The 51,230-nt window shown below is 44.1% G+C and overlaps 1 protein-coding gene across 1 annotated transcript; it reads left to right on the top strand.

Annotated features, from left to right (window-relative positions):
• Positions 1-1,412: 1,412 nt before the first annotated feature.
• Positions 1,413-13,597, top strand: LOC311123725 (N-acetylaspartate synthetase-like; the record flags this gene model as incomplete). The annotated part of the gene is made up of 3 exons (XM_084197961.1): positions 1,413-1,728; positions 3,283-3,447; positions 13,230-13,597. The coding sequence occupies 3 exons, from the start codon at positions 1,413-1,415 to the stop codon at positions 13,595-13,597; spliced, it is 849 nt and encodes a 282-aa protein (XP_084054087.1).
• Between the last annotated feature and the right edge of the window lie 37,633 nt (positions 13,598-51,230).

Consider the following 51,230-nt stretch of genomic DNA (forward strand, 5'->3'; position numbering starts at 1 on the left):
AGTTGATGCTGGTGTCAGATCAATCCGCACATGCTCAGAACACCTTTCGTTCCATCTGCCCGTGGAGCTTCAGAGTTGGTGGAAAAGGGACGTCCCAACTCTGACGTCACCCCATTGAAGTTGACATATAGAACGGTTAAGGTTAGGTAAGGGTTATGATAATATGATAAGGTTAGGGTAAGGTATTGGTTAAGGCTTGCGGGGAGGAGGAGGAGGTGTCGTCTGTGATTCTAGTCTAAACTAGCCTAGCTCAGTTCAATGCGATAGTAACTTGCCTATACCTCGACAGTAACGTGCCTATACCTACTCATCTTATAAAAATGCATTTTCTTCAGCGTTAGGTTAAGTGAAACTTTATCCGTTGTGATAAGCCTATATTGTTAACGAGCGCAACATCACATTATATGCATTCTGATTGATACATCCAGTGAGGCATAGGCCTATGGCCAGAATTAAATAGAACACTGAATGAATGTTAATAGTGAATTAGGCTATAGCCTATGTGAATTAATTACATTTTATTAACAGTGAACGTAGCCTATATTATAATATAGCCTAGGCTGTGCCTGTGACATAGCCTACAGTCAGTGAATTACGTGAATTAATGAACGATGATACACCAAAACGCTGTCATAAGGAAACTGTCTGGAGAAAGGACGGGTGAGGCGAGAGTATAAAGCCGGGGAGGAATCACTGCAGTGCAGCAGAACTGTCAGTCAAGATACCGGGGATCGAAAGAGGCACACAGCCGGGAGGAGCGTAGCGCCGCGCCACAACCAGACCTTAACATAGGACACAGTCAGTTCCCTAACCATTCTCCGTACAAAGTCCAACCATCACCAAGTGCCCTTATATATTTTGATGCATCAAAGCTCATGTGTCCTCATATGAACGTGTCTTATCCATTCTGTAAAGACGTCCCATTTCAGTCATCCAAGAAGAGGGTCTGGCGCAGCTCCCGCTGCAGGTGCACTGGTGCATGCCGGGTTGTTTCGGGTGAGCTTCAAAGGGCCCCATTAGCCTACCTGTTCAGAAATACCCTTACGCAAGCCCACCCTCCCTGTCCCCCTCATACACACGTGTGGAATTTCGCCGGAACAATGAGAGGAATGTTGAGGTTTTTAAAATAATTTGAAGGGGTGCCTCTCTTGTCTCTATCCGCCTATCACAATCGAATGGCGTAGCGCCTCAGCCAATGTGTACGATGTGTGGACCACCCTGGCCCCTGAATCTGAATGCATCCACTACAGGCCATTATAAATAGGCTAAATGTTTGCCTGCAACCCTTGGTCATGCAGAAACGCTCAGGGTTGCAGCAGAAACACTCCCCGTCTTTTTTCTTTCCACATTTATAAACGCATCATATCCCATTTATATTATTTCCGAGGTTAAAGTTATTTGAGGCCAGTTGCATGCATTGTTCGTCTCCAAAAATGGTTTGCGAGACTAAAATTGTTGCGGATGAACACGATGCCATACAAGGGACCAAAAAAGAATCTATTATCGTTTCCTCCTCACAAATGTGGACTTCTTCCACACCGGCACCGAATCCTATCGAGGAAAATTATGTGAGGAAAGATACGGTTTTTATCCGTGAGTTTGAGCGCACTGACCATGTGGAAGTGCGCCGCATCTTTTATGAGGGGATCATGGAGAGAATACCCAACACCGCATTCAGAGGCATATTACAGCAAAGTCAAACCCAATTCTTATATGTTCTTCTGACACGTAAGTGACAAGATTTCCCATATACTTAATGATTTACTGGCCTGAAATTCGTTAAAAGTTGCCATTACTCATTGAAAAACTATTTTCATTTTACCCATGTATTTGCAAATTATTAATTAAGACATTATTGATGAATAGCCCATCCATACTAACACATGAAAACCAATTATTGTAAAATATATATAGATTTGTAAAAAGTTAGAAGTGAGTTGAAATGCAGTTGAAGGAAAGCCATAATCTGTTGGAGCATCGATGTGTCAATTTATAATTCGTTTTCTTTCTTTTTTTAAATGCTTTATTCATTTAATGGCACAAATACATGCTATGTGAAACTTTCATCAAGAGGAAAAGGATTTCATATTATACAAATTCAATAACAACATAAAATACATTTAATAATTGTCAATTTCTTCTCGAGTTCATGTGTGGATGTGTGCTGGATCCTCTATACCGGCATGTAGTGTAGCTCATGTGCAGCACCGCATCAAACCGCAACACAAAGGCATGGCTAAAACGCATGGTGCATGTAGCCGGTGGGCATGTTGGGTGGGCATGTAGGGGGCAATGATGCCAGTTGCCGGTTGGGTTGGATGCATGAATTAATGAATAGAATGGCAATGCGTTTATGCACCACCACCACTAGCCATGTGTGCATGTTGGCATTGTTTATAATTAATTACTGGAGATGTTAATTTCTTAATTTTCCTCATGTATGAAATGCATGGGTGTTCTTATGGCACACTTGATCCATATGGTCAGACGCATTACAAATAGCCTGGTCTATGATGTGAATGAATGGCATTACGCACCAAATTACGAATAACAATTCAATTAGGCTGTATATATATTCCATGATCATTATTGTCATTTAAATGTACACCATCTAAAACAAGACTTTTGTACACCTCATGCCTTTGTCTGTGCCGTGGTAAGTGACCATAATTACCAACAAAACATCACACATAGGCCTAGCCTTTTTCACTGTTGACATTTAGTCTGAAAATGTGTGTATAATATGGATATGACTCTATAATTTAGAACCACGTCGCTACAATGTAGCCTAATGTCAATGTTGACAGTAAACACGCCATGTCGTGGTGCAATGGAGTAAAAGATGATTGCATGTCAGACCAGACGACAACATAATAACATGCAATGCCGCTGCACAACCTGTCTGTGTGGTGGGTTCCACTCTGGCGCAACCGTGCGGCCAAATCAGAGAAATAGGCTACTCCAAAAATCACTGACTGTAAATGGACCAGAGATGATATTGATAGGCTGTGTAGGATATCTGTTTGCATCCAGTCAAATAAATACATAGACTCAACATAGGATGTCATGTGATGTTTTGCTCGTCGGGTGTCAATCGCTTTCTCTACAGTAAACTAAATGTGTGAAAGTAGGGACTGATCTTATTTATTTTTAAGTAACTTATTTTTGGAATGTCACTGTTTGGTTATATAATATATATTATGTGTGTGACTTCCGCCAAAATCCAACATTTGATTCTCTTTTCTGACAGGTATCGTTTATTTTTCTTCCTTATCTCCATAGTAATGTGCTTTGCTGTGAGCAAATCCCTCGCGCTGACCTGCTGTGCGCCGTTCGTTCTAATGGGCGCGCGCTACTTCTACAGCAGCAAAGTTATCCACAACTATCTGGCCTGCGCGCTCCAAACTGACATGGCGGACATCGAGGAGTATTACATGAAACCCACAGGTAAGAGGGGTAGTGGTAGATTGGACACAAAACAGAAACTATATACATTCTGTGGAAATATATGATCTGTTGTCTTTGTCAGCATATAATGTTCATCCACAGACATTATGCTTTTAGTGAATTATGGGATTGAAAAAAATTATGGGATACAAAACATAGCCCTATGAAAATATGGAATCACATACCCCTTTGAAAGCATTTAAATGACCCCCCCCCCAGCCCACACACACACACACACCCGCCCATCCCCTCCCACACACACAAAGTATAGAGTCTCTCTCAGTGTCATAGCTGGTCAAAACTAGTGCACTATGTAGGGAATAGTGTGCCATTTGGGATGCAGCCTGTGTGTTCAGAGGCAGTCTGCCTGCCTATTAAGTATGCGGGGCGACTCGCTCCGCTTCGCTCTACTTAGTTACAGAGGGAGCCAGGGCACACCATGTTACTGAGCCTATTGATTCTGAGATGGAAACTGCTGATACACTTTCTGCAGCAGTCCGTCCACTCAATGTCGGCCAAGCCTCATTGGAGTCATTTCCTCAACTACAGTCCCTAACTAGGAAAATCAATTACTCTCTTATGATCCGAAACACTTCCTTCCATTCTGATAAGAGGAAGTGAGCTGTGACCACACTTCCTCCTTGTTCCATTCCAAAACATTGGGCTATAATCAAATCAAACCTCTCTTTTTCTCTCTCTAACACACTCACACACACCCCCACATCCCACACATACACTTCCATCCACCCTACATTTTGGGGTCAGTCGGACCCTATTTGGAAGTTACTTAAGGGCAGGTGTTCGTTAAGCCCATCATTGATTTTTCTATTTGTCTTTCACTTTGTGTCCGCTAGCCACAGTTATCCAGTGTGTGTGTGTGTGTGTGTGTGTGTGTGTAGGAGTCACACAGGATATTAATGGGATTAACCCATGCAGGTCTTTTGTGTGTGTTTGTATGTGTGAGCGTATGGGTCTTTCAGAGAGAGACTGTGTGTGTGTGTATGGGTCTGTCAGAGAGAGACTGTGTGTGTGTGTATGGGTCTGTCAGATAGAAACTGTGTGTGTGTGTGTATGTGTGTGTGTGTGTATCGGTCTGTCAGATAGAGACTGTGTGTGTGTGTGTGTGTGTGTATGGGTCTGTCAGATAGAGACTGTGTGTGTGTGTGTGTGTGTATCGGTCTGTCAGATAGAGACTGTGTGTGTGTGTGTGTGTGTATGGGTCTGTCAGATAGAGACTGTGTGTGTGTGTGTGTGTGTGTGTGTGTGTGTATCGGTCTGTCAGATAGAGACTGTGTGTGTGTGTGTGTGTGTGTGTATGGGTCTGTCAGATAGAGACTGTGTGTGTGTGTGTGTGTGTGTGTGTGTGTGTGTGTATGGGTCTGTCAGATAGAGACTGTGTGTGTGTGTGTGTGTGTGTGTGTGTGTATGGGTCTGTCAGATAGAGACTGTGTGTGTGTGTGTGTGTGTGTGTGTGTGTGTGTATGGGTCTGTCAGATAGAGACTGTGTGTGTGTGTAAGAGAGAGAGAGAGAGAGAGAGAGAGAGAGAGGGAAAGAGCAAACGTCTACATGATGTTAGTGAGAGAGTGATGATTTACAGTGACCTCCAGCCCTCATGTTCCTGCCATGGGCAGTGTATGTGTATGTGTCAGTAGTCAGTGAGTCATACAGTGCAGGGTGGGAGGGCCAGTCACTGGGGTTTAACACAATTAACAGACGATGAGCAGCAACATGGTTATGTCTACCAGCCTCAACTAGCCAGGAAAATATAAATACCGTTATCTCTTCTTCAGTGTGTGTGTGTGTGCGTTTATCGTCACTAAAGGCCAGCTGTTACCTCAGTCCTCTGCCCAGCTCATAGGTGTGTGTGTGTGTGTGTCTGTGTGTGTGTGTGTGCATAGGACATACCAGGAACAATAGGGACATTGGGGGGGGGTTTAACTAGGGATTCTTAACAACAAAAGAACCAGGACATTCATTCTACCAGCATGAGTTCTCCCTGAAATCCCTTTGGTACTATCAACCAATCAATAAAATATGTTTCATTAACCAACCAATCAATCCACTTTACTGAATCATCTGGCCTGTACATTTACACCACTGTGTTGTAGTCTATACCAAGCATACACAATACACAGCAACAAGGCCTTATAGGCTGTTATACAAGACATAGCGAGGGGTGTGAATCCAGGGGCCAGGGTTCCGGTCTGGAAGCACGGTTTCTACCTCTGCGCATGTGAAGTTGGGCCGTGTAAACAGGCTGCAACCCAGATATAGACGGTCCATGAATCGGCGTATGCGAACTTGAGTACATTATGCTTAAAACAACGGTTGGACATCTTGGATGCAGTCTCCAGTTCTTTTATACCTCAATGGCGTGAATAGGCACAAGGCAAAACCAAGCTCCTTTACCTACTGTACAACTTCAACATGACAGTATAAAGCTTGGGCCCAATCCCAAATGTCACCCTATTCCCATTGGGCTCTGGTCAAAAGTAGTGCACTATGTAGGGGATAGGGTGCCATTTGGGACTCAACCTAGTAGATAAGTAGGTGGGCCAAGGTGACTCCACACTACAGTCACCTGGTTCCATCCTGAGCCCCAGGGCAGTGATAACACTGGCCAGATAGGTCGTTATCCTCATATCTGGGTCTGGCCACATCCTGTCCCATGCAGGGTCCTGTCTAGACAGAACAATCTACGGCTGAATCCCAAATGACATTTGGGACGCAGATAGCCAACAGTCTGCACCTATTCACTTCCCTGCTAATGACGGTGATCTCACTCTGTTCTGGGGAGTTGGTGAGTGCAGGTACACCACTACTGTCACTCCCTGGTACCTACTGCTGATCTTAGCTCTGCTGAAAGAGAAAGAGAGAGAGAGAGGGTGAGAGAGAGAGGGTGAAGGCGAGGTAGAAAATGGGAGCATTGGATAGGGATATGGGGGAGGGTTTGCTTCACGGCTAGGCTATATTTGAGTGTGTGCACGTGCACGTGTGTGTGGTGATAGGGTTTGCTGGGTAGAGAACAGACAAAAGGGTCTCCCTCATCAGCTGAGGTAGTTACACACAGTAGATAAATGTGGCTCCCATCTTTCCTCCTTCCGCTCCCTTTCTTCCTGTCTCCCCTGTTGAAGATGTAACAGTAGCTGTGGAGAACTGGGTTAGACGTCACACGGAGAGAGAGAGAGTAAGAGAGAGAGAGGAGATTATAGGATCTTTCATCCCAGCTCCAGTATATTCTATATTCTCCATCCAAGAGGACTATCTATCTACTAGATGTCACTGAGTTTATGTTCTATAAACGTCATAGCAAATTTCAGTAAGCGTCTTAGTCATTCATAATACAATGATGCAACCAAAAACACGTCAATAGCACAGAACCGCTCCTCAAAAACCATAATTTGAATCAAAACTAGTAAAGAAAAATGGACCTGATGACTCACACTCTATTCTTCCGCTGCTCTGTTGTTCGCTACCTACTTCAGTCTGAGACTGCCATCATTGAAGTCGTTTGTGGTGACGAGGGGCACGAGGGGCGTTGTACAAAACAAATTCATCAGCGATTGGATCGTCTCTAACCAATCAGAGTATCAAAGCCAATGACGAAACCGCTGCTTTACCCACGTGTGTTCTGGCTCTGGCCCAACCCATCGGTTTATGGTCCAATCAGACGGCCCTGAATGTGTTCGCATTCGGTGAAGAGTCGGGGAGGTACTCAGATCCAGACTCATTGCGGAGAGGAAACTAATGTCCGTGGGCGTGGCGTAGCATTTGGCCAGAGCAAGGAGTCTGGGTAGCCAGGTAACAATGGACCCACACCAGAGGAAAAATGAGATGTTAACAACATTATTGTTTCTGAACACTATAGTTAGTCACTCCCAGGTGACCAATCCGATCTTTAATGGATGTTCAATAATGTGGTCCGATCTTTAATGGATGACCAATAATGTGGTCCGATCTTTATGAGTATGTGGGTGAGACACAGATAATAGCGCTTCTTCCTCTGCCTTATGCCACATCATCTTAGTGGTTCCTAAAAATGGTTTTGGGTAGTGCTTTAAAGGAAGAGGAGGGGGAAAGGGACTTTTTATGATCGCTCCTAGCCTCTGACCCTAGGACTGAGAGGACCTAAGTTGGACGAGTGGACGCATGCACACACACAGAGTGATTAGCCGGGCAGGGTAGTAAAATTAATGGGAAAAGGCCAGTGCTGCAGCCCCTTTAGTGATTAATGCACCTACACTGTCTCAGAGCTAATGGAGCTCTGACGAAGACAGAGGGCAGGGTGTGTGTTTGTGTGGGGTTGTAAACATACAAGGGGCTGGAAGTATGATGTATGACTGGACACAGGTTGATATGCTGGAGCTTGTAGGTCTTGAGATCTGTGTGTGTGCGCGTGTGCCGTGTGTTTCCATACACCTTAATGTGTGTGTTTGGGTGTACGCCCCTGGTCTCCTTGTCCTAGTCTCATCTGTCAGGGTGTGGTGTAGGTGTCAGGCAGATCCATACTCCCAGCATGCACTCTGTTCCCAGGGGAGGGAGAATGCCAGGTGGGGGGAGGGGTCTGTGACTGGGGGGGTGAGGAGGCCTCACACTGCAGATATCACGCACACACACACACACACACACGCACACGCACACGCTTAACCCTAAGATAGGGGTGATCTGTAACGAGTATGTACACACACACACTTTAAGCACACACACGCTGTTAATTAGCTTTTGTTTAATCTTAGACACACACACAGTCAGGGTGTACGCTGTCTAGACTCAACGCTTATCAACTGAATTACCCTCATATGTTTCAACTGAAAGGATAGACGCTAATCTTGTTAAGCACAATAAAAAGGGAGGGGGGGTAAGGGGGTTCATAGTCATATCATAACATCACGCCATATTTAACTGTCTCCAACCCACGCACATGCATTACAGGCAGGCAGCATATTATTTTCCTATACCAGTTAGAAGAGTAAGTCGCTCTGGATAAGAGCGTCTGCTAAATGACGTAAATGGAAATGTTAAATGGAAGAGAAAATGCAGTCACAATAAATCCTGAGTCAAAACTCCAAAACTACGTTTAGAGCACTTGGAAGCTCTCTCTCTCCTTCCATTCCCCTTGGAAGCTCTCTCTCTCCTTCCATTCCCCTTGGAAGCTCTCTCTCTCCTTCCATTCCCCTTGGAAGCTCCCTCTCTCCTTCCATTCCCCTTGGAAGTTCTCTCTCTCCTTCCATTCCCCTTGGAAGCTCTCTCTCTCCTTCCATTCCCCTTTGCTGCCCTGAGATTTTGTCTGCATCTTTCCAGTCGACCCATCCCTCCCCCTTTTGGTCGGTGGTAGAGTCCTCTCAGCCTGGTTTAACCCAAGCCCCCCCCCCCTGCTCATCTTGGTCTGCCCCGGGGCTATGATAGATCAGCTCCCTTGTCTACCCCCCAACCCCTCCCTATTGCCCCCTCCCCATATACCAATACAGGAGGACTGAAGACAAATGAATGATCTCCTCTCCTCTCGTTCTCCATATCTGACTCGTAACCAGCAGATCCCTTCTTCTCATAGCCCCTGCTTCCCAAAGGAGGAAGAGAGGGAGAAGTAGGAAGAGAAAGCTTGCTTCAGTGTTTCTCCGACCTCCCTTTCTTTCGTCATGGCGGCAGACACAGGACATGAGCCCCCTCCACATACACACACATTCCCAGCCCAGGCCTGAAGAGGAGTTAGCGACCTCCGCTATATAGATAATGACAACTTAGTAGAATTGAGCTTCTCTAAATCAGTTTACTTGAATCTAAATAACGTCAAATACAGCAGCTAGATAGAGCTCCTTGAACCATGCAACCAGCAGCCTAGGGGTTAATACTGTGGGATGCCTCTGAGCTTTTACCAGAGACCATGTCTGTGTCCCAAATGGCACCCTATGGTCTCTCATCACTATAGGGAATAGGGTGCCATTTGGGACGCATAACATTAATCGCTAGTATATACAAGGCACAGCTTAAGAGAATCATCTTTAATAAGTATAATCTATTAATATCTAATATCCAATTTATATCTAAACTATTATTAATCTATTAACACAAAATGTGTTCCATAACATGGTTGTGCCGTTAATCTGTAGTTACAGCAACACTAAAGTGGTGTGTATCTTACACGCACACACACACACACACACACACACACACACACACACACACACACACACACACACACACACACACACACACACACACACACACACACACACACACACACACACACACACACACACACACACACACACACACACACACACACACACACACACACACACACACACACACACACACACTAACACACACACACACACACCACACTCGCAAAGCTAGGCCTGGGCTGGTGTGCCTGGTTGTCCAGTCCCGTCCTGACTGTTGGCACAGGCCCTGCTCAGACAGATGGTGGGGAGGGCTTCAGCTTCAGAGGCGTGGCTGCCCCCTCCCCTACTTTCGCCCCTTCCCCCCACCTTCTGGGGGGGCCGCTGGGTAACTAACTGCACACCTCACATCATGCTCTCTACTGAGATAAAGCCCTGGAAACTAAAGTCTGATTTTGAATTCGTAATCAAATCGTGAGGATAAGACTGTAAGGTGAAATACCACGACACTGTGTTAGATTTGTGAGAGAAAAAATTAACGAAAATTAAAGACACTGACACAGTACACTGTAACTTGAGTGAATCTGCTCCTTCCAAAGTGGAGCTATTCCAAAGCCACCTCATACATTCTCCTGCATTGTGACTACAGAAGTCATTGTCTGACCCACTCTAAACTCTGCACACAATATGAACAAGGTCAAATGGGGAAAATGGCTGGGCCCACCATTCACTTGCAGATCTAGCTGCCTGCTACTGCCTCCCCAGCTGGGATGCCCACATGTCATGAAGTGTGTGTCTGGATCAGCAGGCTTGTTACCACGGCGACCCTGCCGCAGTACAGCTGACAGTTGTTTTATTCAATCAAGCATTAATCCAATGAATCCCAGAGGGCCCTTAAATCCCTCATAACATTGGCCTCCAGCACATTAGCATCATTTCACCACTCGCTCCATGACGTGATGTGTTCGAGAGAGAGTGCATGTGCGTCTGGTATGTGTGTGACTGTGTGTGTGTGTGCGCGAGACAGTCAGTGTGTGAGTGTGCGTGAGTATCAGATTGTGTGTGTGCGTCGGGGACCGTTGGCAGAAGGACACACAGGTTTTATATTCACCAGTCAGTCAGTCACAGAAAAGGAAGAATATTCTCTGTGCTGTACTGGACCACAAGGACATGTCACCAATACCGCTGACATTGACAAAATGCTATTTTCAGCACTGTTTACTGTTGCATCCATATCACACATTTTGCCTGCTGAAGGAAATAACATTGTGTCTTTTTTTCACCGTGTAGTTCTTGGAGGGGTTTGCAAATCAAATAAACTTAAACGGTTTATCAGAATGAGGATATAGCGAGCCGGTCTTCTTTACAACGACTTGTCCAGCATTCTCCCAACATGGTACTGTAGCTATAACACTGACAGACAGCAGACAGAGGACGGTACTGTACTCTCACATTACAACAGAGACTGACAGGGCATCTTTGTACTCACGTTGATACAACTCATATCTGACATGCTTACAAACATAATTCTCTGCACAGGTAAAAACATGGCAGGCATGGACTTGCTTAACAATACGTTACGAAGTTGAGCATAAAACTTTTCAATACTGTATAAAACTGCTTTTACTATGACTAAGACCAGGAGATTTTTCCTGATCAGGTAACATGGTGGATGAACATTTCACTGTTGACGTGTGTGTGTCTGTGTCAGTGTGTGTCTGTGTCAGTGTGTGTCTGTCCTTCTCTCTGTGTGTGTCTGTGTCAGTGTGTGTCTGTCCTTCTCTCTGTGTGAGACTGTGTCAGTGTGTGTCTGTCCTTCTCTCTGTGTGAGACTGTGTCAGTGTGTGTCTGTCCTTCTCTCTGTGTGTGTCTGTGTCAGTGTGTGTCTGTCCTTCTCTCTGTGTGTGTCTGTGTCAGTGTGTGTCTGTCCTTCTCTCTGTGTGAGTCTGTGTCAGTGTGTGTCTGTCCTTCTCTCTGTGTGTGTCTGTGTCAGTGTGTGTCTGTCCTTCTCTCTGTGTGTGTCTGTGTCAGTGTGTGTCTGTCCTTCTCTCTGTGTGAGTCTGTGTTTGTCTGTGCATGTTCGTCTGTCTGTCTCTCCCTGAGTTTGTCTAATCGCCCTAACACTGAGCGACAGCTCAGAGCGAATAATGTTATTAAGCAGTTAGCACCAGCCTCTATCTGCTTTTAATTTCACACTCTCTACCTACCTCTTTCTCCCTCTCTCCTTCTTATTCTCTCTCTCACTCTCTCCATCTCTCTGATACACTTCACTTCATTCAGTCCATTTAAAGCCATTATGACATCACTAATGGAAACACCAGCCGCCACTATGTGACCGGAGGGTTTTGTGTGTAGCATCCCTCCTTCCTTACTTCCTTTTAGTAGATCTATCCAGTTAGTGGATTTTGAGAAGGCTATAATTGGCATATCTTACAAACAGGACAGACACTCTCATATAGTTTTATAATGTGTGTGCCAGGGCCACAGTCCATTCCACCTCACTTTCTTGCACCCACATCCGCACTTTTCTTCCTTGCACTGATTCTGCTGATAGACCTTTTTTTTTTTTAGAAGGGTCTTGCAATGACTGTGATATGTGGTCGTTTTTTCCTCCTGAACTTAGTTGAATGCACTGTCTGTAAGTAGCTCTGGATAAGAGCTATGCTGAATGACTAAAATGTAAATGATACAGTGCTGTAATATTCTCAAAGCAGCTAACCTATCCTTACCACAGGTTTTACACAGGTCTTCCCAACACTTAGAAAAAAGGTGCCATCTAGAACCTAAACGGGTTATTTGGCTGTCCCCATAGGATAACCCTTTTGGGTTCCATGCAGAACCATTTCCACAGAGGGTTCTACATGGAACCAAAAAAGGGTTCTTCAAAGGGTTCTTCTATGGGGACAGCCAAGAGTGAACCATCCTCATGTTTGCCATCTTAACAGAATCACATGGTCGTGTTAATTGACAGAAGCCATTGTAAAGCAACCTCTAATTGCTCTGTAATCTGAACTCATTAACACCAGTCCGTAATTAATGTGATATCCCGATACACATGAGCAGTGCTGCCGGGTTAAAGCCACAATCTGCCATTTCAACAGCCCTGGCTGCCACCTTGTAGCCATAATTCATTAAAATGGCCTTTAATTGAACAGCAGGAAATATTGCAGATTGTGGCTTTAATGATTGTTGTACTGGCCATAGTTGGGGGATGGGAGTCCACTCTACATTTGATCCACTCAGCCAGAGGCTCTGAGGTCTGTGATGTATAATGAATGATATGTTGGTGTTAGCTGGCCTGCAATGAGGTCCCAGGGTTATGGCAAATAGTGTAGCGGGTTTTGGGGCAAATAGTGTAGGGGGTTTTGGGGCAAATAGTGTAGGGGGCTATTGGGGTAGCCCTGTTGTAGACTCTCTCTTCTTATTGCTTCAGTCCTTCACTGAGTCAACCAGTGGTCCAATAAAGACAGTCTGTGGGCAGTCATAGGTCCTGCTACCACTCCTTTTTTGCTTTAGCCTCTTCACATCCGGTCGTTTGGGGGTTAAATGTAAAGTATATGCTGTCAGATTTGTGTTGGTGCTGTTGGGTGTGGTATGTGATATGTGAGTTGTGTAGGTATATTGTGTGTGTGTGAGTCTAACTAGGCTCTCTGGTCCTCCAGGCTCGTGTTTCTGGGTGGCAGTGCTGGAGGGTCAGGTGGTCGGCATCGTGGCAGCGCAGGGCCGGGAGGACGATAACACGGTGGAGCTGCGCCGCATGTCGGTGGACTCGCGCTTCCGCGGCAAGGGCATCGCCAAGGTGCTGGGGCGCCGCGTGCTGGAGTTCGCCATGCACAACAACTACGCCGCTGTTGTCCTGGGAACCACCGCCGTCAAAATGGCCGCCCACAAGCTGTACGAGTCGCTGGGCTTCCGGCGGACGGGTGGGAGCGAGGACTACATGCTGCCTGGCATGAGCCGTTCGCCGCTAGAGAGGCTCTTCTTCCAGATCCGTTACCAGCGCTACCGCCTGCAGCTCCGCGAGGAGTGAGGGATGAGAGAGGGAGAGAGGGATGGAGCGAGAGAGAGAGAGAGAGAGCAATGACACCTCCTCCTCGAAGCAGAGCCCCTTGCCCAACGATCCCAGACCAAGTCCCCGATCGATCTTATACTCCTCTGGCAACTTTATTTTGTATCAATAGTTACTTCTTCTTACCACTTACCACTACTATTTCTATTCATTATTCCTAAGTCACTAACTTATGGGTTTTTGTTTTACATTTTAGATTTAGTGTTTTACTCCCCCACCCTTTGAGTAAATGATTTTGTTTAGCCTATTTCCCCTTCCCCTCCTGTTGTAAGAAAAAAGAATCTCTAACATATATCACCGTCCCATGCCTATTCAAATGACATCATCAACTGAGTATTCCCGTTGCTTTTGATAGAAATGTCATTGTAATAAATGTTTAGTTCATCACGACCCAACCCCCCCCCCCCCCCACCTCCACCCTCACTGTATTCAGTAACACTAGAAGCCCCTCCCTCCTCTACTCCCCCTTCAGAACACCAATCAGAGGCTTAATCAGGAGGGTGGCGTGTTGCGTAACATTCAGATAGAAATATATAATGTAGAACAGACATCGTCCTTTGCCATGGAAAACAGGCATTCGTGTCCGCTCTATACATGGCATTTCTATCTGAATAGAAACGCACCCTGTCTCTTGTTAGCCCGCCTAAGCCCTCTCCATTGTCACAACAACGTTTGTGCCCAAAAAGACCTGGACAAAAAGACGAAGTAGGTTGGCATTTCTCCAGCACAGCCCATATTGAAGCACAGCAAGGGTCATCAAGTGAACTGTACCAGCCCCGTGGAGAGACAGGGGGAACAGGCAGGATGTGTACTGTGGAATCCACACTGTGGATCCTGTATAGGCAGGAAAACAAACACACACAGGCTTACGTCCCAAATGGCACCCTATTCCCTATGTGTTGCACTACTTTTAACGTAGGCCCATAGGGCTCTGGTCAAAAGTAGTACACTGTGTAGGAAATAGGGTGTAATTTTAGATGCAGACACAGTGCATTTTCTGTTTCCGAAACCCTCCTGCTTTCTGATATCCTCCTCCTTCCACTATCTCCTCCTCCATCTTTGGTCACGTTCTCTTCCCCTCATTCAACACAGTGTCAGAATGGATTCTATAGAATGACAATGGATTCTAATTCTATGATTCCATTCCACCTGCATGGGAACTATGAAGAGGGTCTCTGATTGGTTGGGAAGACGAGAGAGTAGTTCAGGCCAGGGGTACGTACCCATGCAGGGTGAATACTGTGTCAATATTAAACATATTACTAATTTAATCATGGGTTTTTCTCATGAGTAAATTATTTAATCTAATTAAACTTCGAGCGTTATTGAGTTATATGTGTACTTAGCAATTGTTTACTAATTGAATCAAGATACATTCGAACATTTTCAATATGTTTGGTATTTGATTGAGAAGAAATTAGAGATTTGTAAAAATAATTACAACATTTGATGGAAGCATTGCTACTTGTTAGTATGCACATTTTATGGATACTGCTACATGTACATAGTAACCGCAATCTAGTATATATTTAATCCAGGTTATTGGGGGAAACTACTTTGGTAGGCCTAATACATTATTTGAAATATTTGCGGACTTACAGTACGTAGCTGACTTAACAAAATGTAGCTGAGCACACATTTTTCCATTTGAATTTAGACACAATACTATATCCAATTTACAGGTATATTTATAGCATTCTGTGTATGTGTTAATGTGTATACAGTTGGAATACTCTATACACTATGTAGCTGACAAACCCAAAAGACGTCCCCCTCCCTCCCCGTCATTAAGATAACCACTCTCTCCATTTCCAACCTCCTATCACAGACAGAACCAGCAGAGGGAGAGATACAACCTCTATGAGCCCAAGAATTTGTGGCATACTTGTACAAAGATTAAGAAATTAAATGTAAAAAAAAAAAATATATATAAAAAACATATAGATAAAAAAAAAAGTAGACAAAAAGATGTCATGAATTGTGCTGATCCTCCTTGCCTTGACTTCTACTCCCCCTTCCCACCCCTGACCCCCCATTCATAAATCTGACTGCAACCCTGGGCCAGACTCACCTCCCATCCGCCACCCTCTTCTACCCACTCCCCACCCCATCTCTGCATGTGCCACAGGCTTGCTGCGCCCCCCCCCCCCCCCCCCCCCCCCCCCCCCCAAAACGCCCCTATTGTGATGTCATCAAAGCGGTGTGTGCGTGTGTTGAGTGTCTGGTTGTGTGTGTTGAGTGTCTGGTTGTGTGTGTGTGTTGAGTGCGTATGTGTTTGTTGAGTGTGTAGTTGTGTGTGTGTGTGTTGAGTTTGTATGTGTTTGTTGAGTGTGTATATGTGTGTGTGTGGTTGTGTATGTGTGTGTGTGGAGGTTGGGTGGATGAAGAGGTGTATTAAACCCACTCACTGCAGCGCAGCACTGCCTTGATGACATCAAGCCTGCCAACCGTAAAATGCAAAAGCAATGCAAGTGTGGCATGCCTCTGTTCCTGGTGTGTGCGTATATACGTACGGTGCCTGCCCTGGAAAAATGATCGGAAAACGACATTAAAAAAAAAGATAGAAAATAAGCTTCTCTTTTTTAGCTGAACATATAAACAAAATGTGTGTTTCTTTGTCAGATAAAAAAAAATAACATTTTATTTTGCATGAGATGTGTCTTTGAATGCAAATGACTTAGAGGATACATTGTACCACATGGCAAGCAGTGGAAAAAAAGCGTTTTCATTTTTGTATTAAGTTGATATTATCAATTGACTCTTTTTATCAAGGGAGTGGGGTCATCATGCACAGTGAGAAGAATCCTATGGAGACGTGACAATGTCATAGTTTGTTCTTGTGTCTTTTTGACAAACGCCAAATAAAGCAGTGAGATCATGTTGATGTATCAGATGTTGGGTCATTCAACTAAATGTCAGCTGTATTATCAGAGGACTTCTCACTGTTCTGAGACCCCCTCTCCCTTGTTCAACCATGTGAATTGAGATGTGGAGGGCACAAAAAATGAACCAGTTAGTCCAGATTTTTTCTCCTTCTCCAAATTGACAAAATGTGTGTGCGTCACAAATGGCACCCTATTCCCTATATAGTGCACAACTTTTGACCAGGGCCTATAGGGCTATATAGGGAAGACGGTTCCATTCGGAATAGGGTACCATTTGGGACGCACATTATGATCTAAATTATGATCGATCCACCCCATCTGAAAAATTCAGAACAGACCTGGGAATAGAAGTTTGACCTTGATCCACTAGAATGTAGGAGCCAGAGGTTAAATGGTGAGGCTATAAGAGTGTACTTACTAAGAATGTACACCAGAGGCTGGTGGGAGGAGCTATAGGAGGACGGGCTCATTGTAATGGCTGGAATGGAATTTATGGAATGGAGTCAAACATGTGGTTTCCATGTTTGATACCGTTCCAATAATTCCATTCCAGCCATTACAAGAGCTCTTCCTCCTTAGCTCCTCGCACCAGCCTTCTCTGGGGTTCACTACAAGTGTACACTACGTAGTAGTGTAGTAAGTGGACTCAAGTCTGTTAAAAGATTAATGTGAAGTCTTATCAAACTGAGCCATGATTTCCGCTGTCGCCATTTCAATAATAATATACCCTCTCGCTAAGCATTGTGGGAGATGCATAACCTAGGCCACTATTTGTGTTCTGGATAAATTACGTAATATTATACCAAGCCTCCGCAAAGGTTTTATATACTGTAATAATTACATGCTGACATTCAAATACCCCAACAACAATCTATATGGCTTAAGGTAGCAAATGATTAATTTCCTGTTTTAAGTTGTTAGAGAGGAACAGACAAACTGCACTGATATGTCACTAGCCTATAATGCATTTTACTGTATTCCGTTTTTTTAAAGGGTCAAGCCTGTGTTTATATGGTGAATGCTATGCTATGCCTTGTTTGGTCTGGTCTTAGTACTTCTTGATACTGGTAAAGCATACGCAGTATTAGAATGTAGAAGAAAAACTGTATGCAACCACCACCACTAGTGTGATTCTGTAACTCAATAATAATATTCCATACCATTCCACTGAAGCTCTGCTGATGTACAATCCAAAAGAAATCATGTTTTTTTTTTTTTTTCTTTTGGTTCTGAGAAAATAAGGAAATGTTTTTACAGTGTTGACTTGAGACAATAGGAGAATGTTAATGTATTGTTATCTGCAGAGGGTTTAAGACGTATGCTGCATCAGAACTAAAAGCCTCATTGGAGCGCTCCTTTATCGAGTGCTTTCCAATCCAAAAGCGATCATCCGATCACCTCACTGAACGTAGACGTCAAGATATCTACAGAAGGTAGTCGGTAAATTGCGGTGATGAAACCATGCAGGCTCACACAATACTAAATTAATACTTAATCTCTCACCTCTCACCTGGAAAAAACAGTATGAAACAAAAATCCCTCAATATCTGTCATCCAGATATCAAGTTGAACACGCACACTATTGCAGAAGTATAGATATAAAAACCGCACAAATTGTATTCCTGTGAGTATAGGTGTCTCTTCCTGGGTGAGTGCAGATTTCAAAGGCCTTGGAGTTAATAGCAGACATGAATGTATATGGGTACCGTTACTAAGGGTCTTTGGTGGGAGAAATAGATGACTTTTTTGTTTTCTTTTAATAGAGAATGAAGACAGAAAGGACAAATAGCAGCTAATGGTTCTCCTATCGCTGAGAAAACCACTACATTTGACATTTAAGAGTGACTGTGTACATAGCAAATCTATTACTGTTGTTTTTATTTACAGTTTATATATATAATTTCTGTTGCTAAAATAATGGACTTTGGAACTGTCTGTCTGAGAAGATGGCTGTCTTTGGAATGTTCTACCAAATGAGGAGGGGGAGGGGGGAGGGAGGAACATGCCACTGTGGCAGGTTACCCGGGAGGGACAAAATGGACTCTCCCTCTCGCTCTACTCCTCTGGTGAACGTATCACTCTGCTGTGGCTAACAGGACGACTAACTCTCCACTGTGGCCACAGGTGCCAAGAACGCAGAAGCACTTGTAGCACAATTGTGTCTTTTTTCTGTCATTATGGATTTTTTCTCCTCCTAGCCAATATCTACCGCTTTTGCTCATATACCGTATATATCATAAGCATATATACAAGACAACGTCATATAAAGAAATGCATTACTATGACCCGTGGCAAATTTTTTAAGGTTGAAATTTGCCAAAGGTGAAAGTTTTGCTGAATTTTTTCTTCAAACTGCTATGTTGTGTTCAAGAAGTGTCAACAAAATCCCGTATTTATCGGTATCATTTTGGAAACCCTGCCCACGTGCCATCTAATCAAGCAATAAAAACAAACAAACAATGAGATAACGAGATTCAAATCGTATAAATTATTTTATTAGCGCGAAATGCTGCATTGATGTTATATCCCATATACTGGTGACGGACGGTCGGTCGCCGTGACGTTATCACTGTTGGCATGGCAACATCAGCACTGATGATATGTAGAGGCCTGAATAAGAGGTATCATTATTATTTTTGTATTTTTCTTTATAAGAGGTTTCAAATGTTTTTTTGTTGTTGGTGTGTTTAATTTTTTTTAAAATATGAATTCTACTGGTGTACCACTTGCATAGTTTGTACAGATGTTATTGGGAGTATTGGGGGGAGAAAAGTCCCTCCCAGCAGAGAGGTGAAAGATGGCAGGGTTTCTGAAAGTGGTCTCTGTTTTCTATCAGTCATATGAGCTTTGATTTATCAGTCTAAATCTCGTTTCTGATTCTCTAGTAGTCAGGAGGACTACAGCCAGGGGTTCGTCACTGCTACTGAAAATAAAAATCAACTAGCCCATATCACGGTTTAAAACGCAAGCTGTAAAAAACCTCAAAGAAAATCTTGTGTGATTTCTATGAAAGAGATTCAATTTTATTTTATTTTATACTATCAACAATTTAATAAAGTTGTAAAGTGTATTTTACTGTAAATAGCCTCCGCTGGGTATTTTTATGATAATTTTGTAACAGAAATACCTTAATATAACATACTTTACAAAATCACACACACTTAAAAAATCTATCCAAGATTCAATTGTAATGATCTCTTCAACTCTCTCACTAAACTCACAAACCCAGAGACCGTTGGTTCATTTTCAACTGCTTTCAGAGACCACTGCCATCTTTCCCAGGACCAAGGTGCTCTGTGGTTTCAACTCAGTAGTCACAGAGAGAAAAGCCTACTGTTGTCCTGTTCTGATGGAGAGGGAGTGGCCTGTCAGTGGCTGGAGAGCACCCAACACCGTAGCACAGCACTTAGTGGATGTGTCCAAAATGGCACTTTATTCCCTATGTAGCTAGTGCACTACGTTTGACCATGGCTCATAGGGCTATGGTCAAAAGTAGTGCACTGAATAGGGAATAGGGTGCCATTTCAAACCCAGCTAGTGTATTAGCTAGCCCTAGGAGTGTGCAGCAGCAACGTATTCTTTCCGCTTTCAGATCCCTAGCTGTCATGGCCGTCTGTTGCTAGGAAACCAACCCACACAAAGCGCAGCAGGGGAATGATATGCAGCCACACTGAGGGAGTGAGGAGGCAGGCAGGTCAACCGGCCTAGCCGCCCCAGAGGGAGAGGGGGAGGAGTGTGGGAGTGAGTGAGTGTATGGCAAGGCTAAGGCTATGGTTAAGAGGGGACCTTATATAAGGATGCCTTGGGTGCTTAAAGTAGGCCACTGGGGAAGAAGGGGTCTTAGGCAAATGACGTAAAGAGTGACAGGGAAAAGACAGAGGGTTGTTACAGAGAAGATGGGTCAGGGTGCGATTGCAGACAGTTGAGGGTCTGACTGAAGAGCAAATGAGAAGAGGACTAGGGAAACCCAGGGGAAACGGGTTTAATGGGCTCAAGGCCTTAGCAAGAGGTCAGCCAAGCAGAAAACAAGTCAAAGGGGGTCACACGGCAGAGGGATTTGACCGTGATTAAAACGCGGTTAAGGCATGGCCGGCTAGACCAGACCGTGCCTGACCTTACCTGAATAGTGTGGCTGCAGTGACGACCTGGTGTACCTTTCTGGGCCCGTATTCACAAAGCGTCTCAGAGTAGGAATACTGATCTAGGATCAGTTTTACATTTTAGATCATAATGAATAAGATGATATGGACTGGGGGAGACCTGATCCTAGATCAGCACTCCTACTCTGAGACGCTTTATGAATAGGGACTATCCTTTCTGTTCCTCCTTCTGACATTCCTTTCTTTTGACTGCTGTATTATTACTACTGATTTACCATTTCTTTGTTTTTGCCGATCAATGGGAACACTGTAAAGATAAAGATTTCCTGCATTGTGAAAGAAAAATGGATGTACATATTGTATCAATTAAAATGACAATGCATAAAGCTTTTATATGTTCCTCCGGTCAATTGATTTGAACATTGATTTAAATGATCATGTAATATCTTATCATTTGTCATATCAAGGAAAATGGACACTATTAGATTCAGCTTAATCTGTTTAACCCAGAACTAAAGTATTGCGTAATTGGTCAGATGCTCGATTAAGTGTTAAGAGAAGAGCTAGAACGAGGATCGGAACCTGAACGAAGAGCGCCACCCTCTCTCTTTGCAAATTACAGGGGCCAACTGTGCCCTCCCCTACCGAAATTCAAAAGATGCTAACACCTCCGAAATCGGGATTTGTCCAAAGCACCGGAACTAATGCTGCTCGTTATCTCACACATCCCGTTGTATCATGACAGACCTACAGTACCATTTATGTTTATGTAGTCTGTCCATGAGAGATTCAGCTAGAACTATACGCTATATAGCCTGAAATCCAGACCTGTTTTGTGCTTACTCCTGTTTGGCATATGACATGGAGTACAAGGAGAGGAATGCTAGCAGGCTAGAGGCAATAGAGAAAACGCTATTATATTAGATTCACCTTGATATAGAGGCTTTAAAAAACAAACAACTATATTATTCACCTTAAATTGCCATCAGCATGGTTCCAGCCTTAGGTCTCTCTCTCACTCAACACCCATCTACCCTGTCGCCATGGGGATGCTGGTGGGCTATCTGGAGATAAGTCTGTTGCCCTTGACAACTGCAGGCTTTTAAGGGACCCTTTGGCCTTGGTTTCCTGTTAACATACTATTCTGTTCATTAGTTATTATAATGAACGCTATGGACACAAATAGCCGTCAGTCACACATCATACTCATTCACATAAGTCATTATATGACACATATAGAACCGTCTGTTTCCATACAAACAAAGCATTGGGTTACCAAAGGAAGCAGGCATTATCAACTTGTGTAGTAGTAGGTTGAGTCACTCACACACTGAGGCTCTCCTCCACTTCCCTCCATCCTCCCCCACACCCCTACCCCTGAAGTGAATAGTTATAAGTGCTCTCCAAAAATTGCACACATACTTTCACATCCGTCCCCCCCTCCCTTGAGCTGTGGAACAATGAAAGGGAAAGGGAGGACGGGAGGACAGGAGAGAACTTGCCTGCTATTGTAGTGACCAGACCATTGGTCAGGGTAAAAAAATCCCTGTAAGCTCACTGATACTGTCCAAGACCATTGCCATAAAGACACAGTACCTACCATAGGTATCCTCTGGACATGTATGCTTATTCTATTTATATGGCAACTGCACTTAAAAGTACAGACATACTGTATATTCTGAATGTCTGAAGACATTGCAGGACAGTGGAGAACATGTTTGTTCTAAACAGCAACTAAAAACGTGCTCCATATTAGCACCCAGTGATATTGTGACATTTATCAAATAGGTAATGGGTTTCAGGTATTATCATCTGAATTTCACTGGCTCCACACTCCTTCTTCCAGACCTATTTTATGGGGGATCTTAGAGGACAGTGTGTGTGGATGTGGTAGGAGGGTGAAAGATCTCACCATCTCTGCCAGCGACCAGGAACTGGGTCAATGGGCCTTGCACTGTGTGTGTGACAGAGAGACAAAAGAGCAAGGCTCTCCAGCAGCCAAATAAAATGATAAAAGACTAGTTCAGAATGAACAGGGAATGGCTGACTGCGCTCAGGGCGAGTGGAATTAGACCATCTGTTTGAAATCAGTGAATCACTCCAATGGGAGAAGAGCGAGAGGTTTAATAAAGAAAATATACGTTTATTAAAGAAATGCAAAGCTTCACTTTATTGTAGAAATACATTGACTAGTCCAGCTTTACTTTACAATTAATACAATAATAGGAAATTCAGACAGGATATCAGTTAATAAATACAAATAAATACAATCAAACATAGTATAGAATCTTAAAAATTCCCTGACTGTTACCTAGCTAATGAGGTACATTTACTCTAGGTGAAAAAATACTTTTAAAAAGGCAACAATGCCAAACAAATTTCTCAAAGTGTGGTTTTGCCTTGGCAACGGAACACAGAAACCAAAAGTCTAAACAAGAGGGGTGAGAAAAGAAAAATGTGAAGACATGAGGACTACAATTCCACAAAATGGAGGGAGGGTGGAAAAAAGAGAAACTGATTTGTTCCAGTGGGAGGCTCCTGCCGTTGCCCCCTGATACGGACAGAGAGAGGGGGGGTGTGAGGGAGAGAACTGGAGAGAGAGAGAGAGAGGAGAATTGGGAGCTTGGAGGAGCTGCAGCTGCCTGGTTTCCATAGCGATGGGGATGCAGCACAATGAGGGAGAGAAGAGGGAGAGAGAGTAAGAGATGGAGAGAGGGACTCAGGAAGAGGGGGGGAGAGATGTTTGGGGGAGGTGTAGTTCAGACATGGAGCCCCAGGACTTGCCACTTGAGACCGCCACCTTCAGGGGGACCTGGGTAAAACACACAGGGTGGGGGAGGGGGACATCAAACGGAGGTGTATTTGTGTGTACAGTGGGGAAAAAAAGTATTTAGTCAGCCACCAATTGTGCAAGTTCTCCCACTTAAAAAGATGAGAGGCCTGTAATCTTCATCATAGGTACACGTCAACTATGACAGACAAATTAAGATTTTTTTCCCCAGAAAATCACATTGTAGGATTTTTAATGAATTTATTTGCAAGTTATGGTGGAAAATAAGTATTTGGTCACCTACAAACAAGGAAGATTTCTGGCTCTCACAGACCTGTAACTTCTTCTTTAAGAGGCTCCTCTGTCCTCCACTCGTTACCTGTATTAATGGCACCTGTTTGAACTTGTTATCAGTATAAAAGACACCTGTCCACAACCTCAAACAGTCACACTCCAAACTCCACTATGGCCAAGACCAAAGAGCTGTCAAAGGACACCAGAAACAAAATTGTAGACCTGCACCAGGCTGGGAAGACTGAATCTGCAATAGGTAAGCAGCTTGGTTTGAAGAAATCAACTGTGGGAGCAATTATTAGGAAATGGAAGACATACAAGACCACTGATAATCTCCCTCGATCTGGGGCTCCACGCAAGATCTCACCCCATGGGGTCAAAATGATCACAAGAACGGTGAGCAAAAATCCCAGAACCACACGGGGGGACCTAGTGAATGACCTGCAGAGAGCTGGGACCAAAGTAACAAAGCCTACCATCAGTAACACACTACGCCGCCAGGGACTCAAATCCTGCAGTACGAGACGTGTCCCCCTGCTTAAGCCAGTACATGTCCAGGCCCGTCTGAAGTTTGCTAGAGTGCATTTGGATGATCCAGAAGAGGATTGGGAGAATGTCATATGGTCAGATGAAACCAAAATATAACTTTTTGGTAAAAACTCAACTCGTCGTGTTTGGAGGACAAAGAATGCTGAGTTGCATCCAAAGAACACCATACCTACTGTGAAGCATGGGGGTGGAAACATCATGCTTTGGCGCTGTTTTTCTGCAAAGGGACCAGGACGACTGATCCGTGTAAAGGAAAGAATGAATGGGGCCATGTATCGTGAGATTTTGAGTGAAAACCTCCTTCCATCAGCAAGGGCATTGAAGATGAAACGTGGCTGGGTCTTTCAGCATGACAATGATCCCAAACACACCGCCCGGGCAACGAAGGAGTGGCTTCGTAAGAAGCATTTCAAGGTCCTGGCGTGGCCTAGCCAGTCTCCAGATCTCAACCCCATAGAAAATCTTTGGAGGGAGTTGAAAGTCCGTGTTGCCCAGCGACAGCCCCAAAACATCACTGCTCTAGAGGAGATCTGCATGGAGGAATGGGCCAAAATACCAGCAACAGTGTGTGAAAACCTTGTGAAGACTTACAGAAAACGTTTGACCTGTGTCATTGCCAACAAAGGGTGTATAACAAAGTATTGAGAAACTTTTGTTATTGACCAAATACTTATTTTCCACCATAATTTGCAAATAAATTCATAAAAAATCCTATTGTTGATTTCTTCAAACCAAGCTGCTTACCTATTGCAGATTCAGTCTTCCCAGCCTGGTGCAGGTCTAGAATTTTGTTTCTGGTGTCCTTTGACAGCTCTTTGGTCTTGGCCATAGTGGAGTTTGGAGTGTGACTGTTTGAGGTTGTGGACTGGTGTCTTTTATACTGATAACAAGTTCAAACAGGTGCCATTAATACAGGTAACGAGTGGAGGACAGAGGAGCCTCTTAAAGAAGAAGTTACAGGTCTGTGAGAGCCAGAAATCTTGCTTGTTTGTAGGTGACCAAATACTTATTTTCCACCATAATTTGCAAATAAATTCATTAAAAATCCTACAATGTGATTTTCTGGATTTTTTTTTCTCATTTTGTCTGTCATAGTTGACGTGTACCTATGATGAAAATTACAGGCCTCTCTCATCTTTTTAAGTGGGAGAACTTGCACAATTGGTGGCTGACTAAATACTTTTTTCCCCCACTGTATGTAAGCGTGTGTAAGACATCAGCATTGGCAGGAGTGTGGAGAAGAAGTGTGTGTGACATCAGCGTGTGCGTAGTACCACTCTGACCTACATTCTCTCAGGGTCTCATCATCACTCACCTGGCCTCCTGCTGTCACACAGCAAGACAGGAAGCAGCTAGCTACTGGAGCTACTACCGTACCAATAAAACACATAGTAGGCCTATGCTAAGCTAACTTAGCCAGTTTCCTTGCTAGCTACTACCTTACCAATAAAACACATAGTAGGCCTACGCTAAGCTAAGTTAGCCAGTTTCCTTGCTAGCTACTACCTTACCAATAAAACACATAGTAGGCTTACGCTAAGCTAACTTAGCCAGTTTCCTTGCTAGCTACTACAGCTACTACCTTATCAATAAAACACATACTAGCCCTACGTTAGTCTCTCTGCTAACTACTGAAGATAATAAAGCACATACAAGGCTAAGCTAGCCAGTATCCCAGCTAGCGACCGGAGCTATTTCCTTTAGAATAGAAAATAGCATATGCTAAGGTACAGGTAGGCTAAGTTAACCAGTCTTCCTGGTTTACTATCAGCTAGTTAAATTCACACAACAGCTACAGTACAAATACAAATGAGGCACACAAAAATACAAATTAAAAAGCTACTTTTTCTTACTTTGAGTTCTTTAGTCCTATTCACTTACTTTGAGATTAACTCCCAGACAATCGATCTGTTGCAGGGACTCCATATTGTTCTTGACCAACACTGTGTCACAAAGGGACAGACAGAAACACATCATAACATATACTCATAAATAATATAATATAAGCCATTTAGCAGACGCTTTTATCCAAAGCGACTTACAGTCATGTGTGTATACATTTGTACGGGTGGATCCAGCGGGAATCGTACCCACGACCCTTGGTGTTGCAAGAGCCATGCTCTACCGACTGAGCCACACAGGACCACAATGAGCCACAAAGGACCACATATTACTGAAGTAGGATGAAGCTTGAAGATTCTAAATCTCATGTGTATGACCTGGAGAGAAGAGGGGGATTGTGTGATGTCTCACCTGCGAACTCCTCCACCTGAGAGTCCTCCACCTCGTAGAGCAGCTCGTCATGGAGCTGAGCTATCAGCCTGGACAGGACATAATACATAAAGAGATAGTGAGAGAAAAAAGAAAGAAAGAAAGAAAAGGGGACAAGAGGTGAGAGAAAGAGAGAGACAAAGGAATAGAGAAGAAGACTAGCGATTGCGGAAATCTAAGAAAGAGAGAGATGAGAAGTGGGGAGAGAGTGAGAGAGAAAGAGACAGAGAGAGAGAGAGAGAGAGAGGGAGGGAGTAGGGACGACAGAGAGAAGACAACGTGAGTCAGAGAGAGCACTCAGGGTAAAGAGAGAGAGAGAGATGAGTGGTTGTAACCGACGACTACAGAGGTAAGTGAATGATGTGGATGATGCAGGAGTGGCTGGATGACCCTGAGCTACGATTTGGAGGGATGGATGGAGGGATGGGAGTGAGAGAGGGAAGGGGATAGTAAGAAGTAAGAAGAGAGAGGGATAGAAAGGGAGGGCATGGAGGGAGATAGAGAGGGAGAAAGGGAGGGATAGAGAGAGAGGGCAAGGAGAGAGAGAGGGAGGGAAAGAAGGAAGGAGGAAGGGATGAAACGAGGGAGGGAAAGATAATCTTGGCAGCAGGGTTGGTAGATTCAATTTGAACTCAGAAGATAAATTGAAAGTCAATTCCCGAACTGAAAATTGCCCATTATTGTATGGAGAATAGGAGGAGGAAGAGAAGGGTGAGGAAGAGGAAGAGGAGAGGTGAAGTTGGGTTGCATCCCAAGCATCCCAAATGGCACCCTATTCTGTAGATGACGAGAACCCTATGGGCTCTGGTCAAAAGTAGTGCACTATGTAGGGAATAGGGTGCCATTTGGGATGCAATCTTGGTCTAACCTGGCGGAGAGAGAGCTAGATGAGGAGACTTGGGAGAAGATACGGATCATGGCCATCTTACACAGGTCAGCAGCTGAACCTAGAGAAAAGAAACAGAAAGCCAGGAGAGAAGTTAACACACAAACACGTGCTCACACACACACTCAAGCTCACACACACACTCAAGCTCACACACACACTCAAGCTCACACATGCACACAAACACATTCAAGCTCACACACACACACACACACATTCACGCACATACACCCTCCACCATCACACACACACACACCCCTCCCATACACACTACCTTGGACCACAAAGTTGACGGCCTGTCTCTCGGCCTGCATGCGGACACCCCAATCTGCAGAGTGGATGTGAGGAAGTGTCCTTCGCCGGCCCATAATAGACACCACGTAACCTGGGCAACAACAGATGTGCAGTACTGGAGGTTATTTACACTGCAATTGAAAGTTATGAGGAAGGATGATGTGTTTGGTATTCTAACAGGGTTTTTTCTGGATCAAAACGGGGCTTAGGTGGTGGGCGTGGCAGGGGGCGTGGCAATGGGCGTGGTCGGCCCGGCGGAATTTTAGAGAACATTTTAGAGGCGCCCTTCTTGGCTGTGTAGAGAAATGTTTGTATTTCTAAGCCAATTTCCTGCAATTCTACACTTTTTGCCATGTAGCTGAGAGAAAATGTTGCAATTTTAAAGCTAATTTCCTGCGATTCTACATATTCTGCCATGGAGCTGAGAGAACATTTTCTGCAATTCTAATCATTTTGTCATGGCTAATGCTGTGTTCTTTTGCTCAAACATAATAACAAAATCAGTACTGCTAAATTAATTGTTTTTGGAATTTTCAAGCTTTTATTTTGGTGATTATTGTTAGTTCTCAAAGATAATATTATTTTTTTTAAAATACAGAGTGGCTGCGGTTCCGGATCTTCTGGAAACCCGATTTGACGTGGCAAGAAAGAAGAATATGCGCAACTTTTTAAAATGTAGCTGCTGCTCAGTGCTCCGTGCTGCTTTGATTGGTGATGAACGCCTTTGTCTGGTGCAGCCTACACACTTCATGTTGTACACAAAGGACATGGTCAACAACTACTGCATTCCATGTCTCAGTAGGCTATTAAGCATAAACGCGTTTTCATGTTCTTTTTTCAGGAGGGGAGCTAGGCTACATGCAGCTATTTACATGTTGTACACAAAAGACATGATCAACGTGTTCGTACAAACTCGCAGATCGTTTTTTGCCCCAATGCAGTTACATGCAGCTATCTAAGCGGCATATTGATTTATTTATTTAACCATTATTTAACTAGGCAAGTCAGTTAAGAACAAATTCTTATTTACAATGACGGCCTACCAAAAGGCCTCCTGCGGGGACAGGGGCTGGGATAAAAAATAAAAAATATAGGACACATCAAGACAAGAAAGACACCACAACACTACATAAAGAGAGACCTAAGACAACATACAGTTGAAGTCGGAAGTTTACATACACCTTAGCCAAATACATTTAAACTCAGTTTTTCACAATTCCTGACATTTAATCCTGGTAAAAATTCCCTGTTTTAGGTCAGTTAGGACCACCACTTAATTTTAAGAATGTGAAATGTCAGAATAATAATAGAGAGAATGATTTATTTCAGCTTTTATTTCTTTCATCACATTCCCAGTGGGTCAGAAGTTTACATACACTCAGTTAGTATTTGGCAGCATTGCCTTTAAATTGTTTAACTTGGGTCAAACATTTCGCGTAGCCTTCCACAAGCTTCCCACAATAAGTTGGGTGAATTTTGGCCCATTCCTCCTGACAGAGCTGGTGTAACTGAGTCAGGTTTGTAGGCCTCCTTGCTCGCACACGCCTTTTCAGTTCTGCCCACACATTTTCTATAGGATTGAGGTCAGGGCTTTGTGATGGCCACTCCAATACCTTGACTTTGTTGTCCTTAAGCCATTTTGCCACAACTTTGGAAGTATGCTTGGGGTCATTGTCCATTTGGAAGACCCATTTGTGACCAAGCTTTAACTTCCTGACTGATGTCTTGAGATGTTGCTTCAATATATCCACATAATTTTCCTTCCTCATGATGCCATTTATTTTGTGAAGTGCACCAGTCCCTCATGCAGCAAAGCACCCCCACAGCATGATGCTGCCACCCCTGTGCTTCACAGTTGGGATGGTGTTCTTCGGCTTGCAAGCAACCCCCTTTTTCCTCCAAACATAACGATGGTCATTATGGCCAAACAGTTCTATTTTTGTTTCATCAGACCAGAAGACATTTCTCCAAAAAGTACAATCTTTGTCCCCATGTGCAGTTGCAAACCGTAGTCTGGCTTTTTTATGGCGGTTTTGGAGCAGTGGCTTCTTCCTTGCTGAGCGGCTTTTCAGGTTATGTCGATATAGGACTCATTTTACTGTGGATATAGATACTTTTGTACCGGTTTCCTCCAGCATCTTCATAAGGTCCTTTGCTGTTGTTCTGGGATTGAGTTGCACTTTTCGCACAAAAGTACGTTCATCTCTAGGAGACAGAACGCGTCTCCTTCCTGAGCGGTATGACGGCTGCGTGGTCCCATGGTGTTTATACTTGCGTACTATTGTTTGTACAGATGAACGTGGTACCTTCAGGCGTTTGGAAATTGCTCCCAAGGATGAACCAGACTTGTGGAGGTCTACAACTTTATTTCTGAGGTCTTGGCTGATTTCTTTGGATTTTACCATGACGTCAAGCAAAGAGGCACTGCGTTTGAAGGTAGGCCTTGAAATACATCCACAGGTACACCTCCAATTGACTCAAATGATATCAATTAGCCTATCAGAAGCTTCTAAAGCCATGACATCATTTTCTGGAATTTTCCAAGCTGTTTAAAGGCACAGTCAACTTAGTCTATGTAAACTTCTGACCCACTGGAATTGTGATACAGTGAATTATAAGTGAAATAATCTGTCTGTAAACAATTGTTGGAAAAATTACTTGTGTCATGCACAAAGTAGATGTCCTAACCGACTTGCCAAAACTATAGTTTGTTAACAAGAAATTTGTGGAGTGGTTGAAAAACGAGTTTTAATGACTCCAACCTAAGTGTATGTAAACTTCCAAATTCAACTGTAGCATGGCAGCAACACATGACAACACAGCATGGTAGCAACACAACATGACAACAACATGGTAGCAACACAACATGGCAGCAGCACAACATGGTAGCAGCACAAAACACAGTACAAACATTATTGGGCACAGACAACAGGACAAAGGGCAAGAAGGTAGAGACAACAATACATCACACGAAGCAGCCACAATTGTCAGCAAGAGTGTCCATGATTGAGTCATTGAATGAAGAGATGGAGATAAAACTGTCCAGTTTGAGTGTTTTTTAAAATCTTGTTCCAATTGCTAGCTGCAGCGAACTGAAAAGAGGTACGACCAAGGGATGTGTGTGCTTTGGGGACCTTTAACAGAATGTGACTGGCAGAACGGGTGTTGTATGTGGAGGATGAGGGCTGCAGTAGTAATCTCAGATAGGGGGGTGTGAGGCCTAAGAGGGTTTTATAAATAAGCATCAACCAGTGGGTTTAAAGGGTTAGACATGCAGTCTAATTAGCGATTTAATAAAACATTTTCATCAACATTGCAAACATTGGCTAAGCAGGATGCAGTCAAAGTAGTAGCGTTCTTTTTCAGCAACTCTGGTTAGTGGCTAAGATATGGCAGCAAGTATAAAGATTAGCCTACATCTTCACACAAAATGCAGATTGTTTTTGCTCCAATGCAACGTGTAGTGCAAGTGCAATATCCGTTACAACAGACATAATGGCCTTCATAATGTAGTCTTCATTGTAGCCTTCATAATGGCCTTGAATGTTCGTTCAAATCGCCTCAGGGTTTTTATTTCAGCTGTCCAGAAATATGGTGTAGAGACATAGGCTACATCATCATGGCTGAGAAGAGGGTGATTAAAGAGAGAAACGTGAAGGGAGCTGGATTGTGAGCAGCAGCTACATATCATTTTTGTTTTGTTTAAAATAACTAATGCGCAGAACGCGATCCATAGCTTTGAGAAAGAGGTTTCCAGGGGGGCGGGGGTTAAAACTCAGTATTCGCAGCCACGGCCTATAAAATATACTGAATGTCCATTATCTTTTCTACATACTTTATATCTGGCTTTAGTCGATTAAGTTTACACTGAAAACGTTTTTTCCATTCCGAAAATGTATTAAAAAATATATAAAACAGATGGCACTACTGCATTTATTTAACTCCAGTAAGCACAGTCCCCTGTCATAACAGCATTGTAAAGTAGTTGGGTGACACACAGACACGCATGAACACACACACACACACACCAACACACACACACTGACACACACACTCAAACTTCCCATCCCTGACACTCAGACTTCCCAACCACCAACCCACCCACACGTGCCCCCGTCAGGCACGTCTGTCCCAGTGCATTCCAGTATTAGATAAAGGGCCCAGGCTTTACAGGCAAATCCCTCTGGAACACAGTGAGGTAATCCACAGCCATACACACAGAATGACCCTCTTCCTAGGACTGCCTCTGTAACGTGTTTGTGTATGTTGTATTATTTCACCCTATACAGCGGGGGCTAACACGCGTGACCTGTTGGTCTAGGGTATAATGACAAACATGTAAAAGGGCTAACTGGTTGTCAACATTCATTCATAGAGTCACGGGTGGCTAGTGTGATGGTCATACATAGGAATGTGCATTGGTGTGAATGTTTATGTTTGACTGTGTTGGAGCTATGTATGAGGCATGACTGTACAAAACATTAAGAACACCTGCTCTTTCCATGATCAGGTGAATCCAGGTGAAAGCTATGATCCCTTATTGATGTCACTGGTTAAATCCATTTCAATCAGTGTAGATGAAGGGGAGGAGACAGGTTAAAGAAGGATTTTTAAGCCTCGAGACAATTGAGACATGGGTTGTGTATGTGTGCCATTCAGAGGGTGAATGGGCAAGACAAAATATTGAAGTGCCTTTGAATGTGGTATGGTAGTAGGTGCCAGGCGCACAGGTTTGTGTCAAGAAATGCAACACTGCTGGGTTTTTCACGCTCAACAGTTTCCCGTGTGTATCAAGAATGGTCCACCACCCAAAGGGCATCTAGCCAACTTGACAAAACTGTGTGAAGCATTGGAGTCAACATGGACCATGGACCAGCATCGCTGTGGAGGGGAGGGGGGTGCAACTCAATATTAGGAAGGTGTTCTTAATGTTTTGTACACTCATTTATAATGTCAGGACGTCACATTAATTAATATAACTTTGCATGATTTTCAAAGAATGTCTTATAAGTACAAACAGGATTGTGTATGTTTATATATTGGTATACATTAGTTTGACTACCACTATAGTGTTTACAGTGTAAACAATGATTGAAATATACTGCACATGTGATTTTATACATTGAAATATAACATGGGAACATGTTTTTTAAAGGAGGTAGGAATGTATATTTCTTTACAAAAATATTAAATACTTAAAAATAATACTTTCATAACAAAACATACATTAAAAACAACAACAAAGTAAAACAAAAACACAGCTGGTCTTCAGAATTATAAAAAGCCAGGCTAATATTAAACACTCACAAAGGCAGATAAATTAAATACAAAACTAGTACAGGCAGTTTACTGTGAAATAGAGGGAAATTGCAGCGTCTCTACGTAGGTAAAGAAAAGCTGCCACATTCAGTAGAATAAGTCAGAAGAACCCCATAGGACATATGTTATCTTTTGCAATTTACTAAAGTGTAAGACATCTTTAATCCACACAAAATGAGGAGGAGAGGGCAACCTTCTTGCCAACAAACTCAAAAAGGCTACAAAGTCTTATTTATATTTTGGCCGTATCAAAGTATCAGGTATTACCCCAAATAATGATGTTATGACTGTAGGAGCAAAAGGCACCTGTAATATTTTAGATATGGTATCAAATATGGCAGACCAATAGTTATGTTGAGAAGGGCAAGACCAAAACATATGTATCAATGAAGCAGGAGCTTGCCGACACCTGTCACAAACAGGGTCGACATCAGGATAGATCTTAGAGAGTCTGAGTTTAGTACAATGAATGCAGTGGAGGATTTAGCATTGGATTAAACCATGTAATAGAAGAGTAGTGGACACAGTACAGAATGTCTTCCCATGTGTCATCAGTAAACTCATCACCTAGATCTTGTTCCCATAAAGTTGTAATAGATGCTAATGAAGGATTGTGAAGAGAGTACATTTGATCATAGCTATGAGAAATAAAACATTTTGCAGTTGGGGATGGTGTGAAAAATGCATCAGTGGAAGGGCCCAAAGGAAGAGTGGGGAATTGGGAAGTCATGTGTCACGCCCTGGCTCTGGGGACTATTATATGTTGAGCCAGGGTGTGTAGGTTTCATTGTTTAGTTTTCTAGGTTTGTGTTCTAGTTTGTGTATATCCATGTTGGCCAGGGTGGTTCCCAATCAGAGGCAGCTGTAGCTTGTTGTCTCTGATTGGGGACCATACTTAGGCAGCCTGTTTGGCACTGTTATTTTGTGGGATCATGTTCCGTAGGGTTTTGTGTATAACCTAGGACTTCATGTATCGTTTGGTTATTGTTTTTGTTCGTGTGGTGTACTTAAATAAAAGAATGTACGCTTATCACGCTGCGCCTTGGTCCGCTTCATCTGTCGACGATCATGACATCATGTCACGGACAAAGCTGCACACTTGTAAATATCTACAGAAATGACTATTCGGAAGGTGGAATTTAGCTGAGAGTTGTTGGAACGATGCAAATGTGCCGTCGAGATACAAATCATTGAATGATTTGATGCCAAATTTAAACCAAATGGCAAAGGCTCCATCTACTATGGATTCCAGAGGGGCGGAGGTGAAAACTCAGTATTCGCAGCCACGGCCTAAAAAATATATATACAGTACCAGTTAAAAGTTTGGACACACGTACTCATTCAAGGGTTTTTCTTTATTTTGACTATTTTCTACATTGTAGAATAATAGTGAAGACATCAAAACTATGAAATAACACATATGGAATCATGTAGTAACCAAAGAAGGGTTAAACAAATGAAAATATATTTTATATTTGAGATTCTTCAAAGTAGCCACCCTTTGCCTGGGTTGGCAGCCCAATAATAGAACTGTAAATTAGCCTCGCCCCCTAAGGATTTAGACATTTGCAGGTGCAGGTACACCTTGTGGATCCTTGGATTTGTTTTACTCCAAATGAAGTCGGAGACAATCCCATCGAGTTTGCGGCAAAAAAGATTTGGTAATAAAAATAGGTAAACATCGAAAAAGGTAGGAGAATTTAGGAAGGGTATTCATTTTAACAGAGTTAATTCGACCAGCTAATGATAGGGGGAGTAGTGACCATCGTTCAAAATCTTGCTCCAACCGAGCAAGGAGAGGAGTAAACTTAGCCTTAAAAAGGTTATCAAGTATGTACATTTGGCGAGAACTACTCTGAAAGGCAATGTGTGTAGTGGGTAGTTACGAGCTGCAGCATTTAAAGGGAAAAGCTTGCTCTTATTCAGATTTAACTTGTAACTAGAGACTAGACCAAATGCATTACGAGCAGATAGCACAATGGGTAAAGATACATCAGGGTTGGAGATATAGAGAAGCAAGTCATCAGCATAAAATGAGACCCTTTGTTCAATCCCGCCTCTGTTCAATCCCGCCTCTGTTCACTCCCCTTATATGTGGGTTGGATCAAAATGCAATAGCGAGGGGCTCGATGGCGATGGCAAAAAGCAAGAGAGACATCGGAAACCCCTGTCTAGTGCCTCTGAAGAGAGGGAAATAGTCTGAGTGGGTGTTATTCATTCTGACAGATGCAAGTGAAGAAGTGTATAGTAACTTGATCCAAGCAAAACATTTTTCGCCAAAGCCAAATTTCTCTAAGGTATGAAAAAGGTAGCCCCAATCCACTCTATCAAAAGCCTTCTCAGAATCTAAAGAGATTAGAATCTCTGGGAGCTTTGAGATAGAAGGATTATACATAATATTAAAGAGTTGTCTGATATTTGAGAAAGAACGTAATTTTTTATAAAACCTGTCTGGTCAGAGGAAATAACAGATGGTAAAACCGATTCCAAATGCATAGCTAATAGTTTAGCTAAGAGCTTAACATCCACATTGAGCAGTGAGATTGGGCAATAGGACCCGCAGGAGAGAGGGTCTTTATAGTTTTTTTATATCAATGAAATGGAGGCCTGTGTTAAGGCTTGAGGGAGAGAGAGTGATTACAAGGATTCAATAAACACTCATCAAGAGAGGGGCTTATTTATACAGAAAATTCTATTGGGTACCCAGCTCGTCCAGGACATTTACCACTGCAATGCACGTGCCACCTCTGAAATCTCTTCCATGGTAATAGGTTCCTCCAATTGAAGCTTGGAGACTGAATCAATAGTAGGGACAGTTAGAGTATTAAAACATTTATCAAAAGCTGAGGGGTCAGCAGACTGTCCAGAAGTGTATAAAGAGGCATAGTCCTTAAACTGATTATTTATTAGCTGGGGATCAATTGTTGGACCTATGGGCGTTTGAATTTGAGAAATTTGGTGAGTAGAGGAAGATTTTCAAAGTTGATGAGTAAGCAATTGACTTGCCTTGTCACCATAGTCATAGTGAGTATGTCGCGAGGCCTGTTGATAAGGTATCGAATTCAGCTTGTAAAGAGAGTCGATCCTTGTACACATCTGGGGATGGTGAGGCAGCGTAAATATTGTCCAACTGCAACATTTGAATTGTCAGTTCAGTCCCCGTTTCCTCTGTTTTCTTTCAAATGTAGTAGTGACATGATTTGACCTCTGATGTAGGTCTTACGAGTCTTCCGCAGAACAGATGCTGAGACGTCAAGGGTGTCGTTAGTAGCTATAAAAAAATCAATCTCAGCAGTCAAAGTTGACAAAACTTTCATCAGACAGCAAGCGCGTATTAAAAACGGCAAGGCTCAGCCCCACTGTCACGAATATAGCCGTGGCTGCCCCTCTTCCTTGCTTGGGCAGGCTTTGGCGTTCGTCGTCACCGGAGTACTAGCTGCCACCGATCGATGTTTCTGTGTTACACTAGTCTTGTCTTTATTATTCACACCTGTTACCCATTATGCTTATTTGTTTCCCTATAATTACCTCTATTTTCCCTCCTGGGTTTGTGTGTGATTGTCCGTTGTTTTACATCGTTTGGTGAGCTGTTGTTCTGCTCTTCCCTGCGTGGAGGGTTTGTTATGGTTTACTTTTGTTTTAGTAAAACCATTCATTTCTCAGTTATGTGTCCTGCGCCTGATTCCATTTTTCACCACTTCACCCAGACGTTGACACCCACCACCAACTGACAGATCTAAAGTCAGAGGGGCGTGATCAGATGTGACAATGGAGTTGTATGAGCATGAGCGTAGCGGGGAGAAGTCTGTTGTCTAAGAAGAAGTAGTCAATGAGGATATAAGTGTGATGGACATGGGAGAAAAATGAACATTCCCTACTAGTTGGATTGAGAAAAACGGCAGCAGACTTTGGTGTGCTAATTTCATTGGAGGAACGATCCAAAGTAGGATTTAGCCAGCAGTTAAAATCCCCTCCCAAGATGAATAAGTGTGAGGTCCTATCTGGAAGTGAAGACAGAAAGGCATGAAATACATTTTCATCATCCCAATTTGGCGCATACATATTGGCAAGGATCAATGGAGTGTTATAGATTCTGCCATTAGCATTGGGGGGAAAAAAACAGTGGGAGAAACAAAAGGCACCGATTTGTGTATAGAAATTGCAGCTCCTCTCGCTTTACTTTGAAAAGTGGAGTGATAAAGTTGGCCTACCCAACCTTTACGCAATCTAAAGTGATCTGAAACTCTCAGATGGGTCTCTTGTAAGAAAGCAATCTGTGTTCCCAGATGTTGAAGATGATGAACTACTCTACTACGTTTGACTGGTTAGTTCAAACCTTTACAGTTCCAACTAGAAAATATAAGTACACTCCCAGTCAACTGCCCTATTAAATTAGGCTGTTGAGTCATCCTTTAGAAAAATAAGAAATTAGCGTAGCCCTTTAAATTTCAGCAGAAGACCGAACTTGACATACAAGAAAACTGTTGAACTACCTCCCACCCGCTGAAGTGTCTTCCCAAACAAGACGTGTGCATCCCCCCCTAGTACACAAGCTCCTAAATACTCTCCAGGAAACATAGTGGTTCCAGTAGCTAGGCTAACCTCTTAACAAGTGGAGCGTTGTGACAATTACACTACATTAACAAAAGTATGTGGACACCTGCTCATCGAACATCTTATTCCAAAATCATGGGCATTAATATGGAGTTGGTCCCCCCTTTGCTGCAATAACAGCCTCCACTCTTCTGGGAAGGCTTTCCACTAGATCTTCCCCAAACTGTTGCCACAAAGTTGGAAGCACAGAATTGTCTAGAAAGTCATTGTATGCTGTAGCATAAAGATTTCCCTTCACTGGAACTAAGGGGCCTAGCCCGAACCATGAAAAACAGCCCCAGACCATTATTCCTCCTCCACCAAACTTTACAGTTGGCACTATGCATTCGGGCAGGTAGCGTTCTCCTGGCATCCGTCAAACCCAGATTCATCCTTCGGACTGCCAGATGGTGAAGTGTGATTCATCACTCCAGAGAACTCGTTTCCACTGCTCCAGAGTCCAATGGCGGCTACACCTCTCCAGCCGACGCTTGGCATAGGCTTGTGTGCGGCTGCTCGGCCATGGAAACCCATTTCATGAAGCTCCCGACGAACAGTTCTTGTGCTGACGTTGCTTCCAGAGGCAGTTTGGAACTCGGTAGTGAGTGTTGCAACTGAGGACAGACGATTTTTACGCGCTATGCGATTCAGCACCAGTTGAGTGACCTACCACTTGACCGGGGCAGCTCTAGCAGGGCAGACATTTGACGAACTGACTTGTTGCAAAGGTGGCATCCTATGACAGTGCCACGTTGATAGTAACGGAGCTCTACAGTAAGGCCATTCTACTGCCAATGTTTCTCTATGGCGATTGCATGGCTGTGTGCTCGATTTTACACACCAGTCAGCAACGGGTGTGGCTGAAATAGCCGAATCCACTCATTTGAAGGGGTGTCCTCATACTTTGTATATATGACAACAAAAAACTAATAGAAAGCACAGTTTACCAATAGTGACAAGTAAAGTGACAACAGGGTGTTAAATCAAATAACATAGGCAGCATGACAGCTTATGGCCTATCTAGTGTCACTCATCAAAATAAAAATGCACGTTTCAAAACAATGAAGAAAGATCTAAGATTAAATTTTTTATAGAGGCTTACTATTTCAGATGACGATGAGAAGAATGTACGTGTGATGCAAATAGAACACTAGAAGGCATGTAGTAGGCTACATGTGTCAGGCCTTACATATCAAATGCTGCACTGCAGATAGGTTAAGTATCCATCTCGTTGCTCCGGTCAGGCTGGGGGAGCAGTTTCCTTCAAGTTCTCGTTGATAAAGTCAATTGCAGGGGTCGGGTCGTTGAACTTGTGAAGAGCTCCGCTTGGTAGTGGGATCCTCAGCTCGGACAGGTGTGCAGAAGCCGCTTTGCGTTGTCAAACGCCGCTCGGTTCTTGGCCACGGAGGCAGTGAAGTCTGGGAAGATGGACAGTCTCTTGATGTGTGAGACATCAGTGTTTGTGAACTGAAGATGCAGCTGTAAATCCCCTTTTCACTATGTCCTCTTGATAACTTGTCCTATTTTCTCTCTCAATCTCTCTCTCTCTCTCTCTCTCTGTCTCTCTCTCTGTTTCTATCTTTAATTTCCCCTGTTGTTACTGGATATATAAAGCTCCCCTCCACCTCCTCCTCCTCCCTTAGAAGTGTAGGTATGGCACACGTCCTTTGGGGACCTCCCTGATAGTGTGTGTGTGCGATGGTTAAGGAAGTATATGGAAAATAAAGGAGGATGCCAGTCCGAAATGGGGCCACAGCTCATTTCAAAATTAGAGTATGAATCCCATGCACAGCCAGATAGCAGTATATCCAGTCAGAGGTCATGGCTACACAGGCACACACACACACACACACACACACACACACACACACACACACACACACACACACACACACACACACACACACTGCGGTCTCTTGGCCCTAGCTAGAGCAGATTGCAAGCTGAGATGTTTATTGATCAACTGAAATCTCTGTTGGGCTGAGAGAGAGATAGAGGGAGAAAGAGAGAGAGTTAGGGAGAATGAAGCGAGAGAAAGAGAGAGAGTGGGGAAAAAGAGAGAGAAATAGAAGGAGAAAAATAAAAAGACAGAGACAGAGAGAGAGAAAGAGGGAGGGAGAGAGATAGTGTGTGTGAGAGAGAGAGAGAGAGAGAGGGAAAGAGAGAGAACTCTGGCACTGACAGGTGAGGCTGATGGCTGTTATGCCACTGTGACAGAGACCCTCTCTGCTATACTCTTTCTAGAAGTTTAAACTTTAACTACATATTTTAACTGAACACTACAATAATTTTTATTGGAATATTTTATCGACATTTTCCAATGTTCCTACTGTAAAAAGCATCAATATATAAGACATCAGGATAACACAGAACATGTGTTTAGGGGGCAGGTCAATCTCAATGATGCATGAACACAAGATGCAAGAAAGTATTCCTGAATCATGCTTGAGAAATCTTAGTCACACCAACCAACAATGTCTTTGACCTCCATATAAGAGTTTTAAGCTGTTAAAAAGTGTTCAAAGACGTCGATTGGCCTATTGCCTGGACAAAATGTTTTCAGCGTGATTGAGCGTGCAGAGGCCAGGGTGTGTGTGTGTACGTGTGTACAGTCGTGGTCAAAAGTTTTGAGAATGACAAGTATTGGTCTTCACAAAGTTCGCTGCTTCAGTGTTATGAGATATTTTTGTCAGATGTTACTATGGTATACTGAAGTATAATTACAAGCATTCCATAAGTGTCAAAGGCTTTTATTGACAATTACATTAAGTTTATGCAAAGAGTCAATATTTGCAGTGTTGACCCTTCTTTTTCAAGACCTCTGCAATCCGCCCTGGCATGCTGTCAATTAACGTCTGGGCCACATCCTGACTGATGGCAGCCCATTCTTGCATAATCAATGCTTGGAGTTTGTCTGAATTTGTGGGTTTTTGTTTGTCCACCCGCCTCTTGAGGATTGACCACAAGTTCTCAATGGGATTAAGGTCTGGGGAGTTTCCTGGTCATGGACCCAAAATGTTGTTATCACTTTTGCCTTATGGCAAGGTGCTCCATCATGCTGGAAAAGGCATTGGTCGTCACCAAACTGTTCTTGGATGGTTGGGAGAAGTTGCTCTCTGAGGATGTGTTGGTACCATTCTTTATTCATGGCTGTGTTCTTAGGCAAAATTGTGAGTGAGCCCACTCCCTTGGTTGAGAAGCAACCCCACATATGAATGGTCTCAGGATGCTTTACTGTTGGCATGACACAGGACTGGTAGCGCTCACCTCGTCTTCTCCGGACAAGGTGTTTTCCGGATGCCCCAAACAATCGGAAAGGGGATTCATCAGAGAAAATGACTTTACCCCAGTCCTCAGCAGTCCAATCCCTGTACCTTTCGCAGAATATCAGTCTGTCCCTGATGTTTTTCCTGGAGAGAAGTGGCTTCTTTGCTGCCCTTCTTGACACCAGGCCATCCTCCAAAAGTCTTCGCCTCACTGTGCGTGCAGATGCACTCACACCTGCCTGCTGCCATTCCTGAGCAAGCTCTGCACTGGTGGTGCCCCGATCCCGCAGCTGAATCAACTTTAGGAGATGGTCCTGGCGCTTGCTGGACTTTCTTGGGCGCCCTGACGCCTTCTTCACAACAATCGAACCTCTCTCCTTGAAGTTCTTGATGATCCGATAAATGGTTGATTTAGGTGCAATCTTACTAGCAGCAATATCCTTGCCTGTGAAGCCCTTTTTGTGCAAAGCAATGATGACGGCACGTGTTTTCTTGCAGGTAACCATGGTTAACAGAGGAAGAACAATGATTTCAAGCACCACCCTCCTTTTGAAGCTTCCAGTCTGTTATTCTAACTCAATCAGCATGACAGAGCGATCTCCAGCCTTGTCCTCATCAACACTCTCACCTGTGTTAACGAGAGAATCACTGACATGATGGCAGCTGGTCCTTTTGTGGCAGGGCTGAAATGCAGCGGAAATGTTTTTTGGGGATTAAGTTAATTTTCATGGCAAAGAGGGACTTTGCGATTAATTGCAATTAATCTGATCGCTCTTCATGACATTCTGGAGTATATGCAAATTGCCATCATCAAAACTGAGGCAGCAGACTTTGTGAAAATTAGTATTTGTGTCATTCTCAAAACTTTTGACCACGACTGTATACGTGTGTGCGTGTGTGGGTTGACTCTAGGCCGCAGTGCTACAGTCTCAGGTGTGCCGTGTTGGCATATTGGCCAGGATATATCGAGTGTCCAGGTTGAACCATTACCCCACCCCTCCAACCTCCCTCCTCCCCGTCCATGTATTGACCATGGGCAGTTTGTCTCAGTCCTGCCAATGCAAGCACATATTTTTCCTCACTCACCAATGCACACACAAAGTGGATATCTTCCTTCCTCTTACTTCCTCCCTCCCTCTCTCTCTCACACAAACACGCATCCACCCATATGCACAGAAACACACACACCCAGTGAGCCCACCCACCCGCCCACTCCACACACATACCTCGTTTGTGGCACTGCTGGATAGTGGTGTGTATGAAGGTCTGGACCTCTCTGTAGGTGTGGAGGAAGCTGTCCTGGAAGTGGCTGGCCTGTTCAGCACTAACACCCAGGATGCCCGACAGACGCTCCTTACCTGGGGGAGACAAACATACCATATATCGCTCAAATTCAAAGCCAGTTCCACTGCTTGTCTTTTCTATTTATTTGGATCCCCATTAGCTTTTGCAGAGGGAGCAGCTATTCTTCCTGGGGTCCACAAAAAACACAAAACATGACAAGTAGCAAAACACTTATACACTGATAGAGAAGTACACTCACCCAAATGTGATATACAAACAATACAACAACAACACAATAATGTGTGTGTTAGAGTGTGTTTGTGTGTCTTTTTGTTTGTTTGAGATGTTATTTAATCTTTTTTTTCTCTAATCAAGGACTGATTTAGACCTGGGACACCAGGTGAGTGCAATTCATTATCAGGTAGAACAGAAAACAAGCAGTACTCTGGACCTCCAGGGTAGAATTTGAATACCCCTACCATAGCATAGTGATACAACATTTATACCATAATATGTAAATATATAGAAAAAGTTATATCTCAGTAAATCATCTCAAAGTAATGCCACTGACTGCTTGCCCTATCTATGACGTGAGTACAGAGATCACTATCGGCCCTTCCACCCTAGCTCTGGTCCAAAGGAGATTCCAGGCGAGGGAGTCGTGGCTCTGTGTGCTCAGTCTGTGTGTGTGTGTGTGAATAGGGTCAGAATGTTTGTGTATATGTTTGTTCACAGACTGTGTGTGTGTCTGTGTTCTGCAGCACTGTGTGTTTGTGTGTTCACAGCGTGTGTGTTCCGTGGCGCTGTGTGTGTGTGTGTCTGTGTTCTGTGGGTTAACGCGCGGCTGGTGATGAGTAATGTTCTGCCAGACAGAGGGAGCGCCAGGGATGGTGCAGCAGGAGGGGGCAGTTGGCCCAGCGGAGACAGGCGCTAAGCCCCAAATCTGTGCCAGTCTGGGGCCCCTGCCTGGGTGGACGTGCCCCCCCACCCCCGTGCCCTCTACACACACACACACCCGGGGAGACGCAGGGAGAGAGTGTGATCATGCAGGGATAGAGTGGGAGTGTATTTTTGTGGGAGGGGGGCTCTATGTCACACACCCGGAGAGACATGGAGTTGGTCTGTTTGTCAGTATGTATCTGTGCAGTGTGGATGTGTGTGTGTGTGCGCACACAAGAGTGTGTGAGCGTGTACGGGCAAGGACGAGATAGAGGTCATTTGACACAGTGCTGATTTGCTGTTTGGGGTACGTTTCTCAAAAACAAATAAAATCACAAAAAAGGTGTCTGGACCATTCTATAAGAAGTAATTTACATCAAAAATAAAGATTTGGCTGTAAAAAAGAAAATATCTCCTTTTAAAAAGGCTTCTGAATTTTGTAATTTCCACTGAAATTTCAGAGTTGATAATTCACATTTCCTGTTGCTGCAGGAGTATTTTCCTACTGTAGCAAACTGGCTCAAATTAAGATCCTACATCTGTAATATGGTGACTTTAAATCATTTTTACCATTATGATAACATTGTACCACCAGTAGGAGTAGTAACACCAATGATGGGAACAACAATGACACATTTTAGGTAAATGGAGGCCACAAATGCTAAAATCTAATGTTATTTCCCTTCAGCAGCATACCACCCTGCATCCCACTGCTGGCTTGCCTCTGAAGCTAAGCAGGGTAGGTCCCTGGATGGGAGACCAGATGTTGCTGGAAGTGGTGTTGGAGCACCAGTAGGGGGAACTCTTCCCTCTGGTCTAAGGAGACCCTAGGGCAGTGAAGGGGTAATTGCCCTCCACATCTCTCTCTCTCTTGTCTCTCCTCCACATCTCTCTCTCCCTCTCCTCCACTTCTCTCTTCTCTCTCCTCCACATCCCTCTCTCTCTCCCTCTCCTCCACATCTCTCTCTTCTCTCTCCTCCACATCCCTCTCTCTCTCCCTCTCCTCCACATCTCTCTCTTCTCTCTCCTCCACATCCCTCTCTTCTCTCTCCTCCACACCCCTCTCTTCTCTCTCCACATCCCTCTCTCTCTCCCTCTCCTCCACATCCCTCTCTTCTCTCTCCTCCACATCCCTCTCTCTCCCTCTCCTCCACATCTTTCTCTTCTCTCTCCTCCACATCCCTCTATTCTCTCTCCTCCACATCCCTCTCTTCTCTCTCCTCCACATCTCTCTATCCTCTCTCCTCCACATCCCTGTCTTCTCTCTCCTCCACATCCCTCTCTTCTCTCTCATCCACATCCCTCTCTCTCTCTCCTACACATCTCTCTCTTCTCCACATCCCTCTCTTCTCTCTCCTCCACATCTCTCTTCTCTCTCCTCCACATCCCTCTCTTCTCTCTCCTCCACATCCCTCTCTCTCTCCCTCTCCTCCACATCTCTCTATTCTCTCTCCTCCACACCCCTCTCTTCTCTCTCCTCCACATCCCCTCTCTCTCCCTCTCCTCCATATCTCTCTCTTCTCTCTCCTCCACATCTCTCTCTTCTCTCTCCTCCACATCTCTCTCTTCTCTACATCCCTCTCTTCTCTCTCCTCCACATCTCTCTTCTCTCTCCTCCACATCGCTCTCTTCTCTCTCCTCCACATCCCTCTCTCCCTCTCCTCCACATCTCTCCTCTCTCCCCCACATCCCTCTCTTCTATCTCCTCCACATCCATCTCTCTCTCTCCCTCTCCTCCACATCTCTCTCTTCTCTCTCCCTCTCCTCCACATCTCTCTCTTCTCTCTCCTCCACATCCCTCTCTTCTCTCCTCCACGTCCCTCTCTTCTCTCTCCTCCACATCTCTCTATCCTCTCTCCTCCACATCCCTGTCTTCTCTCTCCTCCACATCCCTCTCTCTCTTCTCACTCCTCCACATCCCTCTCTTCTCTCTCCTCCACATCCCTCTCTTCTCTCTCCTCCACAACCCTCTCTTCTCTCTCCTCCACATCCCTCTCTTCTCTCTCCTCCACATCCCTCTCTCTCCCTCTCCTTCACATCTCTCTCTTCTCTCTCCTCCACACCCCTCTCTTCTCTCTCCTCCACATCCCTCTCTCTCTCCCTCTCCTCCACATCTCTCTCTTCTCTCTCCTCCACATCCCTCTCTTCTCTCTCCTCCACATCTCTCTTCTCTCTCCTCCACATCACTCTCTTCTCTCTCCTCCACATCCCTCTCTCCCTCTCCTCCACATCTCTCCTCTCTCCCCCACATCCCTCTCTTCTATCTCCTCCACATCCCTCTCTCTCTCTCCCTCTCCTCCACATCTCTCTCTTCTCTCTCCTCCACATCCCTCTCTTCTCTCCTCCACATCCCTCTCTTCTCTCCTCCACATCCCTCTCTCTCCCTCTCCTCCATATCTCTCTCTTCTCTCTCCTCCACGTCCCTCTCTTCTGTCTCCTCCACATCTCTCTCTTCTCTCTCCTCCACATCCCTCTCTTATCTCTCCTCCACATCCCTCTCTTCTCTCTCCTCCACATCCCTCTCTCTCTTCTCACTCCTCCACATCCCTCTCTTCTCTCTCCTCCACATCCCTCTCTTCTCTCTCCTCCACAACCTTCTCTTCTCTCTCCTCCACATCCTTCTCTCTCCCTCTCCTCCACATCTCTCTCTTCTCTCTCCTCCACACCCCTCTCTTCCCTCTCCTCCACATCCCTCTCTCTCTCCCTCTCCTCCACATCTCTCTCTTCTCTCTCCTCCACATCCCTCTCTTCTCTCTCCTCCACATTTCTCTCCTCCACATCTCTCTCTTCTCTCTCCTCCACATCTCTCTTCTCCACATCCCTCTCTTCTCTCTCCTCCACATCCCTCTCTTCTCTCTCCTCCACATCCCCCTCTTCTCTCTCCTCCACATCCCTCTCTCCCTCTCCTCCATATCTCTCTCTTCTCTCTCCTCCACATCCCTCTCTTCTCTCTCCTCCACATCTCTCTCTTCTCTCTACTCCACATCTCTCTCTTCTCTCTCCTCCACATTTCTCTCTCTCCCTCTCCTCATCTCTCTCTTCTCTCTCCTCCACATCCCTCTATTCTCTCTCCTCCACAACCCTCTCTTCTCTCTCCTCCACATCTCTCTCTTCTCTCTCCTCCACATCCCTCTCTTCTCTCTCCTCCACATCTCTCTTCTCTCTCCTCCACATCTCTCTCTTCTCTCTCCTCCACATCTATCTTCTCTCTCCTCCACATCCATCTCTTCCCTCTCCTCCACATCGCTCTCTTCTCTCTCCTCCACAACCCTCTCTTCTCTCTCCTCCACATCTCTCTCTTCTCTCTCCTCCACATCCCTCTCTTCTCTCTCTCATGTCTTTTCCTGCTCTTTATCTCTCTCCCACACCTCTTTTCTAAATCAGTATTTTTTTTATCTCTCTCCTCTCTCTTTCTTTCTCTCTCTTTCCCTCTTTCAGTGTGCAACACTCAACACTTGGCCTCTTTCTCTTCTGACCAATTTGTGTGTGTCGCCATTGCCAATACCACCCCTCCTCCCTCCACCCCCCTCTTTTCTCTCTCTGCCTGATTATTGTCTCCAGGAGAAAGCTTCCTCTTAGTATTCCGTAACCATGGAGACGAGTCACTAGGAAGGCTGTCTACGCTGAAAACGAACGTTCTCCATTTCTCTTCTCCCCTCTCCTTCTTTCACCCCCTCCTTTTTCCTGCTCCCTCGCTCCACTACATTAGTTCTACCACCCTCTCCTTTCCTCCCTCTGTCTTTCTCCTCCTTTCTCAGCTCCTCTTGTCCCTCCCCTCTCTGCTCATCATTACTTTAATTGACACAGATACACAATGTATCACTTCATATGCTATTAAAAACATATTAAAATCATCTTTGAGGCTTCCTTCCCTCTCTACCATACACACGCACAGAGCCATATGTCATAGAAAGACCAAAGAATACTCCCTCATCAACGTCTGTGAAAAGACAAACACCCATACATGTCAGAGCTGTAACTGTGTGTGTTACTGTGTGTGTGTCTAATGTATGTGTGTGTGTGTGTGTGTGTGTGTGTGTGTGTGTGTGTGTGTGTGTGTGTGTGTGAGTGAGAGAGACTGACTGGTGGTCCCCGGGCAATGATACTGCGCTCGATTGATCTCTGAACTGCGGACGGGAGAGGCTTGTCGACTTCACCAGCCAGACACACACACACACACATTAATATTGCCAGACCACTGCCAGCCATCACAACCTCTCAACGTCTCCCAATCATCTACTACTGCCTGGCTGACAGCACAGCCTGAAGGCTCCCCTAACCCTATGTGTGTGTGGACATGTTTAACTATACCCAACTGGGGACATTTTGTTAGTCCCCACAAGGTCAAATGCTATTTCTCGAGGGTTTAGGGTTAAGGTTAGAATTAGTGTTAGGGTTAGTATTAGTTTTAGGGTTAGAAGCTAGGGTTAGGTTTAGGGTTAAGGTTTTCGGGTTAAGGTAATGTTAGGGTAAGGGTACGGGTTAGGTTTAGGGGTTAGGGAAAATAGGATTTTGAATGGGACTGCATTGTGTGTCCCCACAAGGTTAGTTGTACAAGACTGTGTGTGTGTGTGTCTCTTGATGAGTGTGAGCCAACAGTGAGGGCTAGCAGCAGCAGAGTGTCTGACTCAGTCTCACACAAACAACAACACTCATATAACAAGCTGTTAATCAACTGGCTAGAAATACATACATCACAGGCAATGCAAATTGACCCAGATACAGAATAGTCTTACACACGCTCACACTTTCATGATACACATTCCCTCAATGTTAGAAACCATGGTCATGGGGCCAGTGTTTTTAAATGGTTTCCATTGGTTACAGCAGGGAAATGTGTTGTGTGTGCGAGTGAGTGAGTTTGAGTGAGTATTAAATGGGCCACAAATGAAGAAGGCATACTTAGGCCACATGGGCCCACTCTACATTCTTGCTCCCTCTCTCTCTCCCTCTCCCACTCTCTCTCTCTCTTCCTCTCTCTCTCTCTCTTCCTCTCCCACTCTCTCTCTCTCTCTCTCTCTCTTCCTCTCCCACTCTCTCTCTCTCTCCCTCTCTCTCTTCCTCTCCCACTCTCTCTCCCACTCTCTCTTCCTCTCTCTCTCTCTCCCTCTCCCACTCTCTCTCTCTCTCCCTCTCTCTCTTCCTCTCCCACTCTCTCTCTCTCTCTTCCTCTCCCTCTCTCTCTTCCTCTCCCACTCTCTCTCTCTCTCTCTCTCTCTCTCTTCCTCTCCCACTCTCTCTCTCTCCCTCTCTCTCTTCCTCTCCCACTCTCTCTCTCTCTCCCACTCTCTCTTCCTCTCCCACTCTCTCTCTCTCTCTCTCCCTCTCTCTCTTCCTCTCCCACTCTCTCTCGCTCTCCCACTCTCTCTTCCTCTCCCACTCTCTCTCTCTCTCCCACTCTCTCTTCCTCTCCCACTCTCTCTCTCTCTCCCTCTCTCTCTTCCTCTCTCTCTCTCTCTCTCTTCCTCTCCCACTCTCTCTCTCTCTCCCTCTCCCACTCTCTCTCTCTCTTCCTCTCTCTCTCTCTCTCTCTCTCTCTTCCTCTCCCACTCTCTCTCTCTCCCTCTCCCACTCTCTCTCCCTCTCCCACTCTCTCTCTCTCTCTCTTCCTCTCCCACTCTCCCTCTCTCTCCCTCTCCCACTCTCTCTCCCTCTCCCACTCTCTCTCTCTCTCCCTCTCCCACTCTCTCTCTCTCTCACTCTATCTACTAGCTCATATGGAGTATATAGGTTATGGACCCCTGGTTAAGGGCGACTGAAGTGATGTGGCTTACTAACTGAGTCATGTGGGTAGTTCTTCTCACCTGCTCCATACACCACAGAGTAGACGATATGCTTGGCATGCTCTCTATCCTCTGAACTCACTTCTCCCTCACTCACACCCTTCCTAGAGAGACAGAGAGAGAAGGAAGAGAGAGAGTAGGGGAAGAGAGAGGGGTGGGGAGAGAGATATATATTATGTAAGGAAGTCCTACTTGAGTGCACCTCGTCTGTCTGCAAAGTGACACCCCCAAAGGGCCTGACAAGGGACTGTAACATCACATCAGCGTTAAGCAGAGAACAGAACATACTCACATACTCACACACAGATGCACAGAGACCTGCAACACACATGGACACATACATACATACACACACACACACACACACACTCACTCTGACGATATACTCTCTGATTATCAGCATGACAATCTTCAACACTCTCTCTATTTCTCTGGTTTATCTTTCTCTATACCTGTCCTCTCTCCCTCTTTGTTGTTTCTCTTTCTGTTCTCTTTCTAGATACACTACCAGTCAAAAGTTTGGACACACCTACTCATTCAAGGGTTTTTCTTTATTTTGAAAATGTTTTACATTGTAGAATAATAGTGAAGACATCAAAACTATGAAATAACACATATGGAATCATGTAGTAACCAAAAAAGTGTTAAACAAATCAAAATATATTTTATATTTGAGATTCTTCAAATAGCCACCCTTTGCCTTGACGACAGCTTTGCCCACTCTTGGCATTCTCTCAACCAGTCACCTGGAATGGTCTTCACTATTATTATACAATGTAAAAATTAGTAAAAATAAAGAAAAACCCTTGAATGAGTAGGTGTCCAAACCTTTGACTGGTACTGTATATGTTCTCTTTCTCTATCTGTTCTCTCCATCTCTACCTGTTCTCTCTCTATCCCAGTTTCATTGCCTGTAGCCCCAGGGCCAGACTTTCAAATAATTTTATCTGTAGTACCTCCAGCCCTCTCACTCTCTTTCCAACACACACACACACACACACACACACACACACACACACACACACACACACACACACACACACACACTGAGCTGTCAAATGGTGGAGTCAGATGGTTGGGGCTAAAGACAAATTAAAAGTGCTCAGCACCACCTGGTGGACAGAGTATTTATCTATTCTAGACAGTGTTCTAACAGTGGGTTCTAACAGTGTTCTAACAGTTCTAACAGTGTTCTAACAGTTCTAACAGTGGGTTCTAACAGTGTTCTTACAGTTCTAACAGTGTTCTAACAGTTCTAACAGTGGGTTCTAACAGTTCTAACAGTGTTCAAAGAGTTCTAACAGCGTTCTAACAGCATTCTAACAGTTCTAACAGTGTTCTTACAGTTCTAACAGTGTTCTTACAGTTCTAACAGTGGGTTCTAACAGTGTTCTTACAGTTCTAACAGTGTTCTAACAGTTCTAACAGTGGGTTCTAACAGTTCTAACAGTGTTCAAAGAGTTCTAACAGCGTTCTAACAGCATTCTAACAGTTCTAACAGTGTTCTTACAGTTCTAACAGTGTTCTTACAGTTCTAACAGTGTTCTTACAGTTCTAACAGTGGGTTCTAACAGTGTTCTTACAGTTCTAATAGTGTTCTAACAGTTCTAAAAGTGGGTTCTAACAGTGTTCTTACAGTTCTAACAGTGTTCTTACAGTTCTAACAGTGTTCTAACAGTTCTAACAGTGGGTTCTAACAGTGTTCTTACAGTTCTAATAGTGTTCTAACAGTTCTAACAGTGGGTTCTAACAGTGTTCTTACAGTTCTAACAGTGTTCTAACAGATCTAACAGTGGGTTCTAACAGTGTTCTTACAGTTCTAATAGTGTTCTAACAGTTCTAACAGTGTTCTAACAGTTCTAACAGTGGGTTCTACAGTGTTCTTACAGTTCTAATAGTGTTCTAACAGTTCTAACAGTATTCTAAAATTTCTAACAGTGTTCGTACAGTTCTAACAGTGTTCTAACAGTTCTAACAGTGTTCGTACAGTTCTAACAGTGTTCTAACAGTGTTCTAACAGTTCTAACATTGTTCTAACAGCGTTCTAACAGTGTTCTAACAGTGTTCTAACAGTTCTAACAGTATTCTAACATTTCTAACAGTGTTCTTACAGTTCTAACATTGTTCAAACAGTTCTAACAGTGTTCTAACAGTTCTAACAGTGTTCTAACAGTGTTCTAACAGTGTTCTAACAGTGTTCTAACAGTTCTAACAGTGTTTTAACAGTTCTAAGTGTTCTAACAGTTCTAACAGTGTTCAAAGAGTTCTTACAGCGTTCTAATAGCATTCTAACAGTTCTAACAGCGTTCTAACGGTGTTCAAACAGTTCTAACAGCGTTCTAACAGTGTTCCAACAGTTCT

Source organism: Coregonus lavaretus, assembly GCF_964263955.1.
Source record: "Coregonus lavaretus genome assembly, contig: HAP1_SCAFFOLD_4350, whole genome shotgun sequence".
Classification (NCBI taxonomy): Eukaryota; Metazoa; Chordata; class Actinopteri; order Salmoniformes; family Salmonidae; genus Coregonus; species Coregonus lavaretus.